This window comes from Anomalospiza imberbis, chromosome 3, assembly GCF_031753505.1.
Source record: "Anomalospiza imberbis isolate Cuckoo-Finch-1a 21T00152 chromosome 3, ASM3175350v1, whole genome shotgun sequence".
NCBI lineage: Eukaryota > Metazoa > Chordata > Aves > Passeriformes > Viduidae > Anomalospiza > Anomalospiza imberbis.
Genome location: NC_089683.1, coordinates 59,700,009 through 59,772,097, shown reverse-complemented (window position 1 = coordinate 59,772,097; position 72,089 = coordinate 59,700,009). Strand labels below are relative to the sequence as shown.

Here is a 72,089-nt window from a genome sequence, read left to right as displayed (position 1 = left end):
CTCAGGCAGCATTTAATAACAAGTACTTGTTTTGGGTGCTGACTGGGGACTGCAATCCCCACATCTGGGGAGCAAAGTTCCCTTGTGTTTTGTGGATTTACATCTGCCCTTCACAACACTTCCATCTGCAGGAGAGAACAGCCATTGCTTTCCTTGGATGATTTGAGCAACTGAGACAGAGCTAAACTAAGCTTGCTCAGCACTGCAAAGCAAATGAGGGAATGGAAAGGCCTTGAACTGTAAACCAGTGCTCTTCTGCAGCTGGACTATCATCCCTGCTGTCACTCTCCTAACTGTTCCGTTCCTGTGGATAATTCAGTGGTGCCTGGCAGTGGCCACCAGCCATTACTCAGTCTTTGAAATGACCTGTGCCTGATGGGGTTTCTGTGCCTGCAGAGGATTCAGCTGAACTGTATTTAGTGCAGAACTTGAAAAAATTAGTCTGCAAATTAGCCCTGAGAAAAAAAAATACAGTTGGACATTTCTCTCTTGTGCATTAGAATGCACAGCTTTCATTACTGGAGGAGGGGGAAGGAAATGGTTTGAGCTGTGGTATGGAAAAGTTGTGTAAAGAGAGGCTTAGGGTTTGTGTTTTGTGGTGTTTCCATTACCTGTTCCATTGTGTATGTACAGAGCACTGTGTCTTTGGGGACAAGATGTCCATACTGCTGTCACTTTCTGCAGCAGAAGGCTGAGCAGACAGCTGTGGGTGGGGGAGCCTCTGATGGGTGTAATCATTGAAGTGAACCTGTTATCTCTTACAGGTTTTGGTGCAGAGTTATAGGTGGCATTTCTTCAAAAATATCTTCATACCTAGTTTCTAAAAGCTTTTTATGCGTAATATTCCCTTTGAGTTTCTCTAAAAAAAGAGAACTATGTGATAAGGCAGGATTGGAAAAAGACACTTAAATATTTGATTTGACTACCATTTTTGGTAGCCTTGTATATCTGTAGTCTCTAACATTTTACACAAAGAAATGCAGTTCCACATTACCAATTTCTACCATGCTTTGGTTAGGTGGAGTTCCTGCAGTCATGCACAGGAACTAGATATCTTTTTAGACTCTCCTTATCTCCTTTCAGAGGATGAGAAGTCCCAAGGAGCATCCCACTGAATCCTGAGTCCTGCAGGCAAGCCTAGATCCCTGTTTAGCTCTGCTGGAGCAGGGTGCTCCACCAGCTGTCACATTCTACTCTTTAAACCAGTGCTTCGTCCAACTTTAGTGCAGTGGCTGGACCAGGAAAAGTGCTGCTGATAGAAATCTGCTGTGGTCCAACAAGTACTTAATGGTTAAATGCTCCATGGCCTAAGAAGGCTGGGTCATACTGGTTCAGATTTTTAATGTGTGGTTATTCCGTAGAGAAGCCTATAGCTGAATGTTTCTGGCAGACAGCCTAAGAGGTGGGAAAGAAAGACTTTTGTTAATTCACTGCTGTACAAATGTATGCTTAATGTATGCATACAACCTAGTATTTATTAAACACATAGGTTTTCCTAGCAGGACAGATGAGCAGATGTTCTGCATATGGCTGGGGCATGGTGCTGCTTCCCAGCAGACCCTGACCAGTGTCCTCTCCTGCCAGGTGTAACCAGCCCCAGAATGTGGAGCAGCAATGTCCTGCTGCCTCCTGCAGCCTCCCTGACCCCTGCCTTGGCTTTGGGGTGAAACTGTTATTGTTGCTTTAATTATTACTGTTAGTCTTCCAACTCAGGATTTCTGAGAAAAATAACATCAGTACTTAATATGTAGGGATCTTTTTTTGCATGATGAACAAAAACTTTTCTATTATCAAGATTGTTTAGCAGGAAGTGCTTATCAAAAAAAAAAAACAAAAAACCATCCTGGATAAAATTTATATTCCATATGGCAGAGGTTAAGGGGAATGGCAAAGAAAGGATTCTATATCTCATCTTTATTAAGTTAAAAAAATGTAGGAACCACACTGACTTCAAATTCAGCATCAATCTGGTAATTAAGAAATCAAGTAACTTTAAAAAGTGGACCTAAATGATGTGACAGTGTGTGTTGAGAGAAAAATAAGAGAAACAGCTAAAAGGACAAGCTATTTGAAATGGCATCAAGGCTCCTTAATTGTGCTATTAGTAGAAACTAAGAGTAAATATGTATCCATGTCCAGGAAGATTTAAAAAAATACCAATAATATGACAAAGATGGTATGTCAAACAAAAAATTACAGCAGTCTGTTAGAAATAAAAAGGTGGGCTTTTTTTTTCAAAAATTGGGAGTCATATCCACTAGAATAAGAATGGAAAAGGCCATAAGTTCTGGTAAATATTTTGTTTTTTTGGTTTGATTGCTAAAGTCATAAAAAATGGACTGGGGAAGAAGTCACAGCAAAATCCTTTCAGATCATTAGAAACAGAAACCAGAGAAAGATTTTGCTACTATTTGAATTGTAAAAGAAGTAGGAAAATATAATAAGACCAAGAAATATTACGTGAGCTTGTACTAGATTTTTCTAGAGAAAAGCTTTTTTTTTTTTTGGTGGCAGAGCTGTCCCAAAGTGAACTGCTACAAGAATGAACTTTAAAACAAATTATTTAAAAAAGCTTGTAGATCATGAGCACCCATCAGTGTTTGTGGAGAATACTAGTGCAACTGGGAAAAGGAAATGCTAAAATAGACACTGTGGCATGTAATTTATTAGCTGAATTAGTACTAGAGGAATAAGAAGAAGCAAATTACAACAGGTGGATTCATATATATCAAGGGAGACATACTGATTTTGGGATTTTTTCGGGTAAAGATGATGCTCTTCATAAATCCAGCATTCTTTGGCTTTATGAGCCAACCTGAATTGAAGGTGCATCCAGTTCATAGGGAATGTTTTGACACAGGTATGTTAATTCAGATAAGGAATGCCAATCTCCAGATTATATCCACTTACCCTGCTGTAGTTCACATGGCAGATAGATCTTGCACTATACAAAATGAGCATCCTTAGAACAAAATTAACCAGATGTGCTCCAGGAGTGCACTGCTAATCAGTTCATGAAACTGGACTACTGGTATTCATTTATTTGTGTGCATGGCAGATGTTTGGCACTGCACATTTTGCTCCACAGATTCATTGCTGGTAGCCTACTGCACTGCTTGCCTATGGGTGTATCACTGCAGTGGACTTGGATTTCCAGACACTTTTTGGCAGGGCTATTGCCAAAGGCTCATGACAGCTAAGGCGGCTACAGCTCTTTTGTGGGCTAACAGCTGATTAAGCAGTGGGAAGCAAAGGCTGGAAGCAAGGTATGGAAAAGGGGAACTAGGGTTTCAGTGCATTGGGGCTCCTCGGCTTGAAGAAAAAGGATTGAGAGGTAATGTGAGATGTCTGTCAGTTATGACCACCACAGAGGTGGTTACAAAGTGACAGTGAATACCCATTTTTCTACAGGAAAACTGTTATGCAGCATTTATTAAAACAATACAAACAAAAAGCCACAACCAATACCACCAAAAAAAACCTAAAAAACAAAAAAAAACCCAATAAAACTGGCAGTAAATTTAAAGAAAAAAGAAGTACTTTTTCACACATTGCAAAATTAAATTGTGGGAGTTAGTGTGGATTTCATTTTGCTGAATGTTTAAATGGGTTCAAAAAGCAAAGAAAAAAGTTTGTAGAAGGACAAGCTCTTGAGAAATTAATCTCTTCATACAATGAAGCTCTGCAAATCTTACTTCAGGATGTCCCCAGACTATGGAATGGCAGAATTCCTCATGGAGACCTCACTTGACATTGTCTCTGTTCTGACTCTTTTCCTGTGCTCTGTTAATTTCCACTTTACCTTTATTCTGACACAGTTTGAGCACTAAATAAGAATGCCACTTTTATTTCCTCTCAAAGTCTGGCATATAATTAGGTAAATAAGAAAAAGTAATAATCCATGAGATCAAATTTCTTCAGCTTGTTCTTGAAGATACAAATACGTCCTCTCTGCATCCCCTTGGGACACCCAGATTATCCATACTTCTTTTTATGTGGCAGTCTTGGGTCAAGCTCTCTAGAAAGATCTTGAGGATGAAATTGGCACATTTACCTTATTCTCTAACAATATTGCATTGTCTTGCAATGCCAAAGGAAGCTTGCTTTAATTCTGGAGATGCTGCTAGTGCTGTGAAGGCTTGCGTGGGTCCTCTCAGCCTTGTGCACCACCTGTGACCTCACTTGCTGAGTCCTGCTGTAGTTTCCAGCTTTGGGAAGTGGCTTGCACGTACTGTTTCTGTGTCAGCCTTGGGAACAATGTTGATGTGGGTATTTGGGACAAAGTTCAGTGGTAGCAGGGAGGTGGCACGGGGCAGGTAGAGAGGTGCTGTGCCAAGGACTACAACAAGCGAGAGCACCCAAAGGGCATTCGGTAGTTTCTGACTCTGAGAAGCACCAGGGAAGTTACAGATGTGGTTACAGATGTTGTAGCAGGCTGAAGTAAAGCAAGGGAACTTCTTTTAAGTGGTGACACTGGAGAAAATGTGTGCAGCTTCTTAGAGAGCTGAAATTGTAAGACCAGGTGGATGGGTATCCTGGTAAGAAGAGACTGCCTGGGAATCTATGAAGAGTTCCTCAAGAGAAATGGTGATCTTCTAATGGGTTTCAAAGGTCCTTTGAACTTTGCAACCCAGAACTGGTGCAGGCTCTTGGAAGAATCATGTAGCGAAGTGGGAGTCTGTACCACTGGCTTGTTTAATCACATCTCTCTTGCCTTCTCGCTCATTATTTTTCACTCTTTCTGTAACCATTCACCTTTATTCCCCTCCATCTTTTCTTTTTGAGCAGAAAGGGAATTCCACTATAATGGGAGCTGTTGGAACTTTTAATACATGAGTGTGAAGATGGTTGCAGTGCTATTAAGCCTCACATAACAAGTTTTTTGGGTTTCAGAAATTTTTTTTAGTAGAGGAACAAACATGTAGGAGTAGCAGAGGAGTTGGGGAGTTCCAAGCCCTTCTTGCAGTGTCAAAGGATGTGTGTGGTAATGTCACTGAGTCATGTTGACCACAGGGGTAGAGGACAGTGGAAGGACTCTATATGCTTCATTGCCAAGGGCTTGAACCTTGGTGCTTTCAGCAAATAAAATCGTTAAAGTTGGAAAAGGCCTCCAAGATTGTTGAATCTAACCTTTGACCAAACAACAGCTTGTCAACTTGACCACAGCACTAAGTGCCATGTCCAGCCATTTCTTGAATATCACCAGGGGTAGTAACTCCACCACCTCCCTGGGCAGCCCATTCCAATGCTTAACCACCCATTCAGTAAAGGGATTCTTTCTAATGTCCAACCTGAACATCCCCAGTGCAGCCTGAGGGTTTTCCTCTTGTTCTGTTGCTGGTTCTCTGGGAGAAGAGACCAATCCTCAGCTGGCTACACCCTCCCTTCAGGGAGCTGTAGGGCCTCCCTTTCTCCAGGCTATATACCTCCAGCTCTCTCAGCTGCTCTTCACAAGATTTGTGCTCCAGATCCTTTACCAGCTTCATTGCCCTCCTCTGGACATGCTCCAGCCCCTCAATGTCCTTGAAGTGAGAGGCCCAGAACCGGGCACAGCACTCGAGGTGTGGTCTCACCAGTGGTGAGTACAGGGGACAATCATTGCCCTGCTGCTGCTGGCCACACTATTCCTGACAGAAACAGACCAGGATGCCACTGGCTTTCTTGGCCACCTGGGCACAGATGGGTCGTGTTTGGCCAATGTTGTCCAGTACCTCCAGGTCTTTTTTCTGGACCACTTTCCAGCCACTCTTTCCCATGCCTGTAGCACTGCCTGGGGTTGTCATGACCCAAGGGCAGAACTTAGAACTTGGCCTTATTGAATGTCATACCACTGGCCTCAGCCCATTGATCCAGCCTGTCCAGATCCCTCTGGAGAGCCTTCCTACTCTCCAGCAGATGAACACTCCTGCCTGAGTGTCACCCATGAACTGACTGAGGGTGCACTTGATCCCCTCATCCAGATTATCGATAAAGATATTTAACAGGACTGGCCTCAGCACTGAGCCCAGAGTAACTGAGCCTCATGACTGGCCTACAAGTGCATGAACTCCATTTACCACCACTCTCTGGGCCCAGCCATCCAGCCAGTTTTTAACCCAGTGAAGAGTGCACTTGTCCAAGCCATAGGCTCACAGTTCCTCCAGGAGAATTCTGTGGGAGGCCTTATCAAAAGCTTAAGTCCAGGTGGGCTATATCCAGAACCTTTCCCTCCTCCAGCAGTTGGGACACTTGATCATGAAAGGAGATTAGGTTGTTCAAGCAGGACATGGCTTTCCTAAACTCCCTTCTGGCTGTGCCTGATCCCCTGCTTGTCTTGTACTTGCTATGTTTTTTTCACTCAGGTTTATCTGCCCCATGACTTGCCTTAGTACCAAGGTCAGGCTGACAAGCCTGTGGTTCCCTGAATCCTCCTTCAAACCCTTCTTGTAGATGAGCATCACATTTGCTGCTATCCAGCCATCTGGGACCTCCCTGGTTAACCAGGACTGAGGATGAATGCTGGAGAGTGGCTGGGCAAGTCCTTCCACCAGCCAGTATCCTTGGGTGAATTCTCTCCAGCCCTGTAGACTTGTGTCTAGGTGTCTCAACTGATCATTATCTACTTCCTCCTGGATTGCAGGGTTTTTTCTCTGCTCTCTGTGTCTGTCTACCAGCTCGGGGGCCTGATTGCCCTGAGGATAACTGGTCTTTCTGTTAAAGGCTGAGACAAAGAGGCATTAAGTACCTCAGGCTTTTCGTTATCCTTGGTGACAATGTTTCCTCTGCATAAAATAAAGGAGGGATATTTTCCTTGACTGTCCTTTTGTTCATGTTTTTCTAAACCCCCTTTTTATTATCTTTCACAGCAGTGGCCAGACTGAATTCTAGCTGAGCTTCCTCCTTTCTCTCTACATGACCTAACAATATCCTTGTATTCTTCCTGAGTTGCCTACCCCTTCTTCCAAAGGTCAATAACTTTCTTTTTTTCTCTGAGTTCCTCCAATAGCTCCCGATTTAGCCAAGGTGCTTTCAGGAGTGCCTAACACTGGTCAGTTCTGGTATTAAACAAAAATGATTGCTTGTGGTGATGAGTTTGAAAATTAGAGTTGACAATACCACAGATACCATAGATAATATTGTCTTGTCTTCTTAATATTGTCTTAATCAAGGATTGCCTTTCTGGTTAAGCAATCGCTCTTACTACAAAGGAGAACCAGGTGGGATATCCTCAGCAGTGCCTGCATGGGAGGCTTCAGCACCTTTACACAGAATTGCTGTCACTAGCAATGTAGAGGTGTTGGTAGACATGTCACAAGTTCTCAGACTTCTATGGTTTTATTTAGTCAGGGTGTAATCTAGTCCTAACATTTTCACATTCTTCTTGTATACTATGGACTTTACCCTGAGCTGTTTTCCTTATGTTATTTGAAGCTTTCAAAGCCTGAGATTTTACCAAGGTGAAATTCCCTGTTAAGGAACATGTGAACTTAGGGGGAAAAAAACCAAAAAGGCTTGGTAAAAAAGGAACAATGAGTCCCAAATGTATTTCTTTAAGCCTCATGCTTAGGTATTAACATAGGAGCCTATTCAAAATAGATGGAGATTTTAACCACTAGACCACAGTGACTCAAACGTTTACTGAGATCTATTGTAAAATGCTTTCATTCCATTCTCTTTCCTTATTATTATGACTACTGAGCATGAAAAATGCAAATAATCTGGGGGAGTGGAGTAAGGGCAAAAATGATAGTTGGGCAGAAAGGATGACTGGAGAGCAGCCTTCACTGCCCTCACCTGCGAAGTTTGTTGCTGGGCCTGGGTCGAATGCTGTGGGGGAGGAAGAGAGAGAAAGAGGAAGCAGCAATTGCGAATTCTTTGCAACCTCAGCAGCAAATACTGATGAGAAACGGCAAACATGCAGCTGAGGTTGTTGCTCTTCCTGCAGAACTTGTTGGTGTTGCTGTGTGACCTCCTTTGTCCCTCAGAGGTGTGAGCTCAGCAGTCAGCTCAGCCCAGAAGGAATGCCTGTAGGGAAAATGAGGGAGAGAATTTGTTTGGGCAAATTCAATTAACCCAAATGAATTCAGATGATATGCATATACCTAATAGTAGTATAATTTGAAAAGGTACTATTTGATAAATAGATATGCAAACAGCAAAAAAACCCAAACAACCAAAACATAGTATGACAGACTTTTCTTACCAATGTCTCAAAAATTGCCCTTCTGCATGTTATGAATTTTTGAAGACTATGAACTTCAGATGGATATATCATGGCAGTATTTGAATTTAGGTGTAACTCATGTGACCCTATAGTATCATTTAATTCAATGCACTCCCGATGACTTACAGTAAAAAAAGTTTATTGATTAATTGCAGCTAGATTGTTGACTTTAATAACATAAGTCAGTGGCTGTGTTGGCTTTTAATCTGTTTATCTTGCAACTGGAATGGGACATCCTTCTTTTGGGTTCTTTAAAAGAAAGCAGATGGGCTAGCCTTAGAAATCTTAGAGCACAACCCTAAAACTGTTTGAAAAAATAGATTTAAGATATGTGAAAATAATATGGGGTGTTTTTAGAAGACTTTCAAGCACTTTAACATATTTTCATTTTCAAGAAATAAAATAATTTTTTTTCTTTTCAATTTTTGCTTTTGCTAAATGACCTTGCAATTGGAGTAGAAACAGTTGAGCGAGAACACCAAAAACGTGCATGTTGTTCATAAGTTTTCCTTTTTAATTTTTTTCTTCTCAAGTAAAGTGTTACATCCAACAACTCTACTCTTTTCCTGAATAATTTTTTAAATACCAAATAGTTTGATGAAGGCCTGATCCCTTTTTTGTGTGTGAAAAAATATACTTTAAATCTTTGGATGACTTGGCAGAACAGCTGAAATACATGAATGAAGAAGGATGTTTGCCATGGTGAGAAAAGAGAACTTCTAATGGAGCATATTTTTTGAAATTGCATAGTCTTAGTTCATTATCATATCCCTAATGGTGATATTTTGTAGCTGGATTTTAACAGAGAATTTTACACATATGTACAAGTAACAGATTGTCCTAAACTTGTGTTTGTGTTCATACATATCCTGCTTTTCAAAAATATATGTGTCCATCTTGTTCTGTGAAGGCATTTTAATATTTTCTCAACAGTTTTTTGGGTGATTTGCTGGTCAGAAGAAGGTTTGGAACTACAAAGAATGACAGGCTCATTGCACCACCCAGGCAGGTGACCTCAGTCCAACCTCCAGCTCCCAGCAGGGTCAGCTAGGAGCTCAAAGCAGCTCCCTCAGGGCTTGATCCCATCAGGACTTGAAGACTTCCAAGGACAGAGCCTTCACAACTTCTCTGGGAGACCGATCCCACTGTCTTCATAGGGAAGGAAGATTTTTTTTTTTTTAATTCTGTCTGTACATCTCCTGTTTCAATTTCTGCTTCTTGTGTCTCAGCCTTTTGCTGTCGACCCCCAGTAAGAGCCCATCTCCATAGTCTTGCTGGTCACCTCATAGGTGGTGGAGGGCTGCTGTTAGAGTGCCCCTGAAGCTGTCCCTGCTCCAAACTGGCAGTGTCATAGTCCCTCAACTTCACACAGAACCAATCACCCAGCTCCAGCCATCTCGGTGTCCCCTGCTGAGCTTGTTTCAGTTTGTCACCATCTCTCCTATAGCGGGCCGTTTTAGATGTGGTTCAAACCAAGCAGAGGGGTATAATCATGTCCCTCAATCTCCCAGCTGTGCTTCCATCTCTACAACCTGCTGGCCATCTTGCAAGCCTACCACATTCCCAGTGCATCTGGAACACCCAATTTCTGTCACTGGCTTAGTGATAAAAGTGTCCATGTCAACATTTACAATGGGAAGCTGTTGCAGGCTCTCTGGCAGGCATTTTAAACTTACACAGCCATAACAAGCAGCAGTAGTGCCAATGTGACTAGAAGTGCTGAGGGCTTTTTATCAAAGATGAAAGGAAAACAGTGGCATAGGGTTGTGCAAGAAACGACTTTGAAACAAAGAGTAGGATTTAGGATTCTGTACAGATGCTAAAGTCCTTTTTTTGTATGGTGCTACAATAAAACCAGTGTCTAATGCTAACTTTGGCAACTATTTGTTTTCAAGATGTTTAAGCAATTTTCTGGCCACTTGAAGGTGTTTCTCATTTCTAATAATGCTGTCCTTTCAAAGGCAGCTCAAATGCTTCCTGCCTGTGAAGCAGTTTATCTGGGGAGCTCCAAACACTTTAGAGAAATTCATTACTAAATTTTCATAAAATTCCTCCAATGCAGGTAATTATTATGTACCTCCTTTAAAAGTGTGAAGGTAAAGCTGTGGAAGAAGTGGGTTCAAAGTCAAGTGGTAAGTCAGTGCCAGAATCAGGCCTGGAGCCCCTGAATACTGATTCCCTGCTCAAAGGTTTTCAGATTCATGTTGTCCTTCAGCACTTTATTTTCAAAATCTCACACTGGGATTTAGCCAAGTGGTAAAGGCATATATACAGTTGATTTCCTCCCCTTTGATTTTGCCAGTAATGCTCCCATAAGGGTGACTTGATCTGGGGTAGAGAGAAATACAAAACAGAGGTGATGTATATAAACCCCCACCATTCTCTCAACACTGGAGCATTCAAAGACTGGTTAATGCTCTGTTTCAAATTTACTTCATTGACTGAAACAAGTTAAAATAGAAAAGAAAGCTCACAGAGGAAACTGGAACATCTTTACTGCTTGGAAGGAAAACTTTATAGTTGTAGAAGTCAGTAGCTCGCAATCATAAATGTTAAGTGCTGATAACACCTGGTTTGCCTGTAAGAGGTGCATTTGGCAAATATGAATCATATTGGTTGACAGTCTGATCTCATCCCACTTATGGTCTCTACAGCCTGTGACAGGAGTTGTGCAACCAATAGGTTTGCTAGTAAGTGATAAGTTTCAGCAGATTTCCCATACCTTCTGGTGCATTCATCGGTTACTTGGTCATCTGAGTAGGCAAAGGAAAGTTCAGATGATACCTCGCTTTCCTGTCTGGTAAGAAACACTCACAGAGCATTTTGAATAAAATAATACAATGTCTAATGGGATTTTATTGCAAATAAACTGCAAATATGGGGACTTTTCTCCCTGCCTTTGTGACAACTGCTGTTCAGCTCAAGGAAAAGATACAGATGCTGTGTCTTGAATTTTTAACCACACAGATATATTTTCTACCATGCAATTCCCAGCTCCAGAGAAATCTACTGTAGGAGCACAGTGGAAAAGTAGTTTGACCTGCCTGCTTTCACCAAGTGTCATTCATCTCTGTGAGCTGTTCATACGTGCCCTGGTACATGTGATTCTGATTTTTCTGCTTATAACAATCCTTTATTTCCTCACAGACAGCTTGCCAGAGAAACGGGAATTAGAAATTCCTAAATATTTTTTGTTCCCCTCTGCAAGTTTTCCTGTGTCCTTGTAGCCATGTTGGCAGGAAGTCCCTTCAGAAATCCTTTTTCTGCTCCAGCCTTCCTTAACTACCTGTGTGGAAACCTAGTGATTTCTACAGCCTGTATTTAAACAATTATGAAGATAATTTCTTTTAACTCTGCATCACTTACCCTTCTGCAATTTTTATTCCTGTGTCGTGCATCTATCTCAAAAGTTAGTGACGGTTTCTGACTCTTTGTCACTGCTGTGGCCAAAAGAAGCTAGTAAAAATAAGAGAATAATGTTTTTATGCTGTTAAATTTGCCATGAATATTTTGACCAAATATTCATGGAAACTACTTAATTTACTGCTCTCTACACATATTTAATCACTACTTGCCCTGTTTCACAGAGTAGTATTTTAAATTCTGTACCAAAAGTCCAAACACCATGCTCGAGTCCTCTTCCTTCTCTTCATTTTATCACCTTTCATTGTTTGTTCATTCCCTTTTTGTTTTACTTGACTGAGAAAGAGCTGTGTTTTCCCTATATAAATCATAATCTAAACTATTTGTGTTGAATCCCTTATCAGTCAAGCCACACTACAAAGCATTGTTTGTATTAAAATACATGTTTGTATTAAAATACATCTTCCTATAAGAGCTTTTTCCCCCCTGGCAATTCTTGACCATTATTTTCATTCTTTTCTCTTTCTCTTACAGATTCTTTCTATTGTGTGTTGGTGATGGCTATGTTACATAATATTCCACAGAAAACTACCATTGATCCAAACAAAAGCATTCCTAAATCCATTCTATTATTCTCTGTTCCCTTCCTCATCTGTCAATCTATTTTGTTCTGTTTCTGACCACAGCTGAACATTAAGCATAAACTGCCCTTGAACACATTGTACACCTCCTCTTTTTAAGTTCATTTGCAGCAACAGAGCTATTAAATAAATCAGCTGAGTACTTTCCACTTCAAATGTTATTAATGGAAATTTAGCTACAAAGATGCATCTACTTACTCTTGTCTTACCTTATGTCTTGAATTGATACATTAGAGAGACTTCACAGATTTAGCTATGGGTTAGAAAAGTGGAAAATTACTCTCTTGGTAAAGAGGGAAAAAAGAAAAGGGAAAGCAGCATAAATAAAGTTTATCAGTATATTTGGAAGGATATATGAGTGCTTTTCAATGCTGGTGCAAAGTAACATATGAATGCAATGCAAATACTGGTCCATGAAATGCCATGCACTGGGTTAACACAGTCCACAGTTAAAAACTAAATTAAGTGTGGAAAAGTTAAAAAAAAAAAAAAATGTGCAGCCACAATGGAAACTTTCCTTAGATTCAAAGGTGATGTCTGTCTCAGCTGGAAGTGGTTGAGATGTGGCAGATCTCTCCTGCCTACATTGGCACAAGCTCTGAAATGGATGGACTGTGAATGCATTGTGCTGGTACCTCCTTCTTCCGCAAAAGATTCATCTTTGTAGCAAAATATCCTCTTCTGGATGTGGTGATGCATGTTGCTCTATGTGAACAAAGCTTTCAAGTAACTCCCTGTAGACTGACATGAGTCATCTGTTTTTTATGTTCCTACACTTCTGCCAAGACTACTAGAAAGCCCTATAATTATAACAGGCATTCGTGGCACCAGCAAGACCCAAATTAATTTTTTATGGATGTCCTACAGGTGGCACTGTAATTTCAGTGTCATGAATAGTAAAGCATGGAGATCTCTGTGTATCTCCTTTACCTGACTCTGGACTCTGGAATTTTGCTGTGACAGGGAAAGAGATCTGAGAAAATGCAGGAGGATCCCTAAGCAGCAATATCCCTCCATCCTGCTCTGAAGAAACTGGTCTGTAATATTCCAGTGAGTTAAAAAAGAAAAAAATAATTTCAAAGTATGTGATGGCCTGCCTTATTTTTATCAATGCCTATCTCTTTGAAGAAGGATGCAATTTAACAGAGTGCATGCAGTTTTATCGACTAATGTGATACATGAAGTAAGAGCTGTGTAGATGGAGCAATGAAAAGTTACTTGGATATTTGTGCTAGATGTTTATTCATTCTTGAAGTCCACATAACTTTGGCTAAAACTGTTGAGTACATAAGACAGAAAAGTAGCCAAAAATACAAGGTCCTGAATTTTCATTTCCTTTTTTCCACAAGCCTAGTGAATATGTAACTTACAGAGGCATCTGTCTCATGTTTTTAACAGGGTTGTTAATTTTGGTTTACCACTCGGTTAGTTGGAAAGGAAATGTAGTAACTAAAGACGGTTGATTTGAAACTATTAGATCCATATGCTTGTCTGCAGATCCTGCTGTCATCCCTGCTTGGATGGGGTTTCCTGGGACACACCTTGCAGATGACCCAGAAAAACCAAACCGACAGCACTTAGTGTCCCATCTTTCCTTTTGTCCCAAGGGCTCCCTGGCCTTGGTGTGGCTGGGTTCAGGCTCTACCACACCTTGGGGTTCAGGAGTGAGCACTGGGGCCCCCAGGAGACTGGGACTGGAGAGGTGCTCTGAGGAATGTGTTAGTAATAGGCTGAGGCTTCGAGAGTGCCATTTGTCATGGGGACTGTTGCATAATTTCTTCTGTCTCCCACAAGACTCTGCTCAGGAATGTATGAGAGTACATTTTTAAAACCAATTTCCATTTGGGAAACAAACAAAAAAGTATTAAAAATTAGCTGTCTGGGAATATTTCTAATATTTTATTTGCATCTCCTATCCCATTTCCACATCTGGGTTCTAGCATTCACACTTCTGGCAGGCAAGGCTTTTAGCACTTGCTTTGATGTCTGACTTGTGGTTTGTTTAGTCATGGCTTGTAAAAGTGACATAAGTTTCCTCTTGGGCAATTTCAGCATTGCAACTGATTTCTGTAAGAGTTTCCTCTCTGCTTTGCAAGGTGTATGGAGCAGACAGGACAAGTGTGGCTATTCGTCAGAATTCCTTGCTGGTAAGGTTGTGGCTAATTTTTTTTTTTTGCTTAAGTGACAAATACTAGTTATTTCTGTCTAGTCAGATCTATTTTCTTTTTCTTTTTTAAGACAGTATAGTTTTAGCTGATAAGAAACAATGTTCACTTGGTACAATAAAGGAAGTTCACAGGAGCAAGTAGCTGCCTGTTTTTAAAGGCCTGTATAAAAGATTTCATGTTCTCCCATTCTCCTCTCTACTTTGGTTAAAAATGCAAATGGATCACTAAAAAATAATGAAATAATTAGAAAAATATTTGTTGAGTGAGGACAAGGGACAACATGTATATTAATTATTCTCTTCTGGAGAAGTTTAATTCAGTTAAGTTTTGAGATCCATCAAGGGACACGGTGACAATCTATTCACGGCTGTTCATGTAAATTTGATATTTGTGAAGAAAAATGTGTAATATGGAAATTGAATCAATTCCCTTATTGATTTTGGGTTCCTAGAGAAAAACGTGCAAATATAGTGAAGAGAATTTAGGGTGCAATACGGAAGTAGATTTTATTGTGCTGTGGTGACAGCACTGAGCAGAATTATTTCTGTTTTCAATGTGAAAAGAATTTTAGAGTCAATTAGTTTTAATGTTTCTCTCATACACATTAAATTGAATGAGTAAAGACATGTCTAAAGTACTGTGTGAATGGGCTTACCCATGCAAAAGGACAGCTGGAATTAGACTCTCCTGTCCTTTGTGCTGAAACAGAAACCCCAGACTCCTGTCTTTATCTCTGGATTCGAGTTTTCCTCAACAAAATGTGCCTCTGGAGGAAGTGGAGATTAGCATCCAGTTTAATTATTCACTTACCTACTTTCTTTCAACAAGTTCTTTTGAAGTGTAGGGCTCAGTAGTATTGATTGGGTTTCTTGGATGGTTTATTATCCCTGTGCAGGAGCTGTAGTTCAGTTTGGTAGGATTTTCCCATCTGCCAGTTATACCAATATTCAATAGTTTGTGACAATTCAAAAAGGAGAGAGAAATTGTTTTGTGCCTTATGGATTGGCCTTTCTGTAACCTCCCCTATGGTGAAACTTTCTAGATGCAAGAACTGCCTCAGTGGAAAGGAGATTCCCACAGTGCCCCTCTCTTGGTGTTGACTCTGGTGGCAGAGCTGCGCACAATGTGACCAGGTGTAAGTCCTGTGGCATGTGGAGGCTGTGTGCCTCAGGTCAGGCATGCTGAAGCTGTCTGCTTTCAAATCATGCATGACACCAGCATTTCACTTTGCCCAACATGTTGCCTCCCTGCTGTCCCTTTTCCATCACAGGGTGGTGGAAGGCTGCTTCACCTTATAAATAACAAGAGCTATTAATGCCAGGCTGCTAATGTTCACATGAACTTTGGGTTCTAGCTGTTTGCTACTTGTCCCCATGCATACTGGGAGACCTGCTGTCTTGCAGGGCTGTCTAGTTGCCAGAACACAACATTTGCTTCTCACTTCTTTGAGTGTATTTCCTTGTAGGTGCAGCAGCTGGGTGCTGCCTGCTTAGCATGGCAGGCTCTCCACCAGCCCTGTGCAGTCCCTGCAAGGTGCTGGAGGAAAGCATCAAGCCAATACAGGTTGAAGGGCTTCCTCATTTTTTTAAGATTCTCTGTTTTGTCCTTGTTGATTTCAGATGTTTCCCCTTGCCCCACCCTTACACACTCCCCCGTGATCTCTCTAAAATAATACTGACTTGCTTGTGGGTTAGTGGGACAGGGTCTGCTGTGGATAAAGACACAGCTGCAGGGCACTGTACAGACAACAGTATTGTGCACTCACTTGATTAAATGGCATGGATTTGCAGCCTGCTGCTCACCAGCTTGTCATGGGGGGATCCTAGGAGATTTTCAGTTGCTGTTGGAGCCTGTGGTAGGAGCAGTAGCCAAGGAAAGGGCTGTCACTGCATGACATGCTGAATAGTTTCACTGTTCTGTGCTCAGAACTCTCTTCAAGGAGTCACTTGACCCCCTGTTAGCTCATGAGGGCTCTTTACAGACCAGTGTAGCTAGTACTGGTTTCATGTCTGGAAAAGGTGTCCTTCCTGATGCGTCACTTAGTGCTGATAAAATCATACTGAGTGTTGCACCATCACTAGACAGGGAGATGGGCACAGAGGTAATGTTGCATGTGAAACTATACCTATTACCCCTTTCTGCCTCAGTTCCTTCTTGCCCGAAGGAGAGACAAGTTTTTTTCTCTTAAGAATTTCTCTGTAAAGCAGAATATGCAGTTACAGACACAGCTCATCAAAGTGTGTGCACTGCGTTTATGCCTTAGCGACATGCATTTCTAAAAATATTTCCCTTTTGCAGCCTCCTCTACTCTTTAATTGCTCACTTTTCTTTCCTATCATCAAGTTACAGTCTGGCTGTCCTCCAGTGTCTGTTTCTTTTGCTTTTGCTATGGGGCATCTCTGACATGAATCCTGTGAATAGGCTGTGTCTGTCCTCCTCCAGCTCTATCCCCCGCCTCTGGCTTAGCTGAGTCATGCTTTCCCTGTGCTTATACTTTCAGTTGTCCCCATTTTCTTGTGTCCTTTCTCTCCAAACAGCTCTCGTGGGCTGCTTCTAGAGGTGGAAGAAAAAAAAAAGCAACATAATGACACGGCCTTGACTCACCTACTACTTCTTTAACTGCTTCGTTTGTGGATATGGCTTCCTCATCAGGGCAGAGCTCATCTTCCTTTGACTTCTCTACCTGCTTTTCTCCAAAACCTCCTCTAGTCTTTTTCTCAGTTAGCATGTTCTTATTTCTTCTATTGACTGCAATCAATGAACAAAATCCTGTCCACTCTGCCTTCATTTATCCTGGCTTTTTATCTGAAAATCTCTTCTTAAAACCTTCCATCTGTGATTCTATCTGCCAATGGTTCTCCATCTGTTTTCTGATAACACATGCAAAATATCTTTCAGAAGGTCCTGATATACCTCAACATGCTGTTTATGATCTAATCTCTACTGTACTCTGATCCATTCCTCTGCACATTTTGCCCAAGTGATTTGATTCACAAACATCCTCCTATGAAGGACAGATCTAATCCTAAACACTTTTTTTTTTGTTTGGTTGTGTTTTTCTGTTTTGTTTTTGGTTTTTTTTTCCTTTTTTTCAACAAATGTAGTGTTTGGCCTGTCTCTCTGGTATGTCATGGCTCAGCCTCTAGTTGAATCCAGCCAGCATGATCATCTTCTACCTTTCCTAAGTCATACTTGCTCATTGCTGGCAACGATATCATACTGATAATGCTATCATAGTCCAAGAACTTCCTTTAGTTCTTTGTTCTTGTTTCCCAGCTATTGGTTAAATTTCACATAACTTTCAAATGCCTTCACTCTCCATACACAGAAATATGCTCTTATCCAAGTGTCATTATCTAATGTCACTTTTACTGAAATCTGCTATTATCTGGCCTTGACAAAAGTAATTTCATCACCTCATATCAGTTCAGAAACTCACTGCAAGGGTAGTTTTCCTACTCTGGTTCATCGGTGAATCTCTTATTTATTTATACTTCTGAGCAGCATTAAACATATAGAGCCTAAACTCTCATTTTGAACTCCCTGGGATCCTTCACTCCCTGGGATCCCTTCCTTAGTTTTACAAGCATTTGAATGTATACTATCTCATTATTTTTCAAAAGCCTTGCTCTGGTGCTAACACAAACCTTCTACAATGCCTGTCCTCAGGCTTACTGAGACTCAAAATATGATCCTGGTGGTTGTTGTCCTGCTGTTATCTTGAAGTCCGTCTGATTCCTGCCGACGTCCTCCTGCTGTATCTTGTCTTGAACCTGCCAGGAGCTGTTGTCTTTTCTTCCCTGATCCTACAGTGCACACAGTCCATTGTAATGGAAGCAAGCATACTGCAATCCCTGTTGCTAACACTTCAGAGAAGTTTCTTCAAACTATATTTTGTGTGGTAATGCTGTGAATCACTTGACATATTTCTCTGCTTTTTTACATTGTGTAGCTGTTTTGTTATCCTTGTTCCTTCTTGCAAGGTCTCAAGAGAGCTCATGCTCCTGTTCTGTGGTGCATCCAAGTCTACTAGGTTCTTCTGGGAGCAGCTCATGGGTACAAGCAGCATCAAAATACCGTACCAGCTGAGTCATATTAATTGTGCTTATTTTCTCTTAATCTAAAGCAAGGACAACTTCTAGGCAATTCAGTTTGCCTTAAAGCTCCTTCGTAGTTAATGTGTCTCAGCTAATGCACGGTAATTTGCTTATTGTCTGAGCTTTCTGCAGCTCCCTAATAGAGTCTTTAAATGATTTGTGTGGATCTTACAAAGTACAAGAAAAAAGGAGATGATGTCAAATTGTCAAATTTTCTGTGTGAAGATGTTTATATTTAGTAAGATGCAGCATTTCCCAAATTGGTTGTTTAACATCTCTACAGATATGAGCAAAATAGGGAGGGAAGGGAAGAGAGCTGAAATGGAGAACCAGAAATTATCACTATTTATTTATTTACTAGGAATTTAGTTAACTGGATTTTTTTTTTCCCAGTTGTGTTTTTTGTATCGTGTCTCTGCCTGGGGTCTTGCAGGTTTTGCCCGAGTGCTACCAGCACACTTAAAGCAATGCAGAGATGAAGATTGAATCCGTATTCTAAATTGCCATGTAGTACACATCACTGCAGGAGTAAGCAAGACCCTCCAGCAATTCTCTGTGTTCTGGATGTGCTGTCTGTACCTGGCACACACTTCACTTCCAAATGAAGAGCAAATGAAATGCAAAGATGTGTTGTAAAGATAAAATCCTAGAAACACAGTGAAATTGCACAGAGCAATTTAACTATGGTCTTGGGTTCCTAACCCACAGAAAAGACTTGGTCTTGTGCTGGTTGGTTGCTGAGGCTTTTTCCAGTTCCTCCACTTCAGTGATTTCTGATCAGATAGACTTCCAGGTGGTGGTTGTCTTCTGGCCTGTTTTTCTTCTGATGGAAAGCTTGGTACAGCTTCAGAGACAGCTGCTCAGCATGTGGAGATATGTTATTCCTAATTTTGGGTCATAATATAACTTTATACTATGTCAGATGATATTTTATTTGGGTTCTATACTGCTGCCTGTAGATGTGCAATGACAGTGGGTGCTCAGTTGGAGTCCACAGCTTTCCGCTGCTGCTGCTTCCTCCTCTTTTGCTTTTAAGGATGTGACAAAGTAGGAACATGTTGGTTGCACATGCAACACATTATAAAATGCACTGAAAACTCGACTGACATCCAGTTTGAGCTGTTCAGCCTTCTGACCTGACTCTGGGGAATTTTAGCCTTGGCTACCTTGAATTCGATATTTTCAGCATTCTTTCATCCTTTCCCTGTGGTCAGGTGTTCTTTTCCTGCTAAGAACTGGGGCTTAAATTCTGGAGTGGCACACATTTAGTAAAAAAACAACACAAGCGTATTGAAAGTGAGTCCTCTGAAGTGGTTTGGAATAGCTTGCATTTTTTTCATACTCATTGATCTCAGTAAATCACAGACTGATGGTCAAAAGCATGTCCAGTTTATGAAAAGTAGATTTCTTGTACCAAGCTTCTTATGAATTTGGATGAATTTTATATTATTACTTAATTGTATATAAGTTATAAAATTGAAATTTAAGGACAGTAATATAATTTGAAAGATAAGTATTTTCAATCAGAACATACTTAACTTTGGAAATCATATTGTTATTGATATAAATTAGAGCTCTGCTGCAATGGGAAATACCAAATGTGGGGTTGCTTTTCTTCAAGCATTTACCTCTCATGTATTAATTTTACTGCCATGGGCGTTCTGTTGCCAATGAGAGGAAAACTGAAGTAAGAAGTTAAAATAATTTATTTAAAGAGGATCATAGAAATAAGAGTAACTATTGAGGCTGCAATTACTATGAGATGTACAAATTGGTGATAATACTAATTTTATATTGTCTTATTTTTTCATGACTGAGAAGTCAAGAATTTATTTTGACTATTTGCTTTTCCTCTATAAAGCTTCAAAATACATGTATAATAAGAAGTACGAAAAAATGGAGGTGCTCTATATTGAAATACACTCTTTTAAATATAAAAGAACATTAAAAGCTGGGAATATTTTAGAAGAAAAACAGAGAAGAGAGGAAGTTGCTCCTTAGAAGAAAAATAATACATACAGATTTACTTTGTGTAGACTGTTGTGAGAACCATAGGATGGTGGAACATAAGTACAAAAGTTTGGTGAAATACAGCTTATGACATAAAAGAAAATCCAGATCTTCTGGGAAAACTTTGAAATTGTTCCTGTGAAAGAAGAAGTTCAGTTTTTAGTTCTATGTAAGTAATTTTAACATATGGGTTTCTCCTTTAGAAAAAGGCTCACGGTTTCATTTCAGATTTTACTACAGGAAAGGAGTACAGAAAAGTGTTCATTTCTGTAAGATTCAAGAAGCAAGTGTCTGATGTAGTCAGATCTGCATTTGCAGGAGCAGCAAATAGTTCTGTCTAATGATTTATTTATTTGTGCAGATGTTCTGGAAAAAGCTATGGTATTTAAGAAACAAAAATCAGTAAACCCTGAATGCCTACAGGCGCTGAAGGCTGAAGAAAAGTACTGCAGTGGTCATTTGCATGCAACCATCATTTGCAGCCATTCATAGGGGTTTTTTAAAGCTTTATTGCTGCTCTCAGGGCCAACCAGCTTGTTATGCTACCCACCTTAGACAAGACCCCCTTTTCACACTGGTGAGGGTCTGTATTCTAGCAGATGTTACTTACTGTGCTCTTTTTGTGTGGTGAAGAGGCTTTTTTCTCTTGCTTATGGCAAATGTAAGTCAAAGTAAATATGGCTAGTAGCAACTAAATATGAGAATTCATCTGTTTAAAAGAAACACAAATCTACTGCTGAAACAGTCTAGAAGCTACTTGAAACAGTCTATCAAGCTACTTGATAATTAAACTGGATTTCTGGGAAAAATATTTCTATGAGTACCTTCTCATCATATCTTTGAGCTTTCATCCTAGAGATGATTTTTTCTGCTTTTCAGCAGTCCATCTCTGGTCTAACTTAGACATACTGAGAGCAGCATTTGGCTCCCAGTTGCCTGCCCAGCTCACTGGCCTGCCTGTCCTAGACCTTGGAGAAATCCTATGCTATATATTAGCACAAGGATGTTGAATGGAGGAATGAGTTCTGGCTGAATTTCTCTAGAGAAGCTGTGATGTCAGCAGTCCAGTTTTCTCCATTCTCTTATTCCTAGGGAAATGCCTTTCAGCCACATGAAAAAGGAGGCCACTTGCAAGTCTGTATGGCTCAGCAGATTACACTGTGAGCAGAAGCAGTTCCACCTTCCTTTGGTGAAACTTGCCAGGGCAGTTTATCCTTGCTATGCCTCTCCCCACTGGGATGGCCTTATTGCAGAGGTGATGTTTGAGTGTAGCACATGTATTTGCTGTGCTCTGATGTGTGGGAGGAAGATAAACTCTTCATTGCTCCTGATCTTTTAATGAAGAGCCAGACAGGACTCTCGAGACTTCAGTTTCTTGAGAACTTTATGAATGCGGAGTGGAATTCTTTGATGGAAGAAGCAACAAGTCCTCCAGATATTTCTCACCTATTTCATCCTCATACTTATCAACATAATGATTTTGCTTTGATTGTTAAAATCTGTTCTCTTGAGATTTCCCTAGAAGTGTGAATGCTTTTGTATAGTGTTGTTGATACGAGTCTTTCCTTGGTAGAAGAAACAAGTCTTACATCTAAGCTTCAGAAAGTGCAAAGAGTAACAATTTTTGCTGGCCTCTTGTTCTCAAATGCAGGAGTTGAAAGCATGCTCCTGCAATTTTTAACTTCCATTGGATGCATTAACCTCCTGCAATGCAAAAGTTCTGAATAACTGCCTTCCAGTGAGGATGTTTCAGGTTGTTGTCACTGCAATAATCCAAATTTGCAAGTAGAGCAGCAGTTCTGTACCTCTGTGCTAGGGTGAGTCATGCCCTTGTTCTCTCTTTATGTACTGGACCTTGCAGTGTTCCCTCAAAACTGTCTTTGCTGAGCAGCTGATCAGAAAAAAGAGAGGAGGGGATGATGGTTCCTCTCTCCTCATCTGTGTCTTTTGACAAGGGACTTGCTTCAAGAGAAACCCCTTAGATTGTTGTCTCAGGAGGGTCTATAGGCTTTTACTTTTTTCCCCTTACTCCCTTCTGTGTTTCACCTTCTGGACTAGCAAAAACCTGTGCATCTTCGGAGGAGAGCAGAACATCAGGGAAGTGCTTCTTTATCCCTGGAGTGTTCCCTTAGCCTTTCAGCACACTAACTCTTCATCCAGTTTTGCAGAAAGCTTATCTTTGCCCGCTTTCATTGTCTGCCACAGCAAAAGCAAAAAGCCAGCTAGGAGGCAGTAGAAATCGAAGCATTGTACTCAACTTTTCTGCAGACTCTTCCTTGGCCTTCAAGCATAGCAGCACTAGGAGTCAGTTCAACACTACAAGGAATGTGGGGCAGACACACTTCATTAAGGATGCCATTTTGTTTTCTCATTTTAGTCTGTGAGGCCATAGGGGCGGCTAAAGCATGTCTTCCTTTTGCTGAACTTCCTCTTTCTTTCCAGCCCCTCTTCTCCTGAAGGCAGAGAGTATTGACTCCTTCAACTGCTTGCTCAGAGTTGTCAGCACATTTAACCTGCTGCCCTTGGGCTTCCCAGCTGGGCTGACAGGACCTGGCCATGATCCAAGCAGGGCGATGTCTACAAACCCTTTCTGTCTCCAACACAGGAGCAGTGAACTTTGTTCCAGTTTTTCCTGGCCTTCTCCCAAACAGAGTCAGAAGTCATCTTTTTGAATTGCTTTCACATGAGGGGATGGAGTAATTCCAAATGCATTTGGAAACAATGTTATAACCAATGCTATTATAAAATATAAATATATTCAATACGAAAAATGCAGTTTCTTGCTGCTAAGCCCTTGAAAAGAGCCCTTTGGTCTTTTCAAAGTGTAATGCTTATTCAAAAGGTTAAAGTTATCCATTGTGGCCAAAGCTGAATGTATACTCTAAGAATTATATCTTCTGACTATATTTGCATAGACTTGCTCTTTCTGATGCCAATGGTGAACCTGTAGTTTCATCTATAATTGGAAACATGAGGTCATGGGGACCAAAGTGGGTGGAACAACTTTATCCAGGATGGGAACAGGTCCATGAACTTTTGTGAAAATTATCTTAGTGTCTATTTGTCATTGCCCTGAGGCAAAGTACCACCTTAATGTCTATCTTCCCTGGTGAGCCTGTATGTGAGAGAAAATCTGCAGGCCAAGAAACTCCTTGTACAAGTTAGACAGTCAATTTAGATAGCTGATTAACCAGTTAAGTACCTGACTAGAGATGACTAATTAGTGGTTAATGGTAAGGTTCTGTCAGATTAAATTGATCTCCAGTAAGCCTAAGGACAATTAAGAGCTTGCAATCACTGTGATAATTTTCCCCCTGCATTGTTGCAAGGACCCCAGTTGGAGGTAAGGTGATAATTTAGGACTATTATGTAAGGCTGTCTCCTTGACACAGGACAGTGCTTCAAGCGCTGCTGTAAATTGGGACAATGTTATTCCTAATGTCTGGTGAAATTTGTGATTAAGTAATCATTGATTTTTGGGGGGGAAACTTTTGTAGCACTCTCACTAGTTTCATATCACCTGTCAATTCATTGCCCATTGAAGCGCAGATTGTTGCAGGCAGCCAAATAAACAGAAAACGAGCACAGGGGTTAAAGCTCTGACCAGTGTGAGAAATGTAAACAGAAGGCTCAGAGCTTATTTTCCAGGTTATCTACAGCCCTGGCTTGGTGCTTGGTAAAATTTTCTTTTGGAGTAGTCTGTGTCGATGCTACCTGAACAGGAACTTAGCTATGAACATTTTGGGTGCTTCTGTGACACAAATAGTCTGAGTCATGTTGCATATATCAAATATTTTTCTCATAAGCAGGAAGGCATATGTCCACTCTGAATGTCATCTGAGAGATGCCTGCAAGGCATGTCTGGCAGGCTTATGCCATGATCATTGCAGATTGACATACTCGCTGTAGCTTGTAATTGGCAAGAGACAGCATAAGGCCTTGTGGATTTTGATTTTCCCGAGAGGAATATTACGAATGAACTAAGATTGATTTTTGCAATTAGAGTAATTAGAACCTCAGTGTTCTCTTTTTTGCCCCCTTTTTTCCATCCTTTCAAATTACATTTGTTCTTTATAGAGATATTTCTATATATTTTAGGAGAGAAGATGAGTCAAATAGACTACCTCTATCTATTATTGCAAGATATTTCTTATATCTTATATCTTATTCCTGTCACATTTCCATGTTTGTTGCATCAGCTTATTGCTCACATAGGTACTTGATTATTACTCTTCTTGAAAAAGCAAGGGTGAAGTGAGACTAATAAAACTATGCACACAGATATTTAATGTTCAGTTGTTAAATCAAAATAAAAAGAGCCCTCAAGAACTTGATTTAGAAATCTTCTGAAACCACATTTGACATTGTATTCAATTCAGACTGAAATAAAAACAGGTGGTTCAGATAACTTCTAGAAATCCAAAGAAATACAGATATGATTTACAAACTGATAATATAAATCCATCCTTTTTGCTTTTATTGAGTACACCCATTGCAGTTTAGCCTCCAGAAAATGAGAGATTCAAGTTTGTTTTACTGTTTCTGAAGCCATCTGAAGTGGGAGAGGGTTTACTGTGTTTAATTTTCTCTCTTTGATTTTTCCCACATTTTAATTTTAGCAAATTGAGCATCCATTACAACAGACTGCAATCCTGTTGCAAGTCTTCCATGTGGGTACCTTAATCCGTAGGCTGGAGGGTTTTCCTCTCCTTCTGTTCCTAGAATTTATCTTGTTGCAAGTGGAGAGATTTAGGAAGAGGGCTAGAATCCCACACCCACCTTTTGGGGTGACATCCCTCTTGAAATTCCATGTCCACCTAAGTCAGGACAAGGATACACACAGGTCTTCAGGTTGTAACACCGCACTGCGAGTGCTGCGAAATGGGCTGAGCCTTCTCTTGCTGCAGCCATTCCAGCTAGGAGTCAGGACACCTTCCTGATGGTATGATCTGAAGGCTTGTCTCTTACTAGCCTCTCACTGACTTGCAAAGCTCCTGAGCTCAGGTGTAGCTTTCATGGCCTGGGAAGCCTTTCTGTTGGCCAAGCTGCCAGCCCTGAGCACGGTCCTGGGCTGCCATGGTGTCACCACTACCAGCACACAGAGGGAAAAGTGAGGGCACTGCCCACCATGAGATCCCAGCTGCAGCCTGTGTGAGGGGCTTATTGAGGGGCAAGGGGCTGTGGTTCCCGGAGACAGCCCCGGCATAGTCATGCTGGGCCATCCAGTAAGGTGGACATTGGTTGGCTCTTGGTGAGTGGCTGCATTTATCCAGCTCCTCCTAATTCACCTGGCTATTTAGATAGTTTTCCCACAGTTCACCTGCACAAAATTGAAAGGAATCACTTATTTTGCTCTAGTCCAGAGATAAGAATGTTATGCCCTTCTGAAATGTTAGTTTTGAAACAGTTGGGTACACTTGAGTGGATAAAAAAAAACCATAATGCCTTTTCACAGAGTAACTCATCTCACTCAGGTTGGGCTTTCTTGGGAGAAACAAACTCAGGTTAAGTGTCTAAGAGTTATTTCTGCAGTGACTGTGTGATTTTTTGAGTATCTTTCATTACACAGGGAACAATAAATTATGTTATTTAGCTAGAATGGGACAGAAGTCAATGCTGCTTTTGAACACTGGGTGCTGGCTCAAAACTGCTTAGTTTCTGGAAACTAAACAAATGTTTGAGTTAAAGTCACTGAGAAGGGTTAGCTGAAATGCATTTCAACTCCTTTGGCACAAAGCACACAGGAGGAAACATTGCCTTGCCAGTTAACTAATGCTTCTCCCCTTGCTCCTGGTACTGTGTCATTCAAAGCTGTGCAGTTCCTCCCCAAATCCAAGGCACACATGAAATTAAGAAATGACAGGAAAAAGGCCACGTCACAATAATTACTGTGATATGGTCTGTTATTCCCTTTCTTTCTTGCTCTGTATTTGAGGATCAATGTTAATTTACTTGTATAACTCAAGGTGTTTCCTCTGCTTGTTTGTACTAGCTATAATTTCTAAACATCCTTGAAATTATTGGCCATAACATCTCTCCTCATCATGATATTACTTCAACTTGAGCTACTTATAGAAAGTGCTTCTTTCTACTTTGGAACAGAAACGGCTGGGAGCCAGAAAAATATGTATTTGTTTGCCTTTCTATTTTTGGTTTGAAATTGCTGGAAGCCAGTAGGTGGGTTTTTATATTCTTTTTTAAGATTTTATTTTCAAACTAAGACAAATATTATGTACGAGGAGTGGCACATATTTTAAATAACTGGTTCTAGTTAACAGGAAAATGTTCTTGTTAGATATTCTTCTGAAGTGCGGCTCTATTTCTGGAAATCTTTTCTTGCTTGCTTCAGCCAAGTTTTGTATCCTCTTCCATTTTCCTCCATGATTCTTTCACATGCAGAGGGGTGATTTTTTTAGGAACTTTGCTGGCACTAAAACATTGGTATTCATTCATCTTGTACACTGCACCGATTCCTCACCTGCCCATTCTACCAACCAAAGGAAAATCACGCAGGGAGCTGACAACTGCTTGTGTTAACCAAATGAAATCACCTCATCTGCCACCTAAAAGGATACCTACTAACCTGGTGTCTTTGGAAAATCCAGTGTCTGCTGTTGGACCACACATATTTTGGTCTCCAGAAAGGAAAATTTCAACCCATTATAAAATGAGTAGTATGGTATGAGGTCTCATCCCATTCAGGAGAACCAAAAGGTTATTTAATTTTTATTCCCAGAAAATACTGGGAATTACTTACCTAAAGCAGGAACCCAGATCCTATAGATTTCTTTCAGACTAAAGACCAAAATGAACAAAAAAATCCACTCCCAATTTTATTTATTTATTCTCTCTTGCATTTCCTTCTAAAACCCCAAAAACCTCCAATCCCACGGATCTCCAAAACCTGTCACAACCAAGCAAAAAGCAACCCTCTGGCCACATCCATTAGCTTTGTTCTGTTTATTTCATAAAAATAAGCTTGAATACTTCTGAGTTAATGTTACTTACTGGTTATTGATTTCTAAATCGGTAAAATCAGTTCACATAACATAGGATTGTCTTTGGAATTTTTTTTTTTTTTAGGGATTGGGAGAAGTTGGAGGGTAGAGTTAGAAGGACAAAATATTTGAAAGCATTTTTTTACTCTACTGTCAAGACTTATGTTATATGAAAATGTAATACAGAGCTTAAGTACACAAAATTTTCTCTTTTAACAGTTTTTCCGTTGAGCTTTGAAACCATTCATGGAAGCTGATGGCAATATTCTTGTAAGTATAATTGAAGCTATGCCAGAGTTATTGATCACCTGAAGAGGTCATATGTTGGGGTTATATCCTTGTAGTCACAAAGACCATGAACAGCATAAAAGAATAGCACATGTGAACAGCATCTTTCTTGTGGGTCAGCCCAAGCAGAGAGGTTGCCCCAGTTCTGCTGTAAGGATAAAATTAAATCTACTGCACATGCCTGATGCTAGGGGTGCCCTCACTTCCAAATCCTACCCCTCAATGCATGAGATAATTGTAACCTAAGATGCATGAGCTTAGCAAAGGATTTTCTTAGCCACACAGTCTAACACTTGGGAAGCTTAAAAATACAGCTCTGTGGAATATAACTGTTGATCACAGCTGCCTTAGGTGGCTTCTCAGACTCATGCCTTGTGAGTCAAACTTCATGAGACATGAAGCCTGTTTTTTAGTATCAGCCCAATGCCCCTGCTTTTCCATGTAGACTTTTTTTTCTCTTTCCCCTGAAACAGCCTTATGTACCTATTTCACCCCATTTTTATTCTTGAGGAGTTTGCAGGCTACCCGTGACCCAGGACTCCTGGAGTCTTTGACGCAGCTGCCTCTGACTAGAAAGGGTCAAGAGTCCTTTAACTGGTGTTTGGGAGGGATCTGCCCTGATAGCAGCCAACAGAGCCATCAGTTTGTGCAGCTGGGTGTGAAGAAGGAGTGAAATAAGGGGGCCTCCACTGAAACTGTGGGGCTGTAGCAGTCTTAGACATGGTGGTAACAAGGCAGCTTCCCCAGAAGGTGTAGGAACAGCTGTCCCTCCTAGGGCAGAGGTTTCCACACAGAGAGGCTGCAGCTCTCCAAGTCTCAGACTTCAGGGGGTGTCAGGAAACTCTCCCTGAGGCCAAGGGCAATGTCTCTCGGCCCTGCAGGCCATCTTGGAGGAGCTGTGCTGGGAAGTGGAGGAGGTTTGGGAGGAATTGTGCAAACTGTGCAGCATCAGAGAAAGTGGAAGGGAGAGAGATAGGGTTTTCTCTGAGACAAAACAGTGTGAAGACCACCAGTCCCCACCTGCAATGGAGAAGCAGACAGTGTCTTTGCCCTCTATCAAAGAAAGAAAAACCTCTGGAGAATTGGAAGAATGGAAGTTGATGACTTCTTATATAAAGAGGAAGTTCCCACCTCATCTAAGAACAGGTTGACCTCATAATTGAAGAGGAGCCAGATTTACAGTCACCTGACTGTAAACCATGCATGTCTACCAGGAAGAAAAGGTGAGACCCTGCCGTGTGTGACTCTCTGCTGCAAGGGACAAAGGACCCATCCATAGGCCTGACCAACCATCCAGAGATGTTTGCTGCCTTGGAGAGGGCAGGATCCAGGATGTTGTGCAGAGACTACCAAAGCCTGTCCAGGCCTCTGACTTCTATCCCCTGTTGTTATTCCATTTGAGCAGAAATGGTACTGCTAGGGGAAACCAGTATATGCTGGAGGCCGTAGAGCTGGAAAGTAGCTTTGCAGAGAACGGCCTGGGAATCTTGGTGGACATCATGAGCCAAAAAATGCCCATGCTGCAAAGAAGGTAAATGGTACCATTGGCTACATCAGACAAAGTATTGCCAGCAAATCAAGGGAGGTCATAATTTATTCAGTGCTGCTGAGGCCACCCCTGGAATGACTTCTCAGTATAAGAAACACATGATATACTGAAGAAGCCCAATGAAAGGTTAGAAGAATAATTAAGGGACTGTAGCATCTAAGATATGAGGAAAGACTAAGTGAACTGGGACTGTTTAGCTTGGAAAACAGGCTCAGGGAGACTCTTATCCATGTGCATAAATAGCTGAAGGGAGGATGCAAAGAAGAGGACATGGTTTAATGGCCAACATGGTGGTGGTGCTAAGTTGATGGTTGGACTTGATGATTTTAAAGGTCTATTCCAACCTTAACGATTCTATAATTCTTTTAAGTAGTACCCAATGGCAGGACTAGAAGTGATGCACACCGACTAAAACACAGGAGGTTCCCTCTGAAGTGCAGGAAACCTTTTTTACTGTGAGGATAACTGGGCACTGTCACAGGTTGCCCAGAGAGAGTGGGGTGTCTCCATTATTGGTGAAATGCAAAAGCCATCTGGAAATGGACCTGGAAAACCAGTTGCAGGTGGAGAGTGGGCTTAGATGACCTCCTGAAATCCCTTCAGTCTTAATCATACTGTGATTCTGTTGGAAAAAAAAAAGGACATCTGGACTGACAGAAACCTCTGCTGAAGTTGTCACTTCTCTCATATGTTTTCACTCATCACTGGAGCCTGCCTGGCACAGAAGTGGCAATGAACAATGCAGAGTTGTACAGGTTCCTTTGCAACTCACTCATGGTGTGTTTGCCAAGTGGAGGAGTAGTAGATAGCAAGTTTGAAGTCTGTGTTGTTCTGCAGGATCACTAGCTCATCCTGTTCAGTCCTTAGCAAACCAAATACTACCCAAATAATTAAAACCTACTCTCTATTGCCAGTCTTGCACAAAAGAGTATGTTTAGCAGTTATCCCAGAGCTTTCTGAGAACTATTGCTCTCAGATTTCCCTTGGTAAGAAGAAATAGAAATACATCTGATGTTCTTGGCTTGTTTTTCAGTTGAATGTATGATAATGAAGTAAATCATTCCCCATTAGGAAATTGAAAATTATAGAAAAATATCCACCATTTTTAAAAGCAAAATAATGACATTTGGTTTAATTTCAGATTGTTCCAGTGGCTATGTCTGCTAGTTACAGTACATTCACATCTGAAACTTCTGCTATACCCTTCAATTTGTTGGTAACAACTGTGCCCTACACAGTTTTCTCTTTGTTCTGCGCTGGTAAGAGTCTCTAGAAGAGTGAAACTTAAAAGTATCTCTTAATCAATATTCACCCAGATCCACTAATAAAAAAGATGATTGACTTTTTTTATATAAGAGTTTTCAGTGAAGGAAACTTTAATTCACTTCTTGAAAAAAGGTTTGCCACTGGAGACTTGCTAATGTGTTGTATTCTCATGGAAAATGGAATCCAAACTGTGATGGTGAGGCATTTAATGAATTTTGTGGTAGATTCATTTAAATATAAGTTTTCTATTGGTTTAAGATGAAAACAACGTTACTGAAAACCGTTTGTTTATTTCATAAAGTATCTATCTGACTCCAAACACTGTGCTTTGGAGAAAGAGGTTGTTTTTATTTGTTTATAGATCAACAAAATTTGAGAAGGCAATTTTGTGAATCATGCTGCATTTTATTGCTGCATTTGGGGATAGGAACTTTCTCTTGTGTGGAGCAGAACACATATTTTTTTATAGGATGAAGCTGGTTTTCTGAACAGCACTAAAACATAACCAGAAGATGCAGAATTCCAGACTTAGTGCTACTTTGTTGAAAATTTACCTCAATTTTCAGGAATACTTGGAAAGATAATGAAAAATGTATCTTAACTTAAAAAAATTAATTCATCTGTTATTTTGTTGGAGATTTACCACTGATTTTATCCAGACAAACTAAATACAGTTCTGGCTGTAGAGAAACTTCTCTTCCTTCCACCATTAATTTCCCAACTCCTCCCACAATATATGAAGAAGAGAGGGTTGGTTTATCACCCCTATCAACTTGCAGAAGGATACCATCATTGCTGCGAATAATACACATAAATTTGTAAATTATTTTAGCTAGCCCAGGCTCTTACTAGGTGATCAGTTTTTGTCTCAGTCTGACATAAAGTGGGCCCCAAGGATGTCTTACATAACATGGGCATTAGCTCTTTCCTGACACATGAGCAATAGACCATGATATTTTTCTTTAGATCATCAACAAAGTTAGTGGAAAGATTGCTTCCTCCTCAGTTATGTAGAGAGAGCCACATCCTGTCTCAGTATCGCTCTTCTTTTTTATGACTTCATATTGGTTAGAGATGAAATGACCCCAATATAGTGCCATGGCAAAGATGTGCTGTCGCTTTACTACTCAGTTTTTGGGCCAGGAGACCTGATTTATAATTGTTTTTCTTAATATAATTTTGGATAGCTCTGAAGGAAAGCAATTAGTTTGTGTGACCCATTGATTCCCTGAGGTCATATATTATTTCCATGTGTCTTAAATAGGGCATAAGTTTCTTTGGAGTGAAGACATGAAAAGGATGGGGAAATAGCAGAATCTCTAATAGAGCTGATTTGTTTCCTTATTGCTTTTCTTTGTGTGTTGTCATGGAGAATAGTCTGAGACAGAGAGGCAGTGGTAGAATTTTAAAAATAATAAGGGAAAAAGGAAAAAAGAATACTCAGTGATTAAGCAGGAGTCTGGGATTATTCATGCCTGGTAAAGCCTCCCACAAGAGCGTTGTTCAGGTCATGTCAAACAGGCACTGGATAAGCACAGGACTGCGAGACACGGCTCTGTGCTCTGTGGTACACGCTGCAGAGATCCCTGCTTCAGAAAGTTGTCGCTCTTGTAAATACTGATGACAGTGGGCACTTCTATAGTTGTTTACAGATGGTCTAGCTTTACTCACCTTTAATTTGTGAGAAGAGCCATCAAATTTTTCAAGAGGGATATGAAATGGAGTTTTGTTTTCCTGAGAAGCAGTCTGATGCGGCGGAGGGGCTACATTAGGGATGTTCATAGCGTAGCTCTGCAGCGGATCAGGTAACTAGCGGCTTTGCATAGCAACATTGTGGCCAGCATATTAAATCATATGTCACTTTATGCAGCATTTGTCATCTGGGGGCTTCAAACTCTTCCTAAAAATAGAAAAAAGTGAATGCTTTAGTTCCCACACTGGAGAAGGAAAGGTTGAGGCAAAGAGAAGTCAAGTACTTTATCTGCAATCACAAAACCAACCAGCCTGCCTGGGGAGAATTTATTCCAAAAGCCATACCTTCCATTTTCAATTACCTCCTTTTTTGTTCTGTGGTCTTCTCTTTTAGTTTCATTTTCTATGTGTTTATGCAGGATTAAATATGTAGACTGCAAATGCATAAATAAATTCAATTGTATTATTTTTGCAGTGACTAAAATTTCCATATATTTTGTGTGATTTTTTTTCTTAAGAAATATTATTAAACTGTTTAATAGGAAAAAAAAAAATACATGTTCTGCATTAAATAAAAAAAATTCAAAGGTGAAGATCAATTTTTTTCTCTTTCAGGATTTCTTAGAGAATGAGCTAAATGACTATCAGTCATCTGGCATGTATTTTAATCTCTCCATGTTTGTAAATTCTCCTTGTGGAGCCTTAATGAAGCATTAAAATGCTGGAGTTTTAACTTCTATTTTTTAACTTCAAAACACAGAATACCATTTGGGCAAACACAGCAAAGTAGAAGCTGTCTGTGGATGTGAAACAGGAAGCAGTAGTAGATAGACACGTGTAATAGGGTTGTGTTTGCTCTTGCTCAACTAGATATACATCAATTTTAATTAACATGTCTTTTGCTTCAGCTGCTAGCGTCCCTTCAGCAGTGAGTGGGTTATGTGTTTCCATCCTGCATATACCACCAGCATCACCACCACGTCCTTCTCTAGCTTCCCCCTCCCCTTTCTACACAAATGTTGCAACACAATCTGAAATTTCCTCTTTTCTTTCCTTCCTGCATTTCTTACAGGTTCCTTTGCGTCAGAAGGCAAAAAAGAAAAGTCAAGGTAATGAGAGATTGTTTTTTCTTTTCTCTCCTGGATTCCTCTTTTGTTATTTTCTTAGTATGTCTTATTCTTGGGAGGGTGAGGATTTTGTACTGCTACTCATCTAGTGAAAAACTGCATTTTAACTCCACTGATTCTTACACCGATTCTGAAAAATGACAACGGGCTGTTCCTTTGGACTAAATCCTTGTGGTATGTTAATTGAATCAAAGCTGGAAATCAGTGAGGTAGAATCAGCTGCCTGCACAGACATACATGCTGGTGGTTTTCATGTACTTGGCATAATAGTTTTCTCTAGCTGACTTAAAGAGATGTATCCTTTTCAGTGCAGCTGTGTGAGGAAAAATATATGCATGCTTCTTTTAAAAGGATTAAAGGCTGTATTTTTAATTTACAAAAACTCGTGTATGGTTATCTTAGCATTAATTAGTATCTGCATTATCTATAGCTTACTGTTTAATTTCTGAGCATCACAAGCCTTTCAAATGAATGTGCGTTACTGTCACAGCCATTATAAAACTGATTGACTTCTAAGTATATTTTAAGATATGCTTGGATGACTTGCTGAGGTTCCTAAGTAAAGATGATATCCTTAATTGGCAGCAACATCTTTCCTGGTAATGCAGTTTTAAGCAAGCACAACACTGTATTTTTAATGGCACAGGGTTCTTTATAATGAGCCGACGGAGGATATCGTGCAAAGAGCTGGGGCAAGCCGATTGCCAAGGATGGCTCTACAAAAAGAAGGAAAAAGGAGCTTTCATTGGCAACAAATGGAAAAAGTTCTGGTGTGTGCTAAAGGAGTCATCGCTGTATTGGTACAGCAGTCAGCTGGTGAGTACAGCATACAGCCAGCTCCGGGTGCCAGAGAAACAGCATCTGCTGGGACTGAGAGAAGGGAACCTGAGGTCACAATTTAGGTGCACCCTGGAGGAGTACAAGTAACTGGGTTTATTTCTCCAGACACTTATGTGATCTGGGAAGTGTCTATATGAATTTGAAATACGCAGAAAACAATGTGTTTTCTAGTTCAGCAGGTACTTGTGAAATGTTAACTTGCTGTCTGTTTTGCCCTGTAAAGAGCTGTCCTTTAAAGGTGGCATTTGAATTTGAGAAATGTTTTCCTGGGTATAGGCAATTTGCAAACACTTGTTGTCAAAACTCAAAACAGGAATGCTTCTTCACTTATTATTTAATTTTCAGAAATGTCTCTCCTATTTCTCTTTCCACCCCCTTCCCCACTGAGATTCTGTTTGTCTGCTTGGTTTCTTTTTCTGTTTTCTTCTATTTTTTTCCTATTTAAATTTTTTTGTCCTTTTTTTTTTTTTTTTTTCAAATAGTAGAGGGCAGCTGCTTTACTCTGTGCTTGTTTAAATGGGCAGTGAGGCTGTCTTGCCCATCTTAGGAAGATTCAGATATAGTTACTCCCTTCAATTTGCTGTCTGGCACTGCTACCTCTAAAAAGCTCTTATCACATTCAAATGATGGAGTGACAGATCTAAGAATTAGGGTGTGAAGAGAATTAGGGTATGCCAGCAAAAACATAGTGAAACTCAGCAGCTTCAGTGTCGAATTTTGGATGGGCATGAGGTTCTTTAAATGTAAAGCAGCTGCTCTGGAAATCAGCATGTCACAGGCACAGCAAAGGATGAAAGATTAAAGGAACCCTTATTAATTCTTAGAGCATTTAAAAAATATCAAAGGCAATCTGGATGATTTCCACTTGTTTATTTCCACTGCAGTAATCCCCATTAAAATTTTGGCTAACTTTTCAGGGAAAAAATACAATAGTTTAAGCCATTAAAAAAATCCTCATACCCTAAACAAACCTTTACTCATTTAGATTATTTCACATTCTCCCTTCAGTTGTGAGTATAATGTTAGTATTTTTTTTGTGAGGTGTTTGTTTGTTTGTGTGTGTGTGTGAGAGAGATTTTTTGGTTTGCTTTTTTAAAATCCAAACAAAACTGTGTCTGATACTTCAAGATGATATTAAGTATTTTTTTGGGGGGTAAAGGAAAGCAACTCTGCTAGTCTTGGGCTGTTGTTTTTTTATGATGTCTTAGTCTAACATATGTTCCTTTCAAGACTATGTCAAATACATGCATAATAGAAAGAAAATAAATAGAAATATTGGGAAAAAAATTTTGTAAAGGCACTTTTTTCCTTATGCTTACAATATATCTGCTTGAAAGGCATGGCGAGGCAGTAATCCCAATAAGCAGCATTAATACCTTGCAAAACCTTATTGGCTTTTATAAATCTGTGTTTGCAGTTGTACTTCTGGCCAAGCAGATTTAAGAAAGGTGAGCTGGCTGGCTGACATGACTTTTTAGACACAGAAAATATCAGAAAGGAATAATCCTAAAGAGTAACCAAGATGAGACGAAATAAAGAAGGCAAGATTAGGAAAAGTTTGCCTCTGGGAAGAGAAGAGTGATGGGGGACAGGTGCAAATTCCTCCACTTCCTTCAGTTGTTCTGGCCTGGTTAAATTCCATTCCTGAGATCCAGAGAAATCATGATCATGCTGGTTCCAGTGCTCCTTGACAGCACTCACTGTCCCATGCCTGCTTCCTGACTATCACTGACTGCCTCCAAAAGAACAAGGTTGAAAAATAAGTGTCAGTCTCATTCCAGTTTATTTCATTTCCTCTGAAGAGCTAATGTGGCTTCCAGATATTGTTGTCTTGTGTCAACCCTGAGTTCTCACCTATTACAGCTGTGCTTTTAGTATGTTGGCTGATAGCACCTCTTTGCTTTCAACTTCTGCCAACTCTTACACACTATTTTATGTTAAAAACTCAAGGTTTCTTTGGGCAGCTTAAAGTGCAGCCTCTATGTAACTACAGATTCAATCAGTGTTTGCAGAATGTCAGTAACTGTGGGGTTTGGAAAGGAGGAGAGGTGCTCTTTGCCAGTGCCTGCTCTCTGAAATTCTTGGGACCAGAGGCATGCTCAGAGTTGTATGTGAGATCAACTAGACCCAGATATTCTCACTTCTAGATGAAGGAGAAATAGCAGTGACACATTCACTTGCTTGCTTGACAAGTCTCTGGCCTGGCATTAGGACTGCCTGCACTTCCACTGTGCAGTAAAGTTAACCCTTGGTCCCACGGGGCTGTACAAGATGACAGTCTAGAGTTCTGTTGAAACAGGAGTTCTGCTTCTCACGTGCCCAAGGCTTCCTGTGACCAGCCCTTTTACAGGGGCTGATGCCAAGGGTGGTGATGAAAGAGTGGGGCTGACATCAAAGGGACCGGGGCACACTGGTTGCCTGTAGCTCTGCTGACCAGTTTGGTTCTGGTGAGAAATGAGCTTGGTTTGTTTGTGGCTGTGTGAAAACCAGACACTGGCAACTGTAGCATAGCAACAGGGTGCTGGACCTTTTTTCTAATGGAGATAGAGAAAATAGAGAGTGGGTGGAATATGTATGGGAACATGCATTATCCTGGATTTGGGTAGATAACCTCATCTGAATATCATCTTCTTGGTCAAGTTTGTCTTCATGTGTGTCTGAAACTCTGGATATTTCTGTCACTCTGGCTTAATTTTTCTTCAAGCCACTCTGGTTCTGGGTCTCTCATGAGAGGCAGATTTGGATACATTAAATAGGATACTTGTTGTGACATTTGCAGCTGATATTTCCTTCAATTTAACATAAAATGTTTTTTGAATGCCACAGCTCAAAAGAGTAAAAATAATACATGGGTCAGCAATAGCAGATCAGACACCCTAAGAGTAAAGCTTCTTCTTCACTGAAAGAAAGCCAGAGAGCACGTGAAAATGTGAATAAATTTTTGATGAGCTAGCTGAGGTCAGGCCCAGTGGTCTCACCAGGTTTGGGTAAGCTGCCCTGGAACCTCTTCCCACACAACCTTCTTCTTTCTATAAAACGTGAGACAAGTAAACTTCTCTTTGCAACATGGAAGCACTCCCAGTCTGGGGAGGAGAAGCTGTTTGGATTAGGAGGAAGCACGGATGGGTTGGTTTTGCAATGAAAATACAGGACATGTCTGAAAATACATCTGGGCAGTCAGACTTTCTGGGTGCATTCAAGAACACCAGACTCCTTGGACAACTGCTCTTCATTAGTGTTCATTTATATTTTTCTTTTGTTTTTTTTTTTAGTACTGGTCTCTGTAGGCAGCTGCCTTGAAGACAAGTGTTTAAGTAGTACAGTTTGTGATCCTGCCTGATCCTTTAGCTGTTGCAATTCTCATACTGAAACCCCAGAGGGAATTAGTACTCCTACATAGGAAGAGGGGTGGTGGGGGAGGATTGTCATGTGTAATCCCAGGCTCCTGGCTCTTTTTTGTTTGTTTCAATTGTGTTGGATAGTGTTGGCTGGAATGGGACAAAGGACTAAATGCCTCTGTCTGGTGGGTCTTTAGGGTAGCTTGACTGGTTTTCCAAATAGAGTTGAAATATATTTTTGTAGAATGTCTTAACGGTGGTTGTCATGGGAATTCAGCTGAAAATAAATATAAATATAAAATTAAAGAGATGCAGGCTGTGATCTACTGTCACTATTTATCTTTGTACTTCTTTTCCCCTCATTCACTGCATTTGAATTGGTCCTCATTCCAACAGCTTTGCTTCAAGCTATATAATTACGGTCTTTTAAAAGAAAAATCTTTTACCTTTGAGTTGTAATAGCTGCTTATGTGGATGAGAAAAAGTCATTGATGTCAGCTGATTGAGCTGAGAGGCTTGGGAACCTATGGCCCAATATCTTACACAAATCATTCACAGTTCTATAGGATGCCTCATTGGTGTACTTGGCAGAGAGAAAAAAAAGACTAAAATGCTGAACTGCTCCTCCAACATCCATAGAGTCTTCTAATGAAGCCATGAGGACTACCCTGATTTGCAGATTGGAGCTCTTACACAATAACAAGATATTTAATTTTCTAGCACTATTTTTAAAAATCTTGCTGCAACATTACACTCACTTTAAATGACTTACTAAATCTCCTAAAGCCACAACATTTAGATAATATATTGAGGCAAGCTCAAGAGGACATTAGCCTCTTTCATTGGATTCATGCACTGTGTTTCATAAATAATTTCTTTTTTTTGAGTGCAAAGCTTTTCCTGTGAAAAAAATTAGCCACTTTCTTTTTTGCCACAAGAACTTGCAGAGACTGTTGTTATTATTGAAATTATTTTTCTACAACTTGGAATAGCAAAAACACAGATTTATGTTAGGCTAACCTCCATAAAACCCAAAAGAAATGACAACTTATTTTTTTAAACATCCTGATTAAGTAGAAAATAGGTCAAGGTTCTTTGTATCAGAGTTTTTTAGGGCTATTTTACAGCTTCACTTCAAAATTTGAAGGAATCTTGAATGAAACATGTGAGTTAAATAATAGCCTGCTAAAGTCATGTTAGAGATAACATTTTGGAAGAAAGAAAGCACTTAGGATTTCTATAGGCTTTAAATGTTTTGAAATGTCATTTTTATCCCAAGAATGACTGAAAAGATGACTTCCACATGTTCTGTTCCTAGGATTTATTTGGAATTCTATTTGCTGACTGAAATAACACCCTTAAGATTTTAGTGACTTCTTTTTCTTTTTTCATTTCTTTTTTTCCTGATAATTATGAAGCTACATACCCATCAAACTCCTCTTTTCAGTTACATAGATGGCATGTTTTAGATGTGTACAAATAGTGTATTTCACTCATACATAAAATGAAACATGAATTTTTCTTTAAATGAGCAAATATGAAATCACAGACAGAATTAGTATAAAATTTGAATGCATTGAGAGAGAATGTGTATGTGAGAACATAATCTTTTACCAACTGGAACAAGCCAAGTGCTGCATAAGAAATCAAGGGTTTCTCTCCTGTACAATTGTTAAAATTAAAGTACTGAAATCAAGGCCTACAGACCTATAGTCATTAGTAATTTAGAGGGCACTCCCTTAATTTAGGTAGAGGAATCTATCTAAATTACTGCTGGATTAAGTCAGTGATGCAAGTCTGAGTTCCATTTCTGCATGGGTGGGAGTGTTCCAGGTGAGTGTCTCCACACTGGCTTACAGGGTGCAGGTAATTCACTAATCCAATACAAAATCCAAACACACAAATTCTTTTATACATTGACAGTAGAAACAGTGATTTATCTAATGGCATTTCATGGACTTAATCCCTTCAGGAGTGCTTTTTCAGCACTCTAAACTGTTTATAGGATGCAGTCTAGACCAGTGGTCACTACACTGATAGAATTGGCTGAGCTGTAGCTGCATTCCAAACATGGAAGAAAGGCCAAACTTGTCCCAGACCCGAGTCACCCACTCACCTACCTGTTAGCTTACCCAGCTCAGGCCACAGATTTATTGCTGCATGGGTACCCGGGTATATTTCTTCACCCAGGGTCTCATGGATAACTTTTTCTTAAACTGGGAGTATGGATTCCTACTAAGAGAAGCAACTGGCATTGTATGTATTTCTCATCCAGCAGTGTGTGCAATAGTGATTGTTGTACCTCATGGACTGCTTTTTTGAGTTTGGTTCATGGTATTCTCAGATTGGTCTTGGGAACTAAACAGGAATTTGGTGTTCCCGATCTACTAAGTGATTATCTTTTTGGAACTGAAATGCTGGATAATACAATCTCTAGCATTATCGCAGTGCAGCCCAAGAGCAATGCTCCTTCATTACTCGCCAGTATTTATTTGCTCATCCCTATATATTTAATATACTTTGGATCTGGGATGGTAATACTAGCTTTAGTTGTTATTTATCTCAATGACTTTAAGCTCATGAAATTCTAACCTGTGGAATGGAAACAAAAGCTCCTAAGCTAGTCACTGAACAAGTTTTACAGATACAAATACAATCAAAGAGTGTTAAAAGCCCACAGTAGCAAATAAGCACTTTTTCATACAAATATTACAAAATGAAACTTTTTCAGCCCAGATGTAAACTATATTTTTTTTCTCTTGTTCTGAAAGAAAATAAGAAAAAAACCTGCCACTGATGCTGTGTGTCCATGTCTTGGAGCAACAAAACTGTTTATTGGTGACGATGTGAAATATAAGCTTCTCACATGAATGTTTAATACATGTAAATGACAGGAATGAATGGTTAGGCCACGAGTTATTGTATACAAAAGAACATATATGCAGATGTGAGGGGAAGCCACCCACTGAAGTAACCATCCTGTATTAATATTTCAGTTCTCGGACATTCGTAATTCTAAGCATTAAAGCTCAAAGGCTTGTCTTGATGAACATCTTTTTATAGTCTGATCATATTCATGCATAATGAGACTTGAGATAATGTCAGTCATCTTCATTTATCCTCTGCCTTTGTAATTGTTGTGTGTATTTTACCTGCTTTAACTCAGTGTACATTTTCAGAATTTTAATGTGTCTACTAGCGATGGCTGGCAGCAGCAAAAATGTAATTCAGGAATGAGCACTCCTTGTTTTGGAAAGTATATTTTTCCTGACATTATGTCCTACAGACTTTTGTCTACATTATATATTCATCTCATCTTAGGAGGACTCCTAATCTTATTGCAGATGACCAGGTGTATGTAGATAGATGTAGTAAAGATGATGTTTTTCTTCAGATGTTTCAGTTTCAGGCAGCACAAAAAGGGATTTGAGGCTTGTCACTTCAGTTTTTCATCTCTGACTCAGAGTCCTGCTGACTGAGAGCAGAGACGTCAATGCTCAGTAAACTCCTTGCATGCAGAAAGGGCTGATGGATATAAACAGGGTACTGAAAATGTAAATGTGAATGTCTGCCTGGATATTGCTACCTCTTGTACTATGCCTGCAAATTTCTGGGGGTAGTGATAGCTGGGTGATCAAAGCCCTCTGAGGCAGGTCTGCAGTGTTTAATCACAGAACTCAGCTGAGTGGGATGATGCCCTAGCACCTTGTGGAATGGGAGTAACCTGCATTGCCTCTGCCTTGCTTGTGTACAGGTGACCATGCAAAATGGTCCATGCTGCAATTATATAGGGGACACCCTCCTCTATTTCTACTTAGAATCATCTTGAGGCACTTCTGAGTTGTATTTTTCAGGTATACATGGGTCATTTTATGTGCTGCTGTTATGTGTCTGTGTAAGACACACACATGCTGTATCATGGCACAAACCCACTTTTGAGATTGTAGGTGCTATCCAGACCTGAACAGATGATATAACTCTTGTTCATCCTTACTAGTCAACAAAATCTATGCTTACAGTCTGCCACTTGTACCAAGAGGAGTGGTGGCTTTCCAGCACCCTGGATTTGCACAAATATATCTGGTATAGAAATATTTCATCAGGCGTTAATCTGTCCCTATGGTGATCAGCATATATTTTCACAGTATAAAAAGCTGTCAAAAACAAGCACTTGCATGTTAAATATTATTCACCATTGGAGTCTACTAGTTTACCAGTTGGTTGATGTGGTGATATTTAATTTTTTTTTTCTTTTATGGAAGGCTGAAAAAGCAGAAGGATTTATAAGACTTCCAGACTTCAGTGTGGATCGAGCAATTGAATGCAAAAAAAAGCAGTAAGTTTATCTCTTGTTCCCAGTTTTGCATGATTTTTACAACATTGCAAGGAATGAATCTCAGTAGTCTTTGACAGTGAAGCTGTGGGGAGTTCTTTTGTATTGTATAAATAATGAGACATTAATTGAGCTACTGAAAGAAAACCATATTGCAAAAATATTTTTGAAAAAATCTTGGCCAGATGTGCTTTGCTAAAACCACAAAAAAAAAAAAAAAAAAAAAAAAAAAAAAAAAAAAAAAACCCAAAAAAAAACCAGAGGAGTGTGCCAAATGCTTTCTTTTTCTTCTCCTTTTTTTTTTTTTTCTTATTTGCTGGTTATGAATAGACTGTAGTTCTCAGATGCTCCCTCTTAGTTGTGGAGGACAGCAAGTAATGCTGCTTCCCTCCAAGCCTGGACTATTCTTTAGGATGCTGTGGTGCAACTGAGCTTGGGCTGTACTTGAAGCCTTTGGTTGTGCAGGGAATAAATACTTTCTTTAGCAGGGTGGACATTTAAAAATATTCTCTCCAAACACCGTATGCAGAACTGACTTCCAGCTCCTTCTGGAAGCTTCTTCAAAGGTTTGGAGAGGTGTTGCTGTTCAAAGTTATAAAGTGCAGTATGGTTTTAATTGTGTCCCTCAAGAGAAACCTTCATTCTTCTGATGGAGAATTCAGAAGAGTCAGTCACTCTTCACCCACTGTTCACCTACTGTGTGCTGCTTGTGATCTTACTGTGTCACATATCCCTTCCTTCAGCCATCAGTTTTCCATGCTTTGGGGTCTTAGCCTTATTGACTACAGCACATGCAAGCTGTTCCATGTCTTGGGTCACTACTGGTGCTTTCTTCCAACATTTTTCAAGTTTGCTTTACATATCAGAGCTGGAGGAAGCTGCACATAATATTTGAGGTGTAAAAAGGCAACAGAATTATGTAATGAAATAATGGAAGACTTTGTTTTATTCTTTATTCCTTTCTTTTTACTTCCTGTAGTTTATACTTTCTGGATAGTGTGTGGCCTAGGAAACGAGCTAAAAATAGACTAGTGTTTTAAAGAAAGAGCTGTATTGATGGACAAGCTAATCTGGATTAATACAGTGGAGTGAATAAATATTTTAAATAATTCATTCAGCTATTATTTTGTCTTTCTTATGGAAACCATTTTTCTTCATATCTCTTTTTCTTTTCCCAAAGTGCTATTAAGATCAGCCACCCACAGATCAAGACATTTTATTTTGCGGCAGAAAATGTTCTGGAAATGAACACGTAAGTAGGAGTGACTGGTCATGTTTCATCCTGTCTCATGCCCGAGAACACCCTTTAAAAGTTCATTCTTTCACTGTCAAGCAGTCGTTGACAAAGTTATTTGGGGAGTTACTGAGTCTAATTTTTTCGGTCACTAAATGGAAGAAAACTATTGCTCTTTGTTCACTAATTTTGATTGAAATCAGAATTGCATAATTAGCCCAATTTTGATGCTAATCTTCCAAATATTTGCTGGTATAAATCCATTTCTGTTAGAGCAGTGCTAAGATTCGATAGCGATTCTTGGGAAGAAGTGAGGGAAGAAAGGAAAGAGAGGGAAAAGTCTCAGAAGTGATCTAGAGCACAACAGTTTCAGAGTATGATATCAGTTAACAAGGAGGGTTAGAGGGATAGAAAGGTCTGTTTCCTTAATGTAAATTAGCGTTAACTTCAGCATCAAACTATGCTGTCGTTGGATGATTGTCATGGCAGGTCAGAAATTTTCTTTCCACAAATGTCTAGAAGATTAACAACCAAAGAGTTCTCAATGGAAGAAGTAAAAATGGATATGAATGCTGCCATTTTAGAAACCACTGAGCTATTGAAAGATATTATTTTCTACTGATCCAAATTTGGCTGATTTAGATATATTTAGATATATCTCATACCTTTGCCCTTTTTACTTCAGATTGCAGTCATTAAATGGCCAAATACTGGATAAAAAGCAGTACAATTTAAATGGGAAGAGAGCTCCTACAACAGTCAGGTCAGGATTTTAATCATGGTTCTACCGGTGATCTTTGTATGATTTTTCACAGGGCAATGACTACTCATTCCCTCTATAAACAGGAGACCTCATACATATTTACCACAATAGAAAAAGAGAGAGGTTGAGAGAATGTGTGTGGTCTTCTGAAAGATCTATAGATATAGAAATGTACAATATTACAGTAGTGTATGTACACAGATATGTATTCATAAATCTGTACTCTACTGATGCCTACAAGTAAATATAGATGAAAATAATCTGTTGCCCTTTGCAAGTTGGAGCATCATGGATCATTCTGGTAACCATCCATTTTGGTGTTCCTGCATTTCCCACCAGAGCTCCTGAATGGAGTGACAAGATCCTGAGGCAGATAGGATGAGGATGACTGAGAATGAGGGACAGCTGGATAGAAGTATTTCAGTAGAGAGGGTAACCCTGGTTAAGAGAGAAGAAATGGAAGGACATATGGAGAAGGAAAATTAGAGCTAATGGAGGATATTAGTAAGTGTTAACAGCCAGTTTGGAGCCCAGCTGGAAATTCTCATGTGAAAAATGTTTAGTCTCCTGTGAGTCAGTGATTGAAATCTATGCAGGTGTCTTAGCTCTTATGCCCCAGGAATGATTTTGTTCAAAGTCCACTTCTTGATTAAATTTCATTTTGGCTGAAAGCTAGGTAGCCTAGTGTTAGAACAGCCTGCAATATGCTGTACTAACCCCTTACTGTTGCAACTGATGATGTTTTCCTTGGCAAAGTACAAAATACATGCATTTAATACATAAAGTACACGCATACTCACGCATATGTTGAAACAGACTAAAAGACATCTGTTCTCTTGGCTCCAGTCCTGCAAATACACATGTGAATGGTTCCACTCAACTCACTAGAGCATTTGTGTGTGTTGAGTTCCTGGTGTGCATAAATGCTTGATGAATCATGAACTTTTGTAACTCTTCATGCATATATCAATATATGCATATACCTCTACATATATCTCTATTAAATCAACAGTGGATTTATTAACACAGTCATTTGTTTCATTAAATTATAATGTATTTGCTATTGTCATGCACACACGAAAAGTAAAGCCATGCTGACTAGCTGCATGCATTTAGCTGGCCAGTTGTATATAGTTATTAGTGACTTGTCTGCCCGTGTCATTAATGCAGTCCTAGAAATTTTTAGTAAATATTTTCCTTGTTAAGGTGGATTTTCATTTAAAAAAATCCTTCTGTTAGGATTAGCTGTCAGAAAAGAGTCAATAGACCACTCTTATAGAAATGAAACTTTGTTTTTCTGATTTGTTTGTGGCTCTATTGCTTATACTGCAGTCAAAAAGTGCAGTTAGTTTGATGCTGACCTTACTAGAAAATTCCCTGTTGCTTTAGTAGAACCATATTCAAACAGAATGTTTTTTTCCAGTTAAGAATTCCTGCCCTTTGTACTTTCTCTATATATGCCTTGAGTTTTAATCTTAAAAGCTTGAGCTTTTTCATTTGTTAGTTACTTAAAATGTGGATAGATCTGAATGACCTACGGGCAAACATAATATACAAAAAGTATAACTAGGGAATGTTTCTAGCACCGGAAAAATGCAGCCACCTGGGAAGGTAAGTGAGAAACACCCTGGTTACAGCATAAACCAACACAGGAAGTGAGACTTACTAAAACCAAAAGTACATAGCAAGTTGAAAAATGTGATATGTTCTGATCAAAAAGTTTGGTTTCAAGTGGTGCAGACTGTACTGCAACAGTTTTGGCCAGAGCAGCTGACATCATCTTCTGAGGCTCCCATGCCTTTGTCCTCATCTCAGGTGAAAGATGACACCTCAACAGCTGGACTAATTCACTGACATGGTGTTACAGCACAAAGACTTTCTTTAGCTTACATAAATGCAACTCCTGGGTCATCAGTAGTACCTTTTTTTCAGTATCAAGGAAAGATGTCCCAGGCAACTAATCCGATTCACTACAGGGAATATTAATATAGAGGTAACTGGTGCCTTTCTAGAAGATGATCTAAGAAATAGAAACTTTGACATGTGGTCTTCAGGCTAATGAAAACAGATGTGTGTAGATGTAGAACACAACTGAAAGGAGCAAGACTCAATCTGAAGAGCATGTGAGTGTCCCTGAATCTGTGTTCCTTCTCTTTCAAACACAGGTGGCTAAGTAAGCTGGGAATGGCTGTAGACCCTCAGACACCAAACAGGAAGAATGAGGAAGGTATGCTCCTAACTGGCTTCATTATGTTCTTCACAGTTTTTGCTTGGCGAAATTTTTGTCAGCTGTTTTCTTTCTTTCAAACCGTCATCTTGGGTCTGCCTACTACCTGAGCTCAGAGAAACCACAGAAAAAGAAAAAAAATGATGAGAAACAGTGTGAGAGACACTAGGTGATCTTTTGAGAGGTGCGTAACTACTTTCTGGCAGTTTGCTGGCTTGCTAAGCCCACCAAGTGTGGAGAGGAACAGCTGTGCTGCTCTGGGTTTTGAGCTGGTGAATTATATTACAGGAGTGCTGCAGCATGGCAGCTTGCAGGCCCGGGATACCTTGTGCTCTGCAGACCCATCCCTCCTGTGTCCTCCAGTCCTGGGGTTTCAACAACTGCAGTGCTGGGGGATGAGGGGGTGGTACTGCTATTCTGGAGCCTACGATTTGTTTCAGAGCCAAGCCCAAGTTCATTATGGAATAAAAAACTTTAAAAGTCCTAAACAATTAATTTATTGTCTTAATTTGCACACCAGCCTAATATAACTCTTTGGTGGGAAGATACCAGCACTCAAATCATAAATCTGGGCCGAGGGGCTGGTTTAAAATGAGAAGTGCTCTGAGTAATATTATGTTACCCAACCAGGAATGGACTCTGAGGAATATGTGTCTTCATCTGGGCTTTTAAGTCTCTGTTTTTAGAGTATTGGTACCCAGTGCCCTCTTTGGAATTGCTGAGCTTGTGAAGGAGCTGTCATCATGAAGAAGAAACTGGTATTTTCAGTAGTATGAACATTTAGGGGATGCAGCCTGTTTTGCCTAAGCAATGAAGTGTTCCTCTCTGTATCCCTTCTGCATTATTGCAAAATTTCGGATTGTCATTTATGTCCAGGCTCGGGACATGTCATTACATTATTGATTAATTTAATCTGGCTCCATTTATGCTCTACCATTAAAAGCAGCTTTGGGGTTGGTAAACACTGATGCTTGAAGAATTCAGCAAGTCTCATCAGTTTCTTTGTTTTCTGTTAACATTTGTTTCTTGTCAGGAAACTTGTTAACTTCCACACCATCTAATTCTTCCTGCCTGTATCCTGTTTGAAGCCAACTTTATCAAAACACGTTAGGATAAAGGGCTATATTGAATATTAGGTTGTGTAACAAGAACTGAAAGATACTTGTACTCAGGGAGGAAGTGTGCAAATATATTATCCATCTTTTCATGAAGGGAAGGGTTCCATGGAAAATGTGAATGGCCAAAATTTTTTTACATTAAACCAATTTTTTTAAACTCAAAAAAATGTGATACTGGTTGTATTGGTTGAATCAAGAATTATGAAGCTGGACAGAGGCTCTTGGTCAGCACAGGCTGCTGAATGCCTGTGCCCAGCAAAGGGCAGCACTGGATCCCATGGACACCACAGGGGCAGCCTCTTTTCTGTGACCCTTGGTACCCAAGTTGTCCTCATCAAGGTCCGAGCTTGTCTTTGCAAGCTCTCGTGTCCCCAGCCTAGTGGGCTGGGGGTGAGTGTTGTCACCCTGCACAGGTGGTGCAGGGCAGGATGCAAGCACTTGCTCCTACAGAGGTTACATTTGTGTTGGGACATTTAGCAAAAGTGATCTTTGTGGCCTTTCAGTGCACAAAGAGGACCCGTAAGAAAGATGGGGGCAAACATTTTAGCAGGACATACTGAACAAGGGGTAATGGTTTTACACTAAGAAAAGGCTGGTTTAGACTAGATATAAAGATGTAATTTGTTACAGTAAGGTTAGTGAAACACTGATACAGGTGGCCCAGAGATGTGGCAGAAGTTCTATCCCTGGAAACATTCAAGATCAGGCTGGACAAGGCTCCAAGCATCTTGGTCTTGTTGAAGGTGTCCCTGCTCATTGCAGAGAACTTGGACTATATGACCTTTTAAGGTCCCTCCCAAACCAAACTATTCTATGATCTTGTCCAATGTTTACTATTGCCAGGTCCTGGGCATAAGAACCAGCAGCATTCTGCCTCCCTTTTTCTGTGTATAATTTTATCAATGATTATCACTTCATTTAATCCACCTTTAAAGAAATTTGTAGAAAATGTTTTCACCTGCTGCACAGATAGTTGAAAGAAATAATAGGATGACTGCCTCTGCCACACGTCAATGAGTTCAAACTCCTGTGAGTTTGATTTTGTTACAAAAAAAAACCAAACAACACAACCCAACAAAAGAGATACAAGTAGGGTAGTCCTAGAGTACTGTGTTTACTTTTGGTGTTACCTCTTCATATGTACTACCATGCTGTATGGTGTGTCTAAGTGAGATACCATGTGCAACAAAAGACTCTCACAAGGCTGCTCTATAGTTTTCAAACCATGATATGAACAATCAGTTTATTCCAAAATTACAGCCAAAGCTCCAGTGCCTGTTGGAGCTCCAGGAAAACTTAGTGGTTACAGGGATTAAGGGATTGCCTCTGCTACTTGCAACAGCTCTCCAGCATTGCCACAAGTGGATTAGGAGACACTGACTTGGTAAAGTGTAGTCTTAAATCCAGAACATCCTGCTTGGTGATCTTTGGTTGGCGCAGTGCTGCAAATAATAATGTGTTGGTCTAACCATTTTTGCTCATTTTCCATATCTATCTCAGAATGCTACAGTGAAAGTGAACATGACGATCCAGAAATAACAGACATGCCACCTCCACCCTACGCAGTCCAGACCCCATCTCCTCCTTCGGTAAGTGTTCCAGTTATTGCCTTTTTTTCTTGTTGCAAGCAGGTTGAAACAAAACCCTCCTGAGGTGGTGGATCTCTAGGAATAACCTAAAACATTGTCTGGAAGTGTCCACGCTGTGTTCCTGTGAAACCTTCGTGTACAGACTGCCCGCCCCATGGCAGAGCACCCAGCTGGCACATCCTGCACCACAGGGAGATTTGCACTGTAAAAGATCAGCTCCTTCCTATTTATCTTGCTGGAGAAAGGAAGGTGCCATTCTACCTCATACACAAACTGTGTCTTTTCTTTACAAGATTTTTAACACACCGCTATAAGCTGTTTTTTTCATACTGTTCTCTCTTTTTCTTAAAAATCCATCCTGAAACCTCTCTCTTTTTGTGACCTTGACAGCATATCAAACAGCTTCGTATTTATTTATTTGAGTGGGCTGTTTTTAAGACTGCTGAATTTAAAGCTGCTTTTGTGGCAGTGAAGTGAAGGGAAAGAGGCCACTTCACACAGAGATAAGAATCTGGCTTTTTTCTTCTACCTCTGAAAAATAGACTATGAAAAAAGATAATAGGCTTTCTTCCAAAATCTATGTAGCATATTGTCCCAGAATATTCCTTCCTGTCTCACTTTATTTCATAAATTAAAATAAGCACTATGAACCCTCATGAGTCTGATCAAATTGGTTTGCCTAATTATTATCTACTTCTTGCCCTATTAATCTTGTTTCTATATAATTGTTTTTCCCAGTGATTTCATTACCCTTACATGTGATTTAAATGGATTTTAAAAAAAACTTTTAATTTTTAAATTTTTTTTCCATTTTTATTTTTTTTAAGTAAAGAGAGAAAAGTTGTTAATGTGCTATGACAGGTAGCTTCACTAGTAAGTTTGGGGTAGGTTTTTTTCCTCTCTTTCTCTCTTTGCAGCCTTTAAAAGAAAAGTTTCATTTGTAGTAGAAGTCAGGAAGAGCTGTTGCAAGTAGCAGAGGCAATCCCTTAATCTCTGTAACCAGTAAGTTTTCCTGGAGATAGTAACAGTCACTGGGGATTTGGCTGCAATTTTGGAGTAAACGGATTGTTCATATCATGGTTTGGAAACAATAGAGCAGCTTTGTGAGAGTCTTTTGTCACCACATTTTAATTTTTTTTAAATTTTTCCCATTAAAATGGAAAGCCAAATTTACTTAATTCTGTGTTTAGAAATGAGTGATCTGGTTTGGGTTGGTAATAAGGAATCCTGGTTCAATCCTTTTCCTTAACTACCTGAAAGTTAACACTAAGAGGTGTGCAGTAATATACTTAGTACTAAATATTCTCATAGCATTTCTTGGAAGGGAAGTGTCTGCTGCCTCACTGTTGTGGTACTCTGTGGCACGCTGAAATGACACCCAGTAGCTGGGGTGGGCACAGGAACAGCAAAGCAGGAGCAAATCTGAAATATACAGATGAGCTAGAGAAGTTTGTGCAATCACAGGCATTAATAGAAGGAGATATCGTGGACAGGGTTGCCTATCTGGCAATCTCTAATTAGCTCACATAAAGCTGGGAGCACATGCCACAATGTCACCCACTCACCCCCCTCATTTTCAGTCAGATAAGTCAGTCTTCACTTCCTCTCCCAAAACGTGGGACGTTTATCACTAGAACAATCCGCCCGGCACGCGGGGGTGTGAGGCGTTCACTGCTGTAGAACGTGATTCCTTGTTGCCTGTATTAAGTGGAGGTTAAAGGTGACTGAGTGGCTATAAATATCAGAGGAGAGAAGAACTTTGGCAATATTCCTCCTGCAGTTATTCAGGGCCGTGCATCAGTTAATGAAGTGTCTTGAATTTTATACCTCAGTGGCTTGCCTTTAGGAGATGTAGATGTGTTTTCCGTCTGCTCGCCTCTGAGCGAATGCCTGCGTTTTTCCAGATGATGAGTTTTAAACAGGTGCTGGTTTTAGTTTTCTGTTTTTCTGGTTTCCTGCTGCCTGTTGGTCTGTTGCTGCAGAGGTCATCTCCGTTTGTCTCCTTCCCATATGCTCCTCTTGAGTGCTGGCCTCCATGTTCTGGCAGGGAACACGTGGGACGCAGGCAGTGGTGCAGATGCTGAGGGATCCTGCTTTCTCAAGCTTTCCCTTAAAGGGTATCTTCCCTTCAGCCTTTGCCTTTGTCAGCTGATTTACTGATTCTTCCTATCCCTTAAATTCCCTTCCCTTGTGGACCAAGGTTAGTGTCTCCTGAGCAAAGGTGTCATCTTTTCACCCCAGAATTGGCCACTGCACCTGGCCACTCCATTTGCTGTGGGTCTGTCCCATGCTCAGCTTGCTTACATAGTGAGTAGGAACAGCTCTGTTTGAATGCAAGTCAGAGTCTGCTTTTAAATACCATATTTAATGCCCCTTTCACTTCTGGACAAGTGTTGAAACAAGAAAAATGCTGGAAGGATTGGGAAAGTGCAGCTTCTACTACAAACTCAGTTCTCGGTTTGCAGCCTGTGGCTGTCTCAGGGAAGGCTGGTTAAACACAGCTCTCTGCCTGTTTATTTGTTGCAGAGTTCTTGAACCAAGCTGTGAAGTCTCAGAAATGTGGTGGATTTGGGTTCATATTCTGTGGGTGCATCAGGGATTCAATTTCCTCAGATTGCTACTGAAAGTGACACTTATCCTGTCAACTCAGCTCAGTGTCAAGAATGCCAGAGGCATTGACTGGAGTTAATTTCTTTTTATTATTTTAAGCAGAAAGGCCTTCAAACTTCTTGACATCAACTCAAAAATAAAAACTATTTTTCTGGAAATTAATAGAAACCCAGATGTAGGCTCTGTTACATTTTAGAGCAGCAAACACTTTGCTGTACTTCTAGCGCCAAGTTTGTACTTGGTGTTCTATTCTCTGCTGACTCAAAACATTTTGCACAAGAAAAAAGTAGTAGAATAGTAGAATCATGAGGTTCCATGTATATGCATGGGTTTGGGTACTGTGGAGCAAAAAGTAAGTGAGGAACAAGTAAATTATAACATCTGTAGGACAAAAGTTAAACTGACCACCTGCATTAATTTGTCCACGTGTGAATGCATACACAGTTAAAAAATCAGCAGATACATTAAGACAGTAGATTGCAGCAGTGGCCAAAAAAGCAGTTGAGGAGTTTCATGTTCATAATTTTTCTCTAAAAAATACCTAGAGACCCATTAATCTCCAGTAAAATCCTTATGATCTGCTTTTTAAAACATCCCCAAATGGAAATTTATTATCATATGGATGATTGCAAAACCTCCAGAGTCACTCAAATAAGATAGGTAAACATTTGTCATGCCAAATTAAAAACAAAACACAACACATATGCAGACAAAAAGAAACACCTTCTGGCAGTCATATTTATTCTCACTCATATTTTTTAATTAACACACAATGAATATGAAAATGAAAACATATTCCCTCAGTGAGGCACAGCCTTCATTTCAATAACACTTTTTTTTTTGGGTATAGACAAATGCCAGAAAAATAGAGATGAGATCTTATATCTTCCTTTTCCAGCTTTGAACAACTGAAATTAGACCATCTTCAATATGTGGGCAAGAGCTCCTACTGTTCGGTTGTTCTGCTTGATTTATAAACACTTCAACAATTTGTCTTTGTGGTAGGATCTCTTAGATGAAATGCTTCATATCACCTGTGTTCCCAAGAGCATTTTTAGCACTCCTAGTTTACTACAGCATCTCCTTGTTCTTTGCTTGAGGATGCATATGTGAAGGTTTCTATTTTAGAAACAAAAATACACTTGAAACACAGTGCTGTACTTTTCATAGGTGAATATAAATGTCTAGGTCCTGCAAAGTTTGACACAGTCTTATAAGAATCGTGAAAGGACCAGAAAACATCCCCTATGAGAAATGGCTGAGAGAGCTGGGTTTGTTCAGTCTCAAGAAGTGGGGCTCAGGGGAGACCTCATTGCCCTCTACAATTGCCTGAAAGGAGGTTGTAGCCAGGTGGGGGCTGTGTCTACAGTGACAGGACAGGAGGGAATGGCCTTAAGGTGGGACAGGGCAGATTCAGATTAGATATAAAACAATTTTTTTCACCATTAGGGTGGTCAGGGATTGGAATAGGTTACCCAGTGAGGTGGTGAAGTCACCATCCCTGGAAGTGTTCAAGAGGGATCAGAATCCAGTGCTGGATGATATGGTCTAGGGATTGCAGTGGAAGTGCTGGGTGCTTGGCTGGATTGGATGAACTTGAGAGTCTCTTCCAACCTTGACAATTCTATGATACTGGGAATGGCTTTGAAAATTTACAAAAGTGAAGAAGCTGCTATGAACAAATAGTGCCCACAGTCTGATATAAGTGCTCCTCATCCTCTGAATTGACTACTTGTTACATGATGCAGCTGTATTAGAAGCACAGGAAGGCTTTGCTGTTTTTAAAATAAGAAGGAAGTAGTATACATTACAGTATACAACTCTGAATTGAGGAGTTTAAAAATCATAATAAAAATTGTTACTCTTGGTTTGGTTTATTTGAATAAAACTTATTTCTGGTTTACTTTATAAATAGGTATTCCAGGCTAGCCCCTTTACTGTGTTTTCAGCTTTTCCAGGTTTCCCTAGCAACACTTTCTCAGTAAGATTCAATATTTTCAGTCTAGTTATCATCTGCTTTAATCCTTACTCAGATCTATTCTACATAAATATTGAGGACAGAAACTTGCCAGAATTGTGGTCCAACAAGTCTGGTATTCTGATGCTGGCATTGGCCAGTAGGAGATGATATGCAGAAGGAATAAATTTCTGCAGTAGCAAATCTGGTTTTCGTATCATGATGATCTCATCACAATTTCTGATAGTTTCTGCTAAGCCTTCTTGCCCTGGTGAATGATTATCCCTTGAATGGACTAGGAAAAATACTTCTTTACTGTACTTCAGTGCTTGGGACCCCTTTTGTCTATCTCTGGTTATTGCATTGACTGAACTGTTGAGTGCTTCATGTTCAATGGCTAATTTGGAGTTTTTCTTCTTCACTCTTGATTAGGCCAATAAAGTGAAGATAAATTAAAGAAAGAAGGTGAGTGTGAGACCTACAACAGAAGGCTACATTCAGCATAATAATTTTCCTTGGTCTTTGTTTCTAGGCATTGTCAGGTTTATAACTCTTTTGCCTTTGGCTTCCTGGTGTCTTGGTTTTTGAAGTTACTGCTCTGTAAGAGATTGATTGCCACACCACAGGCTTGTTTGGATTAATAAGTAACCAGACTACATCAATTTTTGGTCATTCAGCATTTCAGCTGCATATCTATATATCATGTAGAACCTAGAAAAATGAGTAATTTGTAAATAATTTTTCTTTTTTCTTCCTCCTCCCCCTTTTGTTTCTGGAAAGCAGGATCAGCAGAAGTCATCATTCACCTCAACTCTGTCAAGTGAAGCATCTTGTTCTCTCTCCTCTCCTGAAAGTACTTTCAATTCCCAAGAATCATCGTCTTCCTTGACATCCAAAGTGGTTTATTCCGAGAGGCAGTCCTGGCTTGACCTGGTTAACAGCTCTGCCATGGAAGAGGGTGATCAGCCTTTAACGTTCTGTGTACAGATTCATTCTGACGAGGTGCCAGAAGTGGTCTGTGGAGATGCAGCAGAAAGCCAGGAAGTCCGGCTTTCTGAAACCAATGGTGGATCCCAAACCTCTTACTTAAGTGCAGATACACATTGTCTAGCTGTGCCAGACGGAACAGGACAGCGATCACTAGCCAGAGGTGAGCTAATGAGAGACTTTTGCTGCAGGGCCATACAATAGAAGGGTTACAGTTTTCCTTAACTTCCTTCCCCCTTCCTTCCTCTATATTCTTTGCTGAAGAGTTTTCCAGTGGCATATAATTTATAACATGTAAATTATTGTACACTAAATATATAACCTAGAGTCTGGTTGGTAGGTACCTTTACAGCTTTTCTCAAATTGTATCTATAGGTTAGACCATAACCTCTGTATATAAATATAGCATACACATAATTTTATTAACAGTCTTTATTTCAATGCACATATCTTTTATTAGTTAGGATTGAATCAAAATGTTAACAAAGTATGTCACAAAATGGACACTGTAACAGAACTGTAATATGTAGGGAATGGTGAACATGGGGTTAACTCAGTCCAATTTTACAAATGCTGTTGTAAATGCTGTTTCATTTACTCAACGTATTTAATCCCTATTTGCTTCATTAAGCTTCATTGTAATCAAGGGAAAACAACTGAAATCCTGAGTCAGAACGTCTATTAAGACTGGATTTTGTTTAAGCAAATAGGTGTCTGCACAGTATCTTCCTACTGAAATGTACTGTTAATTGAAGAAGGTGCTATGGTTCCAGAATTTGATCATTGTTACTGTTCCTAACTCTCCTGTGTAGCAAGGAAATATCTCCTGCCTTTTGAGCAAAGCTTCTTCTTTCTGAATTAAAAGCAGTTGAAGGCTAAGAGTTGCTCCTGACATACAGTTCTGTGTAGATGTGTGATACATAAGGGAACAACAACATTCCTGTGCCTCAGCTCTTCCCATGATTCCAAATTCTTATAAAGATTTGAAGTGAGTACATTGTTGCTGAAAGAGAAGGGTTGTCTCAGCACAAGGCAACAGAAAGGTTCATCTAAGAGCTTAGGCTGAAAGTAATGCAGTGGTGGAAAGAAACAATGCTGGAGTTGTCAGGAAATTAGGGTATTTCTCTGTAGGTGAACTTGATACTGAAAGATGATACTATAAGGCACACTGGTTACCTGGTCAGTCCCCCTGTGTTTTACAAATATCAACACTTAGAAAGCTGGCACCCCTTTATGTAGTCATATCTTTTCTGATTTTACACAAAAAAAAAAAAAAGGACATTAATTAAAGTTTTCATCAAAAGTGAAAATTAACTCAGTGTTTTATGCTCACCTACCTTGCCCATTTTGTAGGCTTCTCTGCTAGAAAATTCTGCAGCAATGAAGATCTGAAAGAATTAAAATCCAGAGTGAGCATATGTGCTCTTTCTATGTATTGGAAAAGAGTGCTGTACTTTGAGTTACTGAGGAATCTAATTCCCCTAATTCTGGCTTTGCAAGTTGTGGAAAAGCTAGAGCTGGCAGAAATTGAGTCCATAATGAAAAAGTCACAAAGACATATAAAATATATTACTTTCTGTAATTTTACCTTCTAGGTTAAACTTGCTAAAGTAATGTCTTTGGAAAACATCATTAGGGATATTCAAGTGGATTGTTGGAGTGTAGGTCATAAATGGCATAGTGGCTTATAGATCCCGTTGACAAAGATTTAGTAGTTGTTCTTCAGAAATCTTTTGCTTAAAACTTTTGCTTAGAGTATATTCCTCTGGTATTGTCAGAAATCCTGCAATACTGCATAGGTTATTGCTTTCCATTGTAATGTAAGGGTGACAAATAATTTTGTGGATGTCATAGAATGAGCATGACACATTGATAATCACTTATAGTTTGATAGGCTCAATCATACTAACCAATTAAATGGGATTGAAATGTAAATCAAGGCATATTTTGGTATACTCCTGCAGTGTGCAAGATGGTTTAATTTTGATTAGATTATTCCTGGGGAAATGAATTCTTCTGTTGCTCACTGCTTAGCTGATGGGCAACCCTGATGGCAGAACACAGAACACTTCCATCCTAACCACACTCGTGATCGCTGACAGAATTCCAAAAATAGATCATTTCACCAAGACAGTCACTATGGAAACTGTATAACCTCACTAGTTCTTGTCTGCATCATAACCCATTGCTGACCAAGTAAACGTACACCAGACGCAGGTCTCTCTTCCCTTTATCAGTCTGCATATTATGGGCTGGGTGTGGAGAGTGCTGCTGTGTGGGGCTCTCCCCTGCAATGGTCACTGAAAACTTTAAGGAAATATTTTTCAAGGAGATTAAGCTACTTCAATCTGAGCATGAAGTAGGAAAAGAAGGATTAAAGTAAAATAACATTTCAGTTCCAAATGAAAATTATCAAAAAGGATGCAATTCTGGTTCTGTGGCTTATCCCCCAAGAATTTCCCTCTCCAGCTAGTTGATAAGCATGTGCATAAATACTGAGATGAATTCAGGTTGTTGGGTAAAATCTAGCTGCAAATTCTCCTGATTTGCAATAACTGGTAAGAACCCCCTAGTTATCTGATGCCAAACAAGAAGGCATACGTCAGTGCAGTCGATACTATTTGCTTTACAGTGCTTCGGAATAATGCATTTCTGACATGTTTCAGAGTCATGAGACTCCATCTAGGAGGAGACAAGTATGTCTTTTGTCCAGATTTGTCCTGAAAGCACATGTTCCCTGTGTGTTAAGATGGCCATGTTGTCATCAGAACAGCTATGTTCTTTGACAGCCTTTGATCCCAATCTCCCACAGAGCCTACGGCTGTGCCTGTGCGCTCTCTTCCTCCTGGTGAGGATAAAAAAACCCCTGCCACACTGTTTTCTGGCCTCATTCTTTAAGGTAAAACCACAAGTTGAATTTTTGGTTGTAGCTGATAAGAGCCTATAGTTGAGGTGATAATTTTCTAAAACTGAAGAGCACTTTTTCTAGACAAAGTCTAGAAATGGAGACTGATGGGAGAAAAGTTGGTACCTAAAAGGAAGAAAGAGTAGCTGTGGTTTGTGGGAAAAGCTTACTATGAAAAAGTACAAAGACAGTGAAGAAACCTTAGTGATGAGTTAAACAATGAAAGAAACATTTTTTCCATAAGAATCTCCATAAGAAAAGCTACGGATTCAACTAAATGATGATGGATTATTTTCTCAACAGAGATTATTTAATGAATTCTGCAAAGCAACTGTGAGTGTCTGGTGCAAGGAGCCATAACATATGATATTTTTAACAATCTTTCCAACCACTCTTAGTGGCGTTATGAACATTGTCATCATTAATTCTCTGCACCAGTTACTGGGGAGATGTTACATACCAGAGATTGATACAAAGAAGGGGAGTTTATCAGTTTTCTCTTTTGAAAGGAGACCAACATTTTGCATCCATTTACATTTTGGGAATATTTAAGTCTTTGGTGATGCAGCTTGCTACATGCACAGGGACAAAGGATTCTAAGCTGCCTGTAATGCAAAGAAACTGAAAGGTAAACAAGAAACAGCTGAGAATACAAACAGCTGTCTGACTACGTGTGCTGTATCCAGAAGCTGGCCTTGCCCCCTCCAGGATGGCTAGACATCCTTTGTATTTCTTCTGGCAACCACTGGAAGAAGAAGTATATGACTCTGACACAGCACCATTATGATCGAAAACCACAACAGCTAAAGGAAGCCACAGGAACTGAGAGGTTATATGAGAAAATAGGAATGTGTGTTTCTATTTATTTGGGGATCTACTACTATGGCAGTAAGATCCTTGTTCCCTGCATTTTCTGAGAGTTTCATGATCATATGAAGTTAATGCATCTTGGCAAGGCATTCCTATTTTGCCACTTCTGGTTTATTTTACCTTAGCTCACAGTAGCTATGGAAGATCTGGTGTGTGCTGCTATTTTCAAACCTGGACAACTTTTCAAGTACCTCTTGGATTTTATCTGGGTTGGTTTTGTGGGAAGGAGTTGGTTAAATAGGAGCTGGATTCATTCAATTCCTTCTGCTCTCACGACTGACATCCTCTTCCTCTCTGGAGTCTGCCTGTGCCAGTAATAGCCAGAACAGATCCTCTGGTGTGCTTTGGTCCCTTTGTTGCTTCTGCAAAAGTTATAGAAAATAGCTAGATCATGGCTGAGGCTAGCCGAAAAATGTGCCTATGGTGAGAACAACTGTGTGGAGAAACAACTTCAATAATTATTTTTTTTTCTTATCAAAAAGCATTAGAAATCACTGTGAAAACTATGGTGCTATGGTTTTCTGAACCCTCTGAAAAAGAGATGCTTATTTATATTGTTTCCAAGTCAGTTTATTAAAATTCCACCCCTCACTGCTGAGTCCACTATACTGTCAGACAAGAGCATCTAATTGTGGTACCATAGTTTTCCTGTTATTTTCTTCCAGTCTTTCCTCCCTTAGTTATGCATTTGCCAGTGAGGAGTTTGCCTGAGTTATGCTCACCTGATTGGTTTTTGTTCTGTATTTTCTGTTCCATAATTATGTGGGGAATGTGATTTCCCTGAGGTGACTTCATATTCCCATAGAAAAGTCTAGTACCACTATGGAGAAGTGCTAGGGGGTGGATAGGTAGGTAAGGGCAAAAATCATCTATGACTTTTTTCCTTCTGCTCTTTTCAGCCTTGGGTGTATGTGTTCTCTCAACTGGCACAAAAACCTTTAGCAGAATCAGAAGCAGAGGTGCTGGCAAAGCTACAAGATGCTCATAAGAGTAGCAAGAACAGGAGGAAGAAGCAGAGATTTTTCCCTGGGATTAATACACAACTGGGGGTCTGTGAGATCTCAGTTACAGAATGGGAGAACAAATATTTACATTTCAGATAAATTTAGTCAGATACATTCTGTTGGAGGTGGTTTTCAGTGCAAAATGTTCTTTCTGCCAAACATTTCCAGTTTCTTTATCTTTACTACTGGGAAACAACCAACTTTATTTTTCACAGTTGCTTTTTGAAAGTTCTGGATAATTTCACTTACGTAGGCCTAAATGAGCATTAAAGTTGATATTTCAGACAGACTCTTGTACTGATGCTCCAAGATGGGGAGTCTCAATATCTTAATGTCTCCAGCCTCTGGCAAGTTGGCTGACAGGAGAGCGGAAACTGAAAATTGAGGAGGTGAAGATTATGCATGTTGAACATCTGTGATGTTGTTCTTGTCTGTGATACCTCCTGTTAGAGGGAAATTCCAGATAAATGGCATCAAGCCTCAGAATTTTAGTTTGTTTTATTTCCCCTAAATCAGAATTTTTCAGTTCCTCCATTACCTCTCCCCCTTTCCGATTTACAGCATCAATTTAGAGCGTTCAGTGGCAGCTTCAAGCCTGAAAAATGTGGGCTTTTTCTTTCTGAACTTGGCTTAGGGGTACTCAGGATGCTGAAGGTAAAATTCTGGATTGATAACAGTCTGGTCTCAGTTTATTGAGGTTTATGTGCAGACATATCCTTAGTCAACAGCAACAGTCTTCTATGCAAATGCACAATATTAGGATAATCTCTTATTTTTTTGCTGTCGTTGAAATTCATCAAGGATGGAGACAAAAGTGCTATGTAACTCATACTTGGCTCTACACAACCTGTGAGTTCTACTCACCCTTGTTTTTCAGCAGTTTGCTGAAATCCCATTTAGTCCTTTATCCATCTGATATGAAGAATCTGACATATTCCTTTCCCTTTGAAATTACCTGACCCTGATTAATCCCTTGGAGGATGAGAATGGTGGAAGAATAAGAAATAGGAAAGGAGTTTCAGGTAGAAGTCTTGAAAGTCTGCAGGAGGTGAGTTGACTTTGCTGGGCAAGTGCATCATGTGCAAGCCTTCTCCTGGGCTGTTCTGACTTTTGCTCCATCTTTTTCTGTGCTGAGTGTTACTGTGCTCCTTACAGTTTCCCACAAGTGCATGGAAGATATCCGAATATTTAGCATGGAAGAAGAGTGTTCAGTGAGGGTGTTTTCTCAGGCTTGCTGCTTTGTAATCCTTTTAGGACATTGAGGAAATTCATGAGTTAGCCTCAAAAGGTGTCTGGAACAGAGACCTTAAGTCCCCTGTGGGTTGACTTTATCTAAAAGTTTTTGAACAGCATTGAAGCAACTTTTTTCCCTTCTTACACAGTCTTTCTTGGATAGCTGATAAAAATCAATTTATCTCTCAAAGTATTACTGTGCATAGTCCTGATGGGTGATGTCTACAGCAGACTTGAGCCAATCCTGTGCAGAAGCTGGCTAATGAAACAAACAGCTGCTTCATCCCAAGAAAGTAGGCAGGAAACTAGTTATTACAAGCCTCATGGCATCTGCCAACAGCTTTCAGGAAATACTATTGCCGTGTATTATGCCTTACACTTCCATTTTTTTTCTGTTTCCTGCAGCTTGTTAAATATACAACAGTTCTCCTTTTCCTCCCCCAGCAATGTACCAATGTTGGAAGTTATATTTAGTTTTTGTCAAGTTACAGTAGGCTTTTTATAATCACACAGTAGTGAAGAATAGGCCAGAAACACAGTGAAGGCAAATATTTGCAGCATATCATAAACCTTTCTCGTAACCTAAATATTTAGAAAGAACAGAGATGTAGGAGGATGCTGTACTTTATAAAATATGGAAAAGATAAGAAGCAGCCTCCTTAGCATGCTGACATATTGCAGAACTCTTTTCACAACAGCATGAGTGAGCAGAAGGACTTGTTCCTTTTGTTCAGGATATATTTGCTGACTGCAGATGATTTAGAAAAGTAAATGTTTAACTTGAAAAGAAAAAAGTGCCCAGCCAGTTCAATGGGAATAGGAAGGACTGCAGTTGAGAAGAACCAGCACAACTGCCCCCAGTGATATAAAACCAAGTGTTATCCTAAGTGGATCTTGAGGGATTCACTAGCACCCTGAAAAGAGCAATAGCTGTAAGATTTTCCTTTAGAGATCACTGAAGCTGTTTGGACTGAAGGACAAGAAAGGAGTTGCGCAGTCTGTTGCTAAAAATAGCCTTCTACATATGCCCGGCACATTTTTAGTTTCCATCTGTTCATTTTTAAGTTGTTTTATTCTGAGAAATGCCTTTACTTCAATTTTCATCTTATCTTATGCTATTCTCAGCTTTTTACTCGCTTTTCCTTTAGTGTACTCTCTGTCTGGTCCTGCAGCTTGGGAGCCAGCAGAATAATTGAGGTGAAGATAATCAAGGCTTTGTTGTGAGGCATTACAAGCAAATTCTGTGCTGCAATCTGTGAAACTCAGGGGCAAGACATTGGATCCCGCAAGGGTTCTTGCTTTAATCTGTTTTCTAGGAACCTTCTCTTGCAGCCCCTGAAATATTTCTATGTTTCTTTTAATTGTTCATTTTTTTAAAACTCTGTTTTCAATAATTACCAATCAGCACACCAAAGAGAATTTACCCTGTGAGTTGCCAGGTACAAGCATAATTCACTGTGTGTATCATGCAGGGAGGGGTGAATGGGTGTAGATGCTATCAGAGTTGTTTCATTCAAACATAGAGCTACTGACAGTTGCTCAAAGTCTGTGATATATTCAGAGCATTAAAGCAGCACTCTATTAGTGGAGATACAGGCTCACATCTGTTTGGCTCATTACCTGATTCTTAACAACATGTGATTTGGGAAGTATATTTTTCTCATAGGCATTGTTACCCTAGAAATTACCCTAATCGCCCTTAGTTTTAACTCTAGTACAATTATTTTTTGAGTTGGTTGAGAGCCTTCCCAATAGCTCAACATAACTTTTCCATTATCTGTTGCCACATTCACGTTCTCATAGCCAATTTATTCTTTTCTTTGCAGACCAGGAAAAATGTGATGATGATGATGAGATGGAGCGACTTTACAAGTCATTGGAGCAAGCAAGCCTGTCTCCCATTGGCGATCGTCGACTGTCAACTAAGAAGGAGCTTAGGAAATCATTTATCAAGCGCAGCAAAAACCCCTCCATTAATGAGAAACTCCACAAAATTCGAATGCTGAACAGTACATTAAAGGTGAGTTTGCAGAGCTTGCCAAGGAAAAGCTTGAGAGAAAAAAACAGTTTGGCTGAAAAGAAGCAGTGTAGACTTCAGCCAAACTCCAATTGAATATTTACTGAAAGCCCCAGAGAAATTTGTTAAGTTTTTGAGTTCATTTTTTCTGCTTCATTGTGAACACTGATCTGCGTTATGTTGTTCAGTTTGAACTGGAAGCAGAGGCAATAGCTCAGGAGGGACTCTTCTTGCAGAAGTTCCAGTCCATTTGGAAAATTTAATAAAGAAAACTCTTAGTTAACTAGAAAACTTGCAAGCTCAGCTAAATGCACTAAACAGGGGAGCCTTAAAAAAGGAAGAGCAGACAAAGTACATTGATGATAAAGCACATGAAAATGACCCTGAGCCCAAAAAAGTTTTCCGTATGTGATTATCAGAGAATGTACAGGATGTGCCAAAGCTATTGTAAAGACCTCCTGTAACTAAAATATTTCTAATAACAAAAGCATCCTGCTTTTATGTTAGAAACATATCACAAACTGGAGGGGTACAGGGGATCAGGAGATGTTCCATGAAAGGGCCGGTAAATCTGCCTGGAATATGGGAATTTATGAAGCAGTTTACTTGTCAGCATCAAGTGTCATAGGATTTCAAAGCCTGCTTCTGAATGGTACTGAGGGAAACAAAAAGCTTAACCATAGAGTTTATATGGTAAGGAGAAGACAGAATAAATGCAAACTTGGGGCTTCACTTATTTCTTTTCGTGTGCATTAGAAGCAGGAATTGAGTATCTTGTTTCAAAAGGATGTATTTGGCTTCAGGGACTGTAAGCTGGAGAAATGCATGTAAAATGGTTGGATTTGATGATCTTAGAGGCCTTTTCCAACCTTAGCAGTTCTGTGTTTCTAAAAACTTATCCTGCCAGCACAATTGTTGATTTGATTATTAGTTGCTATGTAAGGCTTGGGTTTGGCACCTCAGCCTGTGTTGAAATTCCTGAAAAGTACAATTGTGAAGGGAATTGGAAAGAGAGGCATTCTTCTTGGCTCCATATGAGACCTGGTGAAGTCTCTCCTTAGTATCAAAGAGTTTTCAGTGATGTGGCAGTGACTACAAAAGTATTCATTTGCATCAGCAGTAAGGTGAGCCCTCCACATAGCAGAAAGTTGGTTTAAAAATATGCCTACTTCCTAGGATATGAAGCTACGTACAGAAACATTCTGCAAGGTTTTCCCTGGCAGGACCCTCACTAATAACTCTAAGAACCAGTTAGTGCAAAATGGAGTTGTATTTTATGGGACAGTCACTTTCATTAGTATGGAGCTGAATGAAAGCCTTTATGTTAGATGTGAGCAAGGAGGACAACGATGCACTGATTTAGCATGGGAGAATTATATAAGTTATGATTAACTTAGGCTTGTCTAACATTTGTATTTAATATGGAAAAATAAGTTCTGGAGTGTTCATACTATATAAAATGTGTTGATCTCTGGGTTTTTTTGGTTTGGTTTTTGTTGTGTTTTGGGGTTGGTTTGTTTATTTTTGTGGTTTTGTAGTTTGTTTGTTTGTTTATTTGTTTGTTTTTTCTTTCTTCAAACTAAGAAACTGGAGTATTGACAAGACAAATAAAAAAGCACAGACACTCTCTCATAGATGCAAACAGAGTTCTTTACACAGCAGTATTTAAGTTAGCCTGTCTGAAAGTCAAGTGCCTGCAGTGGGAAAGTGCCATATTAATTACATCAGTGGAATTATGTGCTTTTAGAGTCAATTTTCTTAATGTATAATATAAGACATAAGATAATTGGAAATTACCTACTGGAAATTTAAAAATCAGGATTTTTTAGATCCCTATGTATTCTGCTTTAATTAAAACCCTATTAGTTTGAGAAGTTATTTATGCAAGTCTCAATGCAATTTTAATTTTAGACTTTTGACTCCACATATTTAACAACAGATTAATGTTGCTGCCACAATATATCATTAACAAAACATGCTTTGAATACTTTGGAAGAGAGGGAATCTATGTGCAAATGTATCACAATCTTAGTGAATGTGGGAAATAGTTTTAGTGCTACAGGAGAAATTCCATTGCATGACTTTTTGCTGCCAAGTTTGTCCAGTAGAAATATTCCTCTCCCTTCCACCTCCCTATCTCCTCTCTTTTTCTTTTAAGCTAACTGCACATATCCCTGCATCAATGCCAGCAGTCTTCTTAAAAGAGCTAGCACTGGTGTAGGACATGTGTAAAATACAGTTGAATGAGCTTTTGGGTTTAAAAAGCAGTTCAGGCATGACAGAAATTTGAGCAGTTGAAGGTTCTTTAGAGTAGCAGTGGAATATAGATGTAGAAACAGCTGATTGCTGCTATCAGAAGGTGAAACGGATGTGTGGGAGTACTTTCAAGGTGTTTTCAAGGCAGCCACCAGCACAGGGTGTCCTTGGGTATGATAAATGGGTGGCAGCAGGAGAAGATGGTTGGAACTATTCCATCACTTTCACGCACAGACTGGAGCAAGGGAGCCTGGCAAAAGTAACCAAGTTTTGTTAGTGCAGCATGGTGCCTCAATTAATAAATTATACTTGCTAACTGGGGCTTCTCTATCCTGTGGTCCATTGCATGGATAGGCAATATGGGCTGGAAAAGAAAAGTGGTTTGTTATACCACAACATGTGAGGACATCAGAGCACATCAGTGTGTAATGAAGACAGAGCCAGGCTATTTTCAGTGGTGCCCAGTAACAGAACCAGAAGTGGTGGGTTCAAGCTGAAACACAGAAGGCTTCCCCTGGATAGCAAGAAACACTGTGAGGGTGACCAAGTACAGATTGTCCAGGGAAGCTATTGAGTCTCTATCCTTGGAGATATTCAGGAGTCATCTGCACACAGTCCTAGGCAGCCTGCAGTAGGTGGCTCTGTTTGAGGAAGGGTTTTAGACCAAATGACTTCCAGAGGTCCCTTCCAAGCTCAGCCATTCTGTAGTTCTGTGGCATACAAAGTCTCAGTGTCCCTGTATCAGTCTGCTTACATCTTACAAATGAACCAAGGTGCCTGCAATATATGGTCTGAACTGCTCTTGCCTAAAAGTAGATAACAGATTTATTAGCAGTAGCTGGTGGTAGATGGCAGACACAGGTACTGTTGCCTCTCTACTGGCAGTGCACAAATTATATCCAAAATTATGTTCAGTCAAGCTCCCAGAGAAGAGATTTTATTACATGGAATAAGTGTTTTTTGAGAAAGTCAGAACTCTTGTGAATTACAGAAATAAATGCTGTTGTGTCTCATTTCATGCAAGTACTGTCTTGTTGAGCAACAGCATAACAATGTGTAATTTTCACATGAATCTTCTCTCATCAAGTTTTGTTAAGAAGCCTATAAAAATCTAGATTAAATCATAACTTGCCTTTAAATGGGAAGAATTTTTACTGTAGACATAACTTTGATGACCTATGCTCTGAAAATGGAAACAAGCTGCCAGGAGGATGGGTAATTGGCCATCTCCTTGTGACATGAGTCTAATATTCCCAGAGTGTTTTTGTTAGGGACAATTGTCTTGATATTTTCTGTGGAAATAACCACTTGTTTTCTTCCTAGTGTAAGGAACATGACCTGGCCACAATTAACCAGTTGCTAGAGGACCCAAAGTTGACAGCAGTGAAGTACAGAGAGTGGAGGAGCACAAACATCATGCTGGTCCAAGATATATATCAGCAACAGGAGGTCCAGGACATGTCCACAGAGAATAGTGAAGACCAAGAGATAACTCCACAGCCAGTCACTGAAAGTGCTATTTGATCAATGGCACATGGCAAGATTTTTTCCCACGGGTCTTCATGTACAAGCAATTTAAGCTGCTGTATCTTGAGGTTTGTTTTTCGCAAGTGTGCTTCAAAAGGAAAACAACCCATTCTCCAAAGTTTTAAATGCTCTTGCAGAACTCATTTAATGTCAAATGGGCAATTTCCCCAAACTTGCCCAAGTTGCCCAAAAAAGCACGCCTGAATGTGGCCTGCATACATAAGAAGACTATTTAACAAAGCAGCAAATAAACGCTTTTCAGTTTTTGGAGAAGAAAATTATAAGTGCCCAGCTTCTGGAGGACACAGAACTATGTAATATTTACTGTATAAATATGAGATCCTTGGGATTGTTTTAACCATACAACTTACATTGAAATGAAGCTAAACTGATTCCAACAGGATGTAGTCTACTCTACCTTTTTACCCTCTAAGGTAACCCAATGTATATATTTTCATCTCCATGCCCATTTACTTTTACCACTCAACCAGTTTAAACAGAGACAAATGGAAGAGTAACTGTGCATGAGTTGATACTGTAGACAGCTGCCAGGCACCCAATTTGGGCTCTGCCTGATGTTTTATAGATTTCAAATTTATTTATGGTCCAGACCAAGAAGGTACTGTCTTTCTACATGAAGAAGAGGTCTCTAAGTTTTTGCTAACATGTGATTTACTCTTCAGCGAGACAAGATTCAACTTTTCTTATGGACTTGGAAGATTATGGTCTTCTTTCTTATTTTTGACAACTGGGAGTATAGAAGGTACAAAGTTAATCTCAGACTTAAGGAAGGTGATCATATTCACAAGCCAGAAGCTAAATGACTAAACTCCTAATGTGGACCTGGAAGTGTAAAACAAAGCTGCAAATATTTTTGTGAATATATGTAATTTTATGACTTATATGAATGTGACTATATACTGTATAGACATTTTATTTATATATTTATATATGCTGAATTTCCTAATGTAAATAGGCACATGTGGACCAAGCCCACCCTGCTGCGAGTGCTTACAGATTGACTTGAAATGCCTTTTTATTTTTTGTTCCATTATAGATCACAGTAATGGCTCTGCAGCTGAGACTACCCTGAGGCATATGCTGTGACTCTTTCTTCTGCTTTTCTAGCTAAAGTTTTAGATGAAGAAAATCTGTACAACTTAGGGCCTGAAAAAGTTTTCTAGAGAGTTTCAAGATTTCCCTTTGGGGGAAAGATTTAAGAGGTATTGCTGCAGGATCATGATTTTTTGGCTTCATTGTCCTCAGTACAAGGTTTTGGGCTTTTGCCTTCCTCTCTTCTGCAGTATAAGGAATATAAAAGGAGTATAAAATATAAAATATAAAAGGAGTATAAAGTGCTGAATTTTGAAAAGCAAGAATTAGTCCACTATTCCCAAATTATTGTCACTACAGGAACTGTGACAATCTGCACTTCTGTTGCTATTTCATGAAGATATTCCTTGTCATTAGTTTTCAATCCAGTTTATTTTTTAAAGCAAAATACACTGTAGAGATGCAGCCATATTCATCTCTCTTTATACATTTTATGTTTTATCATAGCTTGATTGAGAAAACAAAAGATAATGGTGTTAGTGGGAACATATGAAATCTTTTCCACCTGTGTAGTGATTTGTTTGACTGTTGATATTGCATTTTTAATACTCAGTAGCTTTTCTTTTAAAATAAAGGCAAGGAAATAGATGAAAAAAACTAAATGGGGAAGTAGACACAAAACCCTGGGTGGTTAAAAAATCTATTATTTTCAGGAAATCATCATATGAACAGTGATTTCATCACTTCACTAATTCTAACTAGAAGTCAAGCAAGCTAAATACCTGGTGAAATTTGGTTTGGAGTAATTGCATCTTAAAAATGGAGCCCGTTTTTAGGTTGCTTTTTTGTTCTTATTTTTGTTTTATTTTTTTTTTTATATATAACTCTTCCACCATTTCCATTGAAATGTTGTCAATTATCTGCTGAGAGCACCCTGAAAATTAGGAGTGTAGGGATTAATCTGCTTGGTCCATTTAATTTTTAACTACCTGGTGCTAAGTAGTGGATAAATATTGGAGGTCAAATTGCATGTACATTTGCTATCACACATGCAAGTTTCTCACAAAACAAAGCATGTAAACACTGTTTTCCTTCAAAAGAGTCTTCACTTAGATGTTGAAAAGAAGCACATGCTTAAGTGGCCTGTTGAGCTGGGCCAGACAAGTCAGTGTCTTGCAGTTCTAAGCAAAGTCTGAGTCAACTCCATTTGCTGAAGTAGACTTGCTGTATGCAAAGAAAAGCCTATATGGCCTGTACATGCCGTGTTGGCTCTGTTCACACTGCACTTGTGTAAGCACAGACAAAACAGCTTTCCCAAATCTAGAGACAAAGAGATGTCCTTGGACTGCCCAAACTCCACTATTGGTTTTGACAGATTGCATAGCCTGAAATTGCTTTTAAATTACTTTCATTCAGATGGTCAGTAGATACTTATTGTTGAACTGTTGAGGTTTTGGAGACCTACTGAGCATGGGCTCTATCACTGCTTAAAAAGGAACAGAAAATTCTTGAATGGAGTTACTTTAATCCCAGTTATAACTTTAACAAATTTCTTTGTTCAGGAGAACAAATGTATGGGGTTTATGCAAGTACTGTGCAGGAAGTCTGACTCCACTCTCTTCAGCTACTACTTAGACTCAAAATAATGGAAAGCGTGGAAAATGCAAAATGAAAATTGCAGTGAAACAGGATTAATTTTCTGGCATTGCTAATTACTGTGACAGTTTTTGCCTGGGTTTATCACAAGGGGTTGCCCAGCAGTGTGAAAGCCATAATCAGAGACAGAATTACGCACAAGCTGACAGCTACAGCGGGGAGCCACTTCAACAGGAGAAATTTGGACAAGTCTGTGCTCTGCTCAGTGATGCTTGGAGTAACTGGTATTTCTTGGTCTGGATTTGGAAGACCTGCATTATTGACTCATAGAATAGGGAGCTGTGCATCCCTAGTGTGTGAATGTCAAGAACTCTTTAACCATCTGCCTCAAGGGACATGTTTTATACACTTTTTTGGGAGAAAGTATGTGTGTGTGGATATGTGCACATGCACAATTTTTCCTCTGCCAGTAAAGCCAGTTGGTGCAGCAAGTCCAGCCATGGAGATTTTGGAATTCCTGGTAGCAATATCTAATTTCAATGGTTTCTGCAGCTTTTCTGGAAACTGAATCTCTCTGTTCTGGTGGTGTACATCTTATGGGATACCAGAATGAAGTTGGATCACATTTCCTTTCCTATGATGGAAGAGATTTCATGTGGGGATTGTGAATATTTTTACATCTAGCTCTGATGATTCAATCAATACTAGGGTTTCACCTTGCCATGGTTTTAAGTGCAGCTGGAGATGAAACACCATGCAGTTGCTTGCTCAGGTCCCCTCTCTTTTCCTTCCCCATCACTGTGTAATGGGGAGCAGAATTGAAGTAAAACTTGTATGCTGAGACAAGAAAAGTTTTATAATTTAAAATAAAGTAAAATACAACAGTAATGGAAATAATAATAATGATAATAAAAAGGAAAGAAACCCAAGTAAGTGATGTACAATGCAATTGCTCACCACTCACTGACCTGACAGACCCCTCTTCCCAAACCCAGATCAGGCCACCCTACCAGGTAGCTCCCCCTGGTTTATATACCTGGCATGATGTTCTGTGGTGTGGAATATCCCTTTGGTCAGTTTGAGTCCCCTGTCCCAGCTATGCTCCCTGCCAGTTTGGTTTTTTGTGTATTTCCTCACTGGCAGAGCACGAGACAAGGAAAAATATCCTTTACATAGGATAAGCATGGCTTAGCAAAAAACAAAACACCAGTGTGTCATCAATACCATTCTCATTCTGAATCCAAAACACAGCACTGTATCAGCTACTGAAGCAGAAATTAACTCTACCCTAACTGATACCAGGAATAAATGGAATAAATAATGTGCTACTTGTCTTTTTTGCAAATAATTTGAATTTTGGAGAAATCCATCATATTGAGAGAAAAGGCTGGTGTGGGACAGTCAAGGAGGGAGGGGAAGAAAAAACGTGGTATTTGATTTAAAACTCTGTGGAAATTCAGAATTTAAAACTATTTCTAACTTGGAAAAATTATGGATGTGTTACACCCATTATTGTGTGAGCCTGTAAGCTTACATGTCTATTACAGATTTAATAAGAAAACCTGTATTTTTAAACTTTTTGAGTAGGAAAGGAGCCCATGAAAGCATAGTTCACGAGGGGAATTCCATGTACTGTGATTGGGTTTTGGGCTTTGGCCTTTTTTTTACTCTTTTGTTTGTTTAATCATAGAAAAGTAGCCAATTGTAACCAATTGTAACCAAGTGCGGGCCTGACTTGAGTTTACTTAAATGAAAATGTCTTTCTGCTAACAGGAAGCCAAAGTGGTTTTCTTGTAGTAGTAGAGCCAAAGTGGAATTTCCTGTTTTGTGTGGGGCATTTCAAAGCAGAAGACATTTTAAGATGTCAGTGAGCATTTCCTTGATTCTTGAAGATTCATCCCATTTTGATTTGTGTCAAGCTGCAACATTATTGCATTTTTTAAAAACTGCCTTCATTCTGAGCTGAAACAAAATTTGAGGTGAAAAAAAGGAAAATAGAACAGAAAAAAGCTTGGAGCTAAGATCATGCTGAAATTCACATCACTGCATAGGGTAGTAGGAGCTGAGCTTGCCAAAAGCTAAGCTTTTAAGTAATTTCAACATTGAAAAAAAATTCTAAGTTGTTGAAAAGAGTACTGCATTCCTTGAAATTTGCTATGGGAGAAGTTCCAAGACCCGTCTGTTCTGGAAAAATGAATAATTTCCTAATTTATTTCCTCCTGATAAAAATCCAAAGGGAGTGGTTTATAAGATGGCAGCAAGTTAAAGATGAAATGCGCATGTAATTAATTGATAGCTCAACAACCTTTGTATGATCTGGAAATGGTTGACTTTAGATGACTCAGCCTGTAACACTCAGCCTGTAAAATCCATTTCTTTGGGAAAACATTGTAGCTACCAGTGTCTGAAGCTTATGCACCCCATCTGGTCCACATGAGGTCCATGTTGAAGATGTAGGTGAATGGCCTTTCTACAGGGCAAATAGTTTGTGTCATCATGCCATAGCTTAGGAACCACTCCGTGTCCTAGATGCCTTAGGACCTGCCCAAATTATTCTGACTCTTGAAGCTGCTTACTGCAGTTTTATCTTCTCCCAGCTAAAAATAAAAAAAGTGTCTGAAAGCACATCTCCCACACCCACATGAAGAAAAACTAGCACTAGTCTAGCAGAGATTAATGTAAGTCACCTTATTTATGAATGTTTGCTAAAATAACTCACCTGGTGAAAAGCCATTTGTGCATACAAATAGCAGTGCTCTTGTGACGAGCTTTCAGTGCTGAGGACTGGCCCAAAGGAAGAATGGATGTGTCTATCACACTGTGCTCTGTGTAGAGAGGAAAAGTCATGCACAGAGGAATATTTGCAAGGACTTCTATAAGGCAGTGGCAGGGCCTGCAGCACCATGAAAGTACATGGGATCCAAATTCAGTATTTTATCTTCTGAGTCTTTTTTTTTGTTGTTGCTTTTCTTCACTAGTTTAAAACTCACAGCACAACGTTGGCACTCAGTGCTGCCTTTTGACTGCTTGTTGCCTACATGTGTGAATTGATTTTCATGGAATGATGCACACATCTTGCAGAATGAGAGCCTTATGTTTGCACTTGTCAATTAAACACTGAAATGAGAGAATATTTTGCTCAGCCTTTTTTTTTTCTTCTTATTTTCACTGCAGATTTTTCAGTTTACTGCTATAAAAAGAAATAAATTTTTACTGGTTCTTTAAGCAAG

The 72,089-nt window shown here is 39.6% G+C and overlaps 1 protein-coding gene across 3 annotated transcripts; it reads left to right on the top strand.

Annotated features, from left to right (window-relative positions):
- The first annotated feature begins 14,301 nt into the window (after positions 1 to 14,301).
- Positions 14,302 to 69,357, top strand: IPCEF1 (interaction protein for cytohesin exchange factors 1). Of its 3 annotated transcripts, none has more exons than XM_068184650.1 (12): positions 14,302 to 14,354; positions 27,700 to 27,750; positions 33,348 to 33,384; positions 34,049 to 34,218; positions 41,843 to 41,916; positions 43,094 to 43,165; positions 46,076 to 46,137; positions 48,756 to 48,844; positions 54,192 to 54,561; positions 62,237 to 62,430; positions 66,007 to 67,533; positions 67,567 to 69,357. In XM_068184650.1, the coding sequence occupies exons 2-11, from the start codon at positions 27,727 to 27,729 to the stop codon at positions 66,205 to 66,207; spliced, it is 1,293 nt and encodes a 430-aa protein (XP_068040751.1). In that variant the 5' UTR covers positions 14,302 to 14,354; positions 27,700 to 27,726; the 3' UTR covers positions 66,208 to 67,533; positions 67,567 to 69,357. The 3 variants fall into 3 exon arrangements, with proteins under 3 accessions (XP_068040751.1, XP_068040752.1, XP_068040754.1); XM_068184651.1 differs by having other exon boundaries at positions 14,303 to 14,354; positions 54,195 to 54,561; XM_068184653.1 differs by lacking the exons at positions 14,302 to 14,354; positions 27,700 to 27,750; positions 33,348 to 33,384 and adding an exon at positions 33,391 to 33,576.
- The last annotated feature ends 2,732 nt before the right edge of the window (positions 69,358 to 72,089 follow it).

Coding starts and splice junctions, on each gene's coding strand:
- IPCEF1 (XM_068184650.1), top strand. CDS start 27,727: ATGGAAGCTGATGGCAATATTCTT. Junction 34,219..41,842: donor ATTGGTACAGCAGTCAGCTG/GTGAGTACAGCA, acceptor CTTTTATGGAAG/GCTGAAAAAGCAGAAGGATT. Junction 43,166..46,075: donor AATGTTCTGGAAATGAACAC/GTAAGTAGGAGT, acceptor TTTCAAACACAG/GTGGCTAAGTAAGCTGGGAA.